The sequence below is a fragment of the Peromyscus maniculatus genome, chromosome 2 (assembly GCF_049852395.1).
Source record: "Peromyscus maniculatus bairdii isolate BWxNUB_F1_BW_parent chromosome 2, HU_Pman_BW_mat_3.1, whole genome shotgun sequence".
Classification (NCBI taxonomy): Eukaryota; Metazoa; Chordata; class Mammalia; order Rodentia; family Cricetidae; genus Peromyscus; species Peromyscus maniculatus.
This window is the reverse complement of record NC_134853.1, coordinates 134,710,824-134,781,060: the sequence shown is the minus strand read 5'-3', so window position 1 is coordinate 134,781,060 and position 70,237 is coordinate 134,710,824. Positions and strand designations below refer to the sequence as shown.

The 70,237-nt window shown below is 49.5% G+C and overlaps 3 protein-coding genes across 12 annotated transcripts; all 3 read right to left on the bottom strand.

Annotated features, from left to right (window-relative positions):
- Positions 1–6,822: 6,822 nt before the first annotated feature.
- Positions 6,823–8,031, bottom strand: Tmem275 (transmembrane protein 275). Its single transcript, XM_042272671.2, has one exon. The coding sequence runs from the start codon at positions 7,953–7,955 to the stop codon at positions 7,410–7,412; it is 546 nt and encodes a 181-aa protein (XP_042128605.1). The 5' UTR covers positions 7,956–8,031; the 3' UTR covers positions 6,823–7,409.
- An 11,100-nt stretch (positions 8,032–19,131) lies between these two features.
- Kncn (kinocilin) lies at positions 19,132–24,388 on the bottom strand. The gene is made up of 4 exons (XM_076564809.1): positions 22,894–24,388; positions 21,845–21,913; positions 20,885–20,959; positions 19,132–19,868 (listed from the first exon to the last, which is right to left on the bottom strand). The coding sequence occupies exons 1-4, from the start codon at positions 23,042–23,044 to the stop codon at positions 19,789–19,791; spliced, it is 375 nt and encodes a 124-aa protein (XP_076420924.1). The 5' UTR covers positions 23,045–24,388; the 3' UTR covers positions 19,132–19,788.
- Positions 24,389–28,725: 4,337 nt separating this feature from the next.
- Positions 28,726–69,531, bottom strand: Mknk1 (MAPK interacting serine/threonine kinase 1). Of its 10 annotated transcripts, none has more exons than XM_006986597.3 (14): positions 69,412–69,530; positions 60,340–60,497; positions 53,192–53,299; positions 51,038–51,139; positions 48,748–48,845; positions 44,987–45,066; positions 43,453–43,526; positions 41,583–41,687; positions 38,138–38,193; positions 34,949–35,044; positions 33,362–33,556; positions 32,586–32,750; positions 31,502–31,545; positions 28,726–30,072 (listed from the first exon to the last, which is right to left on the bottom strand). In XM_006986597.3, exons 3-14 carry the CDS (start codon positions 53,205–53,207, stop codon positions 29,838–29,840), a joined length of 1,266 nt encoding a protein of 421 aa, XP_006986659.1. In that variant the 5' UTR covers positions 53,208–53,299; positions 60,340–60,497; positions 69,412–69,530; the 3' UTR covers positions 28,726–29,837. The 10 variants fall into 10 exon arrangements, with proteins under 10 accessions (XP_006986659.1, XP_076420919.1, XP_042127558.1 ...); XM_076564804.1 differs by having other exon boundaries at positions 69,406–69,467; XM_042271624.2 differs by lacking the exon at positions 69,412–69,530 and adding an exon at positions 60,999–61,186.
- Between the last annotated feature and the right edge of the window lie 706 nt (positions 69,532–70,237).

Here is a 70,237-nt window from a genome sequence, read left to right as displayed (position 1 = left end):
ACGGGATAGAGTCCCTGATACTAATATGCTTTTGTATTAAATCCAGACAGCAAATAGGTGAGCAATGAAATATATACATTTGGGGTACTGATTGAAGGTTATAAGGACTTGGGAGATGGAGGCATGAGGATTGAGTTTGAAATCAGCCTGGGCTACACAGTGAGACCTTGTCTCAAAGTGAAAACACAAGAGTATAAATATATTAATATATATATTAATATATTAAAACAGAACGTGAGGTCAGGCCTTAGCCCAAGAGACAGGCAGAATGATTAGACCAATAATTAGAGATGAATAGACAGATCAACAGCCAGGTAAACAGGCAGTGGGGGAAGAGGCTGGTCCAGGCCTGCGGCAGGATGGAGCCTTCAGGGGCAGAAAGAATGGAGAAGGGAGGCAGGGTCTATTAAACTGATGACTCCAGGCCCTAATCCTGTGCCAGGCCCACGAGGGCAGTGTGTGTAGGGGGAGGGGAGAACCCCTGCTGGGGTGTAATTTCACGCTGAAGGGCCTGATGGGGCATCCCATGGACTGATCCTTTCTGGATCAGAAAACCTACTTCCCTTTGTCGCATGCAGGGCGATTAGCGCCTTAACCCTTTGTAGGCTGGCTCACAGACAGTTCTGCCCCATGTTGCCTCCTGGGGACCTAGCCCAGAGCCCTTCTTTGCTTCTAGCCTAGCCAACTCCTGGATCTGGTCTTGTATGTGTGTGTGTAGGAAGGATGAAGCTTCTTGAGTAAGCAAGGACTGAGCAAGTCCAGGGGGTGGATTCTAAACAGTTTCTGTCCATGTGTCTGTTCTCTCCGGCACCCAGCTTCCTCTGCTTGCCGTTACCTTAGACCAGCAAGCTGGCCACCCCATCTACAGGGTCCTCCATTTATTACATTTAAATTTACTTAGTGTGCATGTGTGTGGGTGTACATGCATGCCACAGTGCACATGTGGAGGCCAAAGGACAGTTTGTCTTTCCACCATGTGGACTTTGGGGATCAAACTCAGGTCATCAGGCTTCATGGCAAACCCCTGTACCCACTAAGCCATCTCATTGGCCTCATAGGTGCCTCTACTGGCTCCGTCCAGTCCACAAGCCTTCAGGAAGTCTGGAGTCCAGTTTCCTCCTCTGCCTTACTCAAAGACTGGAAACCCAAGTCCACAGCCTTCCCACACACCTTGCACTGGGCAGCTCACTAACTCCTAGGCAATAAAGCCAGAATCTTCTACTCCCAAGGAGTCCCATTGACCCTTGAGGTCAAGCCCTCTGAACACTCACAGGCCATGTGTCAGTAACATCCCGGAGACACCCCTGGCCACTTTTTCCCACAGTGACATTCCAGGACTGAGCAGACCATCACAGTCAGCCTCCCGCATTTATGTCCCCTTTTGCTGACGATCTCCTCTTTGTGTCTCTGCTCAAAGACGCACCAGGAAGTGGCCTCACCTTTGCCTCTGTGTGTCCTTGCACCCTTCCCAGGCTAACTTCAACATAGCCAGGGCGGCTCCCTTAGCTTGGGGAGAAGGGCAGGGGCCAGACTTGGTGTTTTTTTTTAAGCTCCCTGGGTCTCTAAAACCCCAGCCCCATTAAAAGAAAGCCCCTAAATGTTATTTACACTTCGGAGTCTTAAAAACCATTAACAAAAGCCACTTAATTCAATTATCTTCCCGGCTGGCTCGGTTCTCAGCACTGAGCACTGGCCTCCCCTTACCACCCCTCCCCACCCCCCCACTGTCATTGTGTCGGGCTAATGAGGTAAACTGAAGCGAGCCCTGTCCCCCCTGACAGGTTTATGAGAATTTAATAAAGCGTGGCCGGGACCAAATGAGTTGCCTCAGCCTTGGAGAGCTCATTGTCTTCAGCGTCAGCGTTTTTTGACTCAAGCTGCCCCCCCTTCTCCGCCCCAGCTCTTGCCTGGCTCAGCCCCCACCCTCACCCTTAGTACCTCCCTAGGTGAACCCAAAGTCCTGTGTGCCTGGCAGAGCCTGGTGTGGCCCTGCAGGGGCAGAGCACCCATACCAGTCCCCGGGAAGGGTAGAAATGAAATCTGTCAGTGTCCCTTTGTGGGCCGCCCATCCCTAACACACATCAGACCCCAGAAACAGAGGCCTTGGGAGACCTGGCTCCAGCCTCACTTCTTTCTTGGCCTGCTTGGAGTGACCAGGCAAAGGGAGCTTCCAGAATGAGGAGCTTTCTCTTCCTGCAAGGGCACGTGGCGGCGATCTGGGGTCTTCATCATGGCCTGGGTTTCTTCTTTACGTGGAATGTCACCTCACATTTTCTATGACAGGTAGCAGAGAGTGGAGCCCAGGAAGCAGCAGGGACTTGTCCGAGGTTCCAAGGCAGCCATAGGTGCAGTGAGAAGAGTCTCTTATGCGGCTTCCCACCAGCACTTGGGATACCTTGAGAATCCGAGCTGCCCCTCTTCCTTTGTATCCCAGATGTCGGAGAACCAGTCTTTCTCTGCTTACCCTGCCAGAGACCCAAGGACCTGAAGCTTCTGGGCAAACCAGAGATCTAGAATTCTTTTTTGTCCCTGCAGAAGTGCTTTAGGCGTTACTTACTTTGGGGGAGGAAGCTTGACCTGACAGGAGTCTCCGCCTATCTTCACGTCAGTGGAGTGTCAGGAGAGCAAGGCATAGTGATCAAGACTGGGTGTGAGCATGATAAAAGTTCCATCTTTGTCAAGTGTCAGAGGTCTATGACCAGAGTCAGGATTAGGGTTTTGTCAGTTAGGGCTCAGTATAAGGACCAGGGTCAGGGCTTTTTTTTTTTTTTTTTTTTTAAACCAGGGCCGGAGCTCAGTCTATAGCCCAAACAAAAGCTGATGTGTGTTCATGAGCAAACCTCAGTTCGTATCTAGGTCCCAGTTCAATATATAATAAAGGTTGGGGGATCAGGGCATATAATAAAGGCCTATGGAATAGGATCAGAGAACTTGGTAATAAAGACCAGGTTCAGAACACCGACAAAGCAGGATCAGGGCTCAGAGTGTGACCAGACTCAAGTTCATCTTATAATCAAGGACCAGGGCTCAGTATGGACCAGGGTGAGCATTCAAGATCAAAGTTAGGATTCAGTCTATGATAGACTCAGGACTTATTTGTGACCTTGATGAATTCTATTTCCAGGTCAAGGCTTCCTCGGTATCATCTAGTCACAGAAATGGATGATTTACTTAATACAGTTAGGTGTCTAATGCCCACCCCTGTTCCCTCGATTTCCCAGTTCCTCTGGGTCTTTGGCCTTCAGAAGAGAAAAAGTCAAAATTCAGGAGGCTGGAATTCCCTGTCATGTACTCAGGGTGCCCTCTGGTGGAAGTCTCTAATAGTGTTGATTTTCTCAGGCTTAGCCTTCTTTCGCTTTGGGAAACCTGCTCCTCTGGAATAGCCATGGAAGCCTATCCGGCCATCTATATGCTCTTCATCCCGGCACACAGAGGATGTGGACACACAGGAATCTGCAAGTGGGCAGTGGACACTCCCACAGCTTGTCTACCTTCATGGCCAGTTGGCATCTATAACCTCTGTTGTCAGGGACCCAGGTCTTAGCTGTGTGATGAGAGTCACATCTTTAATTCACTGGCTTGACAGATCCTATTGTTCACCTACCTGTGTCACGTGTAGCTGTGAACATGATGAAGATCTCCACTTCCTGGTTCTCAGTCCTCGTCTTAATCCCTAACTCTGGCCACCATCCTCATAGAAACCCACTGGCATCGGCTGAAGGTTGACAGAGCTTCAGAACATCCTAGGGTCCTTCTCCCCCAGGTTTACAGGTTAGAATAAACTAGGCTGGAGGTCTCTGTCTCTGCCTCTCCTCGCACACTACAACTCATAGGCCAGAGGCTCCTAGGTCTACATACCTGGGTCCTTTTCTCTAGAATCCAGGCCTGTAGACCTGCTCCTTCAGGACTGCTCTTCTGGGCTGACAGCTCCTAAGATTCTCCCAGAATATGGCCCTCCAACCTATACCCCAGGGATTGTGCCAAATATTAGTACTTCCTCCCAGAGCCCCTTCTTTCCCTTTCCCAGGAAATCCAGCAGGTGACTGTCCCATTTACCTCAGAGACAGGTGCAGTTGCTCACAGTGACCGCTCAGCCCCCACCCCCCTCTCAACGTTGCAGCCACCTCCTAACCTGCCCTGTCTTTACCACGGCTCTCCCCTCAACACCGTCTTCACACAGCAGGCAGGGCAGTTTTTACAATCATAAATTAGCCCAGGCCACTTCCCTGCTTAGTCACTTCCCAGTGACTCCCATCTCACCGAGAATACAATCCTGACTTCTCACCCCAGCCTTACGAAGCTTGCCGTGGGCTGAGCAATAACCCCCCCCCCCCCGCTCTAATTTCACTCCCTCCAATCTCCATAGCCCTTCTCTCTGTTTTGACACACAAGTTCATACTTCAGGGCTTTCTCAATGGCCATTTTCCTGAACTTGAAATGTTCTTTCCCTAGACATTAGCATGGCTGACTCTTGCCATTCCATTCAGAACTTAGCTTCTCTCAGAGAAGACCTCCCAAACTACCCAGGTCCCTAAGACACACACCTTCCCATTGTGATTTCCAGCAGCGGACTGTTTACTGGTGTCTCTTGGTCTTGTGTGTGCGTGTACGAATGTGACATATGTGCATGTGTGGACATGGGTGCCCATGCATGTGTGCACAAGTGCAGTGGCTGGAAGAGAATGTCAGATGTCCTGCGCTGTCACTCTCTGCCCATTCTCTCGAGACAGGGCATCTCAAGCTGAATCTGAAACTCCGTTGGTGTCCAGCCAGCCTCAATAATACTCCACACCTCCCAGCAGGGTCCTGTGTTACAGGGTCATAAGCGTGGCCAGAGCCAGCTTTCTCCGTGGGTGCAGGAATCTGGTCTTAGGTCCTCATGCTGCTGTAGAAGCACTGTTACCTATGGAGCCATGTCTCCGGTCCTGTTTACTGTCTGCTTCCCCAAGTAGAATGTACACTCCCAGCACTGGGCACACGGCAAGGTTCAGAAATTATCTGTTGGATTCATGGGTAAAAAGTAGCTCCCAGTGGCCACCCTCATTTCTTCCAAAGGGACTGGCAGGAAGAAACCCCAGTTTCTGACCCCTTATGGGTTCCCTAGTCCAGGCCAGCAGCAGCTTCCTCTGAGAGGCAGGATTCCCTGGACCACCCCAAAGTTCCCCCATGGCAAGTCCTGGGTAGCATTTATGCATTCAGAAGGATCAGCTCTGTGTCCTCACTGCAGCCCTGGACCTCTGGGGGACCAAGAGGGTCAGGTTAGAGGGTTTGGTCCTCTACAGTGCCCCTTGCAGGTGTTACATAGCCCTCAAGGACTCCTCACAGTCAGGGAACTTGCTTTTAGAATCCCATCCTCACCTTGACAGAAACAGTCTCCCAGTGGCCTGCCTGGGAGAGGCCTGCAGAGATGTGAGGGCAGAGCTCATCTTTGGCTCTATTGTGTCTACGGAGTGGGGCTGCTCCAGGATCTCACTGGCCATACTGCCCTGAAAGGGTCTGTCCCTTAGCTGTCACTGGAGAAACCATATGAAGGGAGGAGACCCTGGTGTGGCAGGTCTAGAGACCTGAGGGTTCTTTGCTGGCACTGATTGGGAAGTGGGCCCTAGGGGACTTGTGTGACTGAGGAGATGGAGGAAGGAGATGGAGCTGAGATAATCTTCAGCTGGGGGTGGCAAGAAGGGACTCTAGAGAGTCTATATGTCCACCTCAGTCTCCTTACACCACTGGGTTGTTTTGTTTGTTTTTGTTTTTGTTTTTTTTGAGACAGGGTTTCTCTGTGTAGCCTTGGCTGTCCTAGAACTCACTCTGTAGACTAGGTTGTCTTTGAACTCATAGAGATCCACCTGCCTCTGCCTCCTAAGTGCTGGGATTAAAGGTGTGGGCCACCACCGCCTGGCACACCACTGATTTTCTGATCTGTTGATCCACTGATCAGAATCCTTATCTGAAGTCCATTCCAATCCCTCTCCAGTAGCGAGCTACGCAACAAGATCAGGAAGTCTTCGTGTGTGTGTGTGTGTGTGTGTGTGTGTGTGTGTGTGTGTGTTGGGGTGGTGGTGAGGGGAAAGAGCCCTGAGGGTGTAATTTGGGGCATCTGTCAACTGGGAGGGTTTTGGACTGGGCCTAGCATTGTAGAGTGTATGGGGTGTCTCCTTATAAGGTGTTGGTAGAAAGGAGGTCCAGGTCACACCTAAGGCAGTGTCACTGGTCACTGGGGGCCTCTCTCTTTGGCTACTTTCAAGGAAGTGGAAGCAGATGGTGTTTGGGACTGCAGAGCACTGATCCACACGAGTATGAGCCTGGGGATGACCAGACATACACCCACACACGTACATACACACATGCATGCCAACAGATTCTCAATAGAGGTGACAAGATGCTGTAAGAAGAGCGCATGTGTTTCCAAGTGCTGAGTGCTTCAAAGATTAGGGGCTCCTGACCCATGTGAACTAATGGGGATGACTCACTCAACACCTGCTGGTAAATTTGCTTTCCTTTATGTCCCTGGAATGGGGGGACAGGAGGAGAGGAGTGTAGGACTAGGCAGTAGATGGAGGAAGAAAGGGCCTCAGAGCTGTTGGGAAGTACCTGGTCCATGGCAGAAGAGCATCAGAGCCCACCATGGAAAGAGAAAGAAGGCTTGTGAAGCCCAGAGTGGATAGGCAAGGCGTTACCACTGTCAAGGGATGGTGGGCCAGCACTGGATCCCTTAAATGAGAGGAGAGGCTGGCTCAGAGTCACAGAGTCTTCCCAGGCGCTCAGAAGCCCCCAGTCAACCCCTCCCCCCACCTGTGCACCACAGAGTACTGACTCGGAAGGTGCTTTATTGAGGAGCGAGGCACAGCTAGAATGCACAGTGTGGCACAGCCTTGGTGACGGGAGCTGCTGGCAGTGAAAATCACATTGGGCCCTTCAGGATTGGAAAGCCTCCTCACCACTGAGGACCCCGGCCTCAGCTCTCCTGACCTTTGGGGAGGTGTGTGCCATCCAGATTTCCCCAGGGAGCATCCTGGAGTCAGAGCCTTTGTTCCCCAATTAAACCTAAAGGGCAGAAAGAAGGGCTAGATGCCTGTCACAACGCACAGGGTCTGGTATAGCTAGTTCAACCTTCACCCCTCTTTCCACCCCGAGGGCCTGACTAGATCCTCTCAGATTTGGATGAGGCTTTCCCCACAGTGCTCAGACACCATGGGGAGGGACAGGGTACCAGATCAATGTGGAGAGGAGAAGGGGGGATGAAGTAGAGCTTAGAGACCCCCACCTAAGAGGTCAAAGGTCTGCTGCCTTCTTAGGGGTTTGAGAGCCAATGCCATCACTACACTCTCCCTTTTGGAGGCTCCAGAGATGGGACAGATGAGGCCACTTATGCTCAGTCCTTGGCGTTACCCCTCCCCCCTTCTCCTGGCCCACTACGAGGCAACCAGGTCCCTAGGGAAGTTGAGCTGGGTCCCTTCGGTGTGCGGCAAGTAGCCGGCCGAGGTTGCTGGCACGGGAGGATCCAGGGCGAAAAGACCACCGGGCCCTGGGCTGGAGTGGCCGGAGGACGCGGCCGAGGCGGCAGGACTGAGCTGCACCGCGGTCGTGTCTTGCGCTGTGCGCTCGCTGCTCTCCATTTCCAGTGCCACCGTCCCTGTGCGCCTGCCACCCTGGCCCGCGGTGGCTGAGGAACGCGCGCGGGACACCGGCCTCCGGCGGCTGCACACGCAGCAGGCAGCGAAGAATCCAAGCGCCAGCACGAGCAGCGCCGGCCCCACCACCAGTGGCGCGTTGTGCCCAGGCAGGGAGGCTGCGAAAGCTCCCACCAGGGTCACGTTCAGGCCCGCCAGCAGCACGCACAAGCCACAGGCGCAGCACAGCGCGGGAGACAGCAGACTCCGCAGTCGGCCTTGGACACAGCCCGGGGCCGCTGGGGTCAGGGGCGCTGTGCTTTTCTTCTTTGCTTGCGGCATCTGCATGCTCACGCCTTGTACGCCTCAAGCTCTGTTTGGCTGCCTGCCCAGAATAGCACACATGTCAAGGCAAGCTCGTGGTGGTCCTGTGGGCACACAGCAAGAGAGCGAGTCAGAGGGGAGGCGGGTTATCAATTTCCAACCTGGGCTCAGGTCTGTGGCTGTCTGCACTGTCTGCAAGTTGCCCAGGTCATCTTGAACAGCCCTGGGAAACAACTCATCCAATGTGAAGAATCTGCAGATTGTTTTCCCACCCAGTCAGTCCCTGGAGTCCGCTTCTGCAAATCTTACCCTCACCTCTCCTCCAGGAAGCCTCCAGGCTCTATTAAGAGGCTGTAAAGTGCTTGGCAGGTTTTGCTGGTCAAACGATCCTTCTTTCCTCCCCCTATTCCATAGTCCTAATCAGAGGACAGCTTTGGGGTTTTACACAGTCCTCCACCCCCACCCCCTGACCTCCAAGTGATGGAGACCTGGGGATAATCTGGTCTAGTTTCTTCTTGCTTGGGTGAAGAAAATGAAGTATGGAGACATCTAGCAGTTTACCCAGACGCAGACCCAGGACCTATGAGACCGGCTGCTGCTTCACATTATCCTCTGGTTGGCGTAACAATGGTATTAACTTTCTTAAATATTAGATGAGGCTGGGTGAGAGTGATGAAGCTTTTGATGTTCAGCTGTCCACTGAAGAGGTGGTTTTCCCATGACCCGACTCCTGAGCCCTTTCTAGACAGTGCATTCTAGTAAATTCCAGGTCCATCTCCATTCTATCACCCAGGATGGATTCTGCAGTTGGATTTAGTTTCAAAAGCCTCATCTATGGGGCAATGGCTCAGAAGGTAAAAGTGCTTGCTGCTCAAGCCTGGCAACCTGAATCTGATGCCTGGAACATAAGTAAAATGGCCCTGAAACAAGCAAAATGCCAGATGTGGTGGGCCAGCCTCTGTAATCCCACACCCTGATTACAAGATGAGAGGAGGAGCAGGAGAATCGGCCGGAAGCTCACTGCTCAGCTAACCTGGAGTACACAGCACAGTGGCAGAAATGGGAGAGTCTACATCTTAAAGCAAGGGGAAAAAGAACCAACTGAAAATTTGTCCTCCGACTTCCATACACACACATGCATGCATGCACCCACAATTACACACATCCACACAAAACAAAATAAGAATAAAAATCCAATCTATGGATGCTATAATCCCTTTCTTGGGATTTCTAGATGTGTCTGGAAATCTGAGATTTCTGAGAACTGGATTGGTAAAATTCTGGAAATTTTACCAATATGTTGCAGAAGCAAGAGCAACATATTCACTGTCTCAGAACGTGTGACTTCTCGAAACAAAACAAGAGTGGGACATGCCATTAATCCCAGCATTGGGAGGCAGAGACAGGTGGATCTTTGTGAGTTCCAGGCCAGCCTGGTCTACAGAGTGAGACTGTCTCAGATCAACAAAACCAAAACCAAAAACCCCAAACCAAACTCCAGCACTTATGACTTCTATCTGGGAATTCTGACTTATAATATGAGGTCACAGGCACTAAGGCCCGGGAAAACATAGTTTGTGAACTGTGTTGAAATTGTGGAGCAATGTCCGAAAAAGGTCCTCGACGGAGAAAGGAGAAATCAGATAGCTCCATAGATGGGGATGCAGGGTGAGGAATGGGGGGGGGGGAGCTGGGAAAGATAGCCTAACATTGTGCTCACCTGTGTGGGGCTAATAGAACCAACCTCACAGGGTACCACGAGGTTCTGTCAGGGCTAATAGGTACTGCATAAGATATAATGATAGTTGAATGCTTTAAGCTAAGTAAAATTCCTAAAAGATAAGCAATGAACATGAAGCATGATGAAGAAGGTAGATATGAACTCCCAGCTCTGAGAGGTGGATCATGTCAAGTTTGGAAACAGCAGTTTCCTTGCCCCAACTCCTGACAAAGATTGTTGAGGGCATCTAAGCTGCTTCAAGGAAGCTTCCGACCGTGTGGCCCAATCAGCTTCCGGACAGCCACTAAAAGCGTGCAGCTGTTGAATTTATAAGGGCATTCCCACCCGCATCATCACTGAACTCCTACAGCCACTGGACACTTAATAACCACGTTTTACAGCCGAGGAAACAGAGGCCCAGACAGGGGAGTGGATGGGAGCTTTGTGGACTAAAAGGGAAAAACACCTGATAGCAGAGGTCGAGAACAGACAACGTGGTGCCCACTGTACACAGCCTTTGTTACATTTCAGAGTTTTAGCCTCGGGAGGTCCAATTCTTCTTCCTCTTCCCTATCCCTGCCTGTTCCCCTCCCCACCATGATCAGTATCTGACATTCTCTGGCAAAGGCAAGGTCTTTTTTCTTGCAGTGAAGGTTCAGTTGGAGGCTGAGTGATGGTGCCTCAGGCAGAACTGATGGATTTTGGTCCCTCACTCACCCCAGCTTTGAAAGCTGACATTGGACAAGGGAGGCTTGGGTGGCTGAAGGGCCCGAGGATCTCATTTCTTTGCCTATATGGGATCTGAGGACCCCAGATGCCCCTGGTCCTATTTTGTTGTGAGGACTCTGGTTAGCAATGCCGTGGGAGTGTTCAAGCTGTCCACTAGGTATTTCAGATCTTACTGATTTGTTTCATTTTGTTTTTCTTTTGGTAGTGGTGGAGATGGAATTTAGGCTTAGGTGAGCCCTGCGACTGAGCCATTTATCACCCTCCCCCTTCGCTCTTTGAGACCCAGGCTCACGGAGTTACCCAGGCTGGCCTTGAACTTTCAATCCTCCTTTGGAGCTTGGATCACAGACCCGTCCTACCAGGTCCAGCTGAACTGCTCCTCTTCTGAGCACCCATGAAAGCAGCCTGTCCCGCCCGGGGAAAGAACTGTGATGAGTCATTACTAAGCCAAACTACTGAACTCGGAAGCTAGACCCCTCGACTTTATTCTGTTGCTGTAAAAACCCTGAAAGCCCTCAAGCCCAACACTTGAGCACAGGAAAGACCATTGCTCTGAATATTGAGTTGCGCGGACTAAAAGAACCTTGCTTTAGTGAGTCCGTGGAGACCTCCTAGACCGAGCCCTGTGCTGGGGAGTAAACCCAGGGCTTCATGCATGGAAGTCAAGCTCTCTACCACTGAGCCACATCCTTAGACATTTTTTGGAAACTGGGTCTTGCTAAATCGCTAAGCTGCCCAGGATGGCCTTGAACTTGTGGTCCTTCTGCCCTGAGGAGGTGAAATTACAGGCATGTACTACCATACTCCATAACCAAGTCCTCTATAGATGGGAGAAACTGAGGCTTGGAATGAGAGAGGTCATGGAGCTGTGCCAAGCCAGAACACAGCTTTCATTTTTATTTTCTGATAGGGCTCTGACCACTGATGTCTGCTGCCCATGATCCTGGCTAAGCTGTTCCCCCTCCCTGCCAGTCCTGCCTCTGGCCAGGAAGGCCTTGTGAACTCTATTTGGGAGTCTGGTATAGAAGCAGTTTGGGGCAGAGGCAGGGGCAGGAACTTGGGAGTGGGCCTCAGAGGTGACCATAAGTTTGGATTTTAGCTGATAGGCAACTTGGAATAACTGGGGCCTCTCCCCAGTGCCTTAGCTGTCTGAACATAAAGGGAGGGCTGTAACGGGGATGGTTATCTCGGAACTGAGGTCTTGTGTCAACCTGATGCCCCTTGCTTAGCTACCTGAGGGTTGTGAAGGTAGAAACAGGGGCCTATTTAGAAGAAGTCGCTATCAAAATATCACAAGGTATCATCAAAGGATCACACTGATCAGTAATATGACTGTACTTGTACATTTCTCCAAATTCTTTGTTTTGGGTTGAGTTAAGCTGTTTCCCAAATAAGTCATTGCTGCACCCAGGTTCTGACACACACACTCTCTCTCTCCCCCTCCTTTCCCCCCACCGTGTGTGTGTGTGTGTGTGTGTGTGTGTGTGTGTGTGTGTGTGTGTACGTACTTGTGCACATGTGTTTAGGTCAGAGGAAACCTCAAATTCTTCAGAAGCTACACAGACAGACAGATACACACACACACACACACACACACACACACACACACACACACACGCACACACACCTTTTTCTTAAAGACTGTAGCTGTTGATTATAATTACCCAGGTAACCATCAACAAGCTTGGGGTGGTCATCAGTAGTTAGAGCTAAGAGCTCCTTGTGGGGGTGGATGTTTCTGCCTGAAGCCTCTGGATCAGCCTGTCCCAGACCATGATTCTAAGACTTCTGTGTTGAATAAAAGCAATTGCCAGGCCGGCGGCAGCTGCCAGGCCTCCCAGCCCTGGCTCCTGCTCCAAGGGCCTCTGGGTAAGAGCCCAGGGACTTCGGTAAAGATATCAGCCTCTGCCCCAGCCTTGTCCTCCTTGTGTGTTCCAGACTTTTGCTCAGTCAAAGCCTTTTGTTGTTCCTTAACTGAGAACTCTTCCTTTTCTTCTTAGTCCCTAAAGTTTGGGCAAGGCCTCTCCTCTGGGACCCCAGATTAATGGCCACTCTATCCTCAACTCTACCCCATCCTCAGAGAGCCTCCTACATCACTGTTACTCATTGCCTGCTGGGGCTTATTCATTACACGGCAAGTTCTCTGCTCTTGCCGAATGGATTCTGCCTCCCCAGGGCCCAGAGAGAACCATCATCCCTCTCCAGCTAATGGCCAGAACCTTTCCCACCCTCTGACATATGCAATATCACACACACACACACACACACACACACACACACACACACACACATGCACACGCACACGCACACGCACACATTCTCTCTCTCACACACACACACATTCTCTCTCTCTCTCTCTCACACACACACACACACAAATACATTCACACACACACACACACACACACACACACACACACAACCACACACCTCAACCTAGAAATGATGTTTGAGGAGGAATTTTGGAAAGCCTGGCTTCCTAGTCTGTGTGTGGCTTCTGGGCTTTCTCATCTGGTCTCCCAGTGTGTGACACCCACCACCCCCTAACTCACCACACGCACACTCAGGAGCCAAACATACCCACAGTGCTGCCGCATACCCAGAACTGCAGACACAGGCTGACACGTTCCAACTGGTGGAGATGAGCTTCTGCTTAGCAGTTGTATCTCTAGATAACATCCTGTGTCATTGAGGTGGTGGAGGGTGAGTGAGGTGCCTGGGAGCAGTGGCCTCAGGAGAGGGGATGGGGTGGGAAGCTCTGCTTCGTGTGTTTCTGCCATGCCCTCCTGTTTACAGTGGGTCTTCGTGCCTCTGGCCAGCAAGCAGTCCCAGAGCTCCTCCTGGCCTATTCCACTGTCACCCCCACCACCACCTATGAGGCAGGAGTCCCATTTGGAAACCTTTGTCCCCATCCAGACAACAGTGGCTCTGCTGCCCGGGTCTTTTGTTTGTTCTCAGTTCTTCCTGATGCTCTTGGATGCATTCCTAGTCCCGAGCCAGGGGACATGTGTGGGCAGACAGTCTAGGCTCTGCCTCCACAACAGTAATTGAGCTACCTGGAGCACGGGGGGGGGGGGGAATGGTCGGGGGGGGCTTTCCACTGCTGGAGCGGAGCTGCCCTTCCTTCACCTCCTAAGGCGCTGTGACTAGCTCCACTCCCTGCTCCTCTCCGCTATCTTGCCGAGGGCCTGCAGCAGCCCTCCTGGCCCTTGCTCCATGAGTTCCTTGACTTCTTATCCCCATTGCCCATTGCCCAGTTGCTTCACCCCATTTCAGCTACTCTGCACCCCTGTTGTGCCCTCCAGGACTTTATCATCCCTGGCATCACCCTGAATCAGCCCACCTTGGAGGAGCCTGGCATCCTGCTCTCCACCACATCCCCCTCCCACCGCTGTACAAACTCTTTGATAGCATTTACGGCGTGCCCAACAGTGTTCCAAGCTGTTATGGTTCCAGTATGGCTTGTCCCTCCTAAACTCATGAAGAAATCAGATTTCTTAGTGGTGGGGCTGGGAAGTAAGGCCCATCACTTTGAAAAGAGATTAGGAGTTGGGCAAGGTGGAACATGCCTTTAATCCCAGTACTCAGGAGGCAGGGGCCAGCCTGGTCTACACAGTGAGACCCTGTCTCAATAAGAAAAAAAAGTGATTAGGGACTGTAGGCCAGCACCCTTCTCTTGAACTTCCTGGTTTCAGAACAGTGTAAGTTACTGTAAGACACAGTCTTAGGTATTCTGTATAGCAATGGAAAATGGACAGTGATATAAGCCCTTTATATATATTAATTCATTTAATTCCATGACAATCCTAAGAAGTAAACATATTATCATCCCCTTTTGACAAATAAGGAAATACAGATTCAGGTTAAATGAATTATTTAAGGACATAAACCTGGTGGTAATACATGGTAGAGCCAGGTCTAAAGTCTAGGTTCTGTCTCCTAAGTCTGTACCTAAGCCAGTGCAGTTCCGGGACTGCACACTGCCCTCACTGTAACTGTGAGTCTGTACAGTGTAGTTCCGGGACTGCACACTGCCCTCACTGTAACTGTGAGTCTGTACAGTGCAGTTCCAGGACTGCACACTGCCCTGTTGTAACTGTGAGTCTGTACAGTGCAGTTCCGGGACTGCACACTGCCCTCACTGTAACTGTAACTGTGAGTCTGTACAGTGCAGTTCCAGGACTGCACACTGCCCTGCTGTAACTGTAACTGTGAGTCTGTACAGTGCAGTTCCGGGACTGCACGCTGCCCTGCTGTAACTGTAACTGTGAGTCTGTACAGTGCAGTTCCGGGACTGCACACTGCCCTGCTGTAACTGTAACTGTCTGTACAGTGCAGTTCCGGGACTGCACACTGCCCTCACTGTAACTGTGAGTCTGTACAGTGCAGTTCCGGGACTGCACACTGCCCTCACTGTAACTGTGAGTCTGTACAGTGCAGTTCCGGGACTGCACACTGCCCTCACTGTAACTGTGAGTCTGTACAGTGCAGTTCCAGGACTGCACACTGCCCTGTTGTAACTGTGAGTCTGTACAGTGCAGTTCCGGGACTGCACACTGCCCTCACTGTAACTGTTCTTTGATGGCACGCAATCCCCAGAGCCCTACCTCTTTGTCATGGTCCCTAAGTCTCTGCTTCTTTGTGTCCATCTGTGATCCACACTTGACTTCAGTCACTCTTGTGATTTTGTCTCATGTCTTTGTTTCTCCAGTGCTGACCAGCAAGACTCAACCCTATCTCAGTCCAGCTTCCTGTCTTCTCAAGTCTTCCCCCAAGTCTGAAGCCTGGGAATGAGAGGAAACCCCACTGGGCCACACCAGCCTGCTGTATAACCTGAAACTGTATCTTCACAACTCCCCTCTCTGGCCTGAGTTCACCAAACCCTCAGCGGACCTCACCTCCTCCTGGAACTGTCTCAACTGTCTCCTGTCCCGTCTTCAATCCAACCCAATCATGGTCTTGAGGTAGCAGTCTCTCCCCTTTTTGAATTCATGGTCTATACTCCACAATTCACTTCCTTCCCAAGTCATCCACTCCAGTCTGATTTCTGTCCCATCATGTTCCTGCCTCTCTATTCACAACGTCATCAGTGACCCCTTGTCACTGAGCTTAGTGGACATTGTTCAGCTCTTGGTCTCTGCTTCTGAAGCCTTCTGAACCCTACTTCCTGGGAACACTGCCTCTGTGTGTAGGTTTCTCCAACGTTACCTTTTCCCACAAAGGCCACAGCCTTAGGAGGAACACCCAGGCTTTGTTTGCCCTGGTCCCTCCTCAACCTCAGGATCCCCTCCACACACTTGCAACTCATCTTGGGGCGTTAGAGCCTCCTGCCAAGAATCTTTCCAGTCCATCCTTTCTTCTCTTGTTCCACTACTTGATCTTGCTCATTGCCCATTCCTCCTCAATGTTAAAACCCTCCTAGACCCTCAACCGATGCTCTATCAGCCCAGATTCCTCCAGGGAGCCCTCTGGATTCTGCTTTGGTGGGGGCTGAGCTCACCAGGTTTAGAGAACTGGTCTCCAAGTCAGCTTAGTCCTCAGCTAGCTTCCCCAGCCCTACCTTCCTGTGCAGACGGTGTGCCCCTCAGTTCAGGCTCCCCTAGTCCTGGGGCCTCCTGTGTCCATGACTGGAGTACCTGCCTCCTCTCAGTGTTCAGTAAAACAAACGGGAAGGGAGCACTGGTCGCAGAAGCCACGGAAGTCTGTCTTCTGGGCTTCACCTGTCTCTCAGATTTGGAGTTGCCGTCCGCCAGCTTCTCTCAGCTTTCTCCTCACTTTGGGCATTGGAGAAAGTGTAGGGGGCCGAGGAAGGTTCTAGGGTAGATTCATCTGCTAAGAGCAGCAGGGACCAGGATAGGGCAGGGGAGCCAAGGCAGCCAGTCTGTGGCGGGTCTCCTGTTCTCTAATCCCCTTCTTTTTCATCTTTGTTTTCTCAAGACCAGAGATCCCCAGTCCCTTGTCTGGTACCCTCACAGGATAAGCATCTTCCCCTTTCCTTCAGCAGTCCCTCCAGAGTCCTCGCCCACTCACCAGCAACCCCCAAATTTCTGCAGCTGCACTTGCCTGAGAGGGTGCGTGGACACTCCCCTGCTGTGACCAGGCTGACCCCCCCAACGAAGGGAGTTCCGGTGTTCGCGGGGTTGGTCAGGCTCAGGGCGCGGACTGGTGCCCCGCCTTGCAGAGCTGGATCAGCCGACGACGCAGGCAGGGGGTCTGGGAGGGTGGGCACGCCCGGCCGAGATCGGCTGTCAGTTCCTCTCTGCTGGGTTGCAGCGGCACAGGCTGTGGGCTGGAGGCAGCGACGCGGGCTCGCACAGCAGAGCCCTGGTGTGGCTCACAGCAGCCGGAGCCCCTTCCCAGCGTGGGCGGCCAACCTTGCCAGGCTCCCACCGGCTGCCTCCAGCCTACAAGCCCGGCGCGTCCTTCTCGCCTTCGCTCCTTTGGGTTCGTGGTTTGCGAGCACCCCAGCAACTAATTCCCCGCCGCCCACACTGTCTAGGTTGCAGTTTTTCTCACCCTGCGTGGAAACAGTGCAGCTCCTTTCAGGACGCCCCTGCCTGCAGTCTTTAACATTTGTGCAGCCCTGGAGGGCTTGGTGCTGGGGAGGGGGCAGGGAGAGTTTCCCCAGGGGTGGGGTTTCTTTTCAGAGTCCTGCACACTAGAAAGGGGTGTGGCTGCATGCCCCATAGGCACGAGATGAAGGTCCGGGAGGATGCGCTGGGCAGAGGCAGCTTGAGGGTGGACTTTGTGGCAGAGAGGCCTGGATAGACATGGAAGTGTGGCTGGAGGACAGCTCTGCCCACTGCCGCTTCATTTGTCTATGAATTCATTCACAAATCCACTCAATCTGCCCACATACAGGCATCCTTCCTTCTGAGCCTGGACCCATGAGGACCTGTCAGAGCCAAACTCCATTTGCAGATGAGTCAGGCCCAAGGTTCCCAGCTTCTTGCTCTGGCCCCTGGAGGCCTGAGCCACGATGGGAGTCTCATCTCCACTCCCTTACCTGGGGCAGTTTCCCTCCAGAGAGGCCCGGTTAAGGCTGCAACTTCAAGAGACTGCCTACATCAAGCATCACCCAGCTTTGCTTCACTGCTATGTTCTCAGCGCCTGGCCCAACACTGAACTGCCTCAGCCAAGGCCCAGGGCCCAGGTGTTGGGGCTTCTGGAAAAAAACAGTTTCCTTTGGGAGTAGACTCCTGGAAGAGCTGGGTCTCTGTCCACTCCCCAACACACGCTGACCCGGTACCGCCTAAGAACTACCTACCACGCTACTGCTACTGCTTGGCCCCACCCCTCCTCTTCTCCCAGCAGGGCCAGGAGAGAAGGTGTGTCTCACGGGGCCACTGGGGAGAGTGGGTACTATTGGAGGGGTTGCATTCACCTGCGCTGGACAATGGCGGTTTCGAAAAGCCCACAGCAGGGAAAAGAGGCGAACGGAAGGGCCAGGTCCCCAGAGCTCCCACTCACCTCAAGGCTCTGCCAGCGTCTCTAACGGATGTAGGTCTTACTTTTTCATGTGATTATTTTTTTTGCATTTATTCCACAGTGGTCACAGGTACTTCTCTGTGCCTGGCTCCTCAGGCATCAGGCTTACCGTATCCTATTTTAGGGAGATCCTGCCTGGGAGGAGCCGCCTTCTCCTCAGCTTAGGATTTATGTCTCCCATTCCCATTCCCCACCCTTGGGCATCTCTTTGGAGCACAGAGGTAAGACTTCATGAGGGTGGATGGGAGGAAGGGGTTTCTCACCCATGAAGGAGGCTTGAGTGGTGATGCTGCTGAGGAGAAGGAGGAGGAGAGAAATGGTAAGGAGCAGGCCAAAGGGCTGTGGAGAGAGAGCTCCCCTCTCTTTAGCTGGAGGAACCAGTCTCTACAGCTGACCGGCATCTGTGAAACTCACCCCTTGTGGATGTTAGCCCACTGCTGGCAGGGAGCTGAGCACTATGGCGATGCAAAGGAGAGGAGACCTGGTGGCAGAGCTTGGCTCCCCGACTTTTTCTGGGGCACCCAGTGAGTCCTTTATCCTGAGATGTTTCTCATCTGCCCAAGATGGGCTCTCATGTGGCCTGTTTTCCAACATCCACTGTGAGTCTTCTGTGTGGCAGACTCCTTGCTCTCATGCTCAACATGGAGACACAGACCAATGCCATTCAAGTGATCAGCTGTCCTCGGAACTATTGGGCAACGTCAGCGAAAGCTTCTGAGAGGAGTCATTTGCATGGGTCCTGCAAGAATAAGACTGTTCCTAGCTTGTCTTCTCCTCAAAACAGCAGGTGTCTGCTCCTCAAGCAGGACAAGGAGCAGGTGTCTGTGGAGATCAAGCAATATTGCTGTCGCTGGAGGTGCAGATGTGGAGGGTGGAGTAGTCCCCTGCCTGTGCATAGGCACCTGGGCCTCCCTGTCTCACACCTTACTGTGGATGTGCCATAATGTAGCTCTCCAGGAAAGCCTAGTGGGTAGGGTTTTTTTTTTTCCTTCACTTTAAGCCACTAACATTTGCTGAGGCTCTACTGCCTGGAGCTAGGGACTAGGGAAAAAAACATCATTCATCGTATTCATCAAGGTAGGCTTGAGAACTGTTTTTGTGAAGTCTAGGGATATAGCTGAGTGGTAGAGTGTTTGCCACTAGACCCTGGGTTCAGGACTCAGAATAGAAAACTAGAATTGCTAACTTTAGCTAGGCATGACTGAGCCTACACTATGAGAGCCTGTCTTCAAACAAACAAACAAACAAACAAACAAACAAACACAATCATTTTTTTGTGAAAAAGAATTCCAGTCTTCCTGGAGGTTCCAAGAGAGAAGGAGATACAGTCTTCTAGAATAGGACAAGGGGACATGTAACTATGGGATTCTGAGCTGGCCTTTTAGAGGCAGCAAGGAGTCCTCTCCTTGCAAAGAGAAGTGGGGAGAACAGGGGATACTGGGGGCCTGTCTGGAGCCAGGTGCTTCAAAGCCCCGAGTGGAGAAGTACAATAGCAATGGTGTCAGCATTGGGCTTCGCTGGAAAGCCACCTCGCCAGTGGTCACCTGTGCTCCTGACATAGACATGACAGTCTCAGCCAGGAGCCCCATCGGTGGTTCCTGTGGTCAGCGTCTATGGCCAGGATAAACCAACCATCTCTGGCTGCAGTCAGGACCCTGGACCAAATTCCAACAAGAGATCAACAAGGGAACAAAGTTGAGCTGTTGTCCAGAGCGATGAGCCCTGGGGAGGGACTGAAGCCAGTGGGGTCCTGAGGGTCTTGCAACGATGCCAGGAGTGAGGGGCTCTGCTATGAGGAGCCTCGCTGGAAGAGAAGGTAGGTCTAGTTTCCCCACGCATCAATTCTGGATCTTGTAGCTTGAAGGAGGGCCCTGAGATAGGAGTACCAGGAGAGGGGAGGGTGGGACAGGAGGCAGCGCCTTAGCTCTCCTCCGCTGCCCGGCCTCCAGGCTTCAGCTTCTCCAGGGTTCTGGTCACAGTGGACAGGCTGCTACGGGCTCCTGGAGGAGACAGGAGGATGGCGATGTCTGAGTACAGATCCCCCACTGAGTTGTCAGGTCCGGGAGCCCAAAGAGAGTGAGGGGTCAGAATGCTCCAGGACCTCGGGCAGAGCCGGGACGGATGGGGAGGTGGGAGTCCTAGGGACCGAGTGCCGTGGAAGAGGGCAGGACTCAGGAGCTGATGCTCATGGCTTCAGTGCTGGCGCCAACATGTAACCTCTTTGTGCCTCAGTTGACCCATAAAAAACCAAACAATAACCAAGTTTATTGTCGCACCTCCCTGCATGTGGTTGTGAGGATCCACTTGTTAATATATGTAAAGAGGTTGGGGCAGCATCTGGAATGGGTCCTTCTGCTGAGTAAGCACTGGGGCAGGACGCATCAACATGGGGCTGGGTTGCCTTCGGACATTCCTCTCTGGGGTTTCCCAGTGTGGAGAACAGGGTCAGGAAGGGAGAAGATGCCCAGTTTCAGGTATCATTGCCAAGAGCCAGACTCCAGCACCGGGAGCAGGTATGAGGGCATGAGGCCCAAGGGGTAGGAGAAGGGAAAGTAGGGGGCCCTGTGTCTCAGTGTCCATGCTGGGCGGGACAGGGAAACCCTGGAGAAAAATGAGGAGGACTTGCACACGTGACCCAACATCACTGCTTCCCTGGGCTGGAGACCCTTCCCTGCCTGTGACCCTCAAGGCTCCTCCCAGGACCCACAGGGCTGCCCAGCTGGAGACCCTTCCCTGCCTGTGACCCTCAAGGCTCCTCCTGGTACCCACAGGGCTGCCCAGCTGGAGACCCTTCCCTGCCTGTGACCTGCAAGGCTCCTCCTGGTACCCACAGGGCTGCCCAGCTGGAGACCCTTCCCTGCCTGTGACCCTCAAGGCTCCTCCCAGGACCCACAGGGCTGCCCAGCTGGAGACCCTTCCCTGCCTGTGACCTGCAAGGCTCCTCCCAGGAGCCACAGGGCTGCACAGTTGGAGAACAGAGATAAAGATGGACTTTACCAGAACTTCAGGTGCTTACCTTCCTTATTGCTGCTGTTGCTAGACCTTCCCTCCCCGTGGTCTGGTCCTGAGTTAGGATGGATTCGAAGGTTTCCTGCAGGATGAGAGTACCCCCAAATTCTCATTTACTGGGTCATTCCCAAATCAAGCCCAGTTTGAGAAAGGGAATTCTTCCTGATGTCTAACCTCCAACAGTGCCTGTCTCTGCTCTACTGTATTCCTCGAGGTCTTCCATATATTCTGGCTGATTTGGAGAGGGGCAGAAGAAATGAGTCCTTGAAGGAGGTGGTAGTGGTTTTCATTGATTGATTGATGGATTGAGACAGAGTTTCTCTGTGTAGCCCTGGCTGTTCTGGAATTTAATGAAGACCAGGCTGGCCTTGAACTCATGGATCTGCCTACCTCTGCCTCCAGAGAGCTGGGATTAAAGGCGTGTACCACCACCACCGCCCAGCCAGGGGTGATAGGTTTTTAAGGAGGGAACTGGGGATATGTGAAGCTACACAGGACTGAGGGTGTTGGGAGTCTGGATGTAGGTTGTGGAAGTAAATGGGAGCTATTAAGAGGTCATGGGACCCAAGGGGAGGTAGAGGGTCTTTATGGGGCTTGGAGATGAGAATATCATCTGGAGATCTTGGAGACTTTGGGGAGTAAAAAGACTCTTAAGGGAGACATATTCCTGAGGTTGAGCTATGTCTGCTCAGGCAGCTGGCTGGATTCTGTTACTCTGTAACCATGGTGACACACACACACACACACACACACACACACACACACAAAGAGAGAGAGAGAAAGAGAGAGACAGAGAGAGAGAGAGAGAGAGAGAGAAAGAGAGAGAGAGAGAGAGAGAGAGAGAGAGATGCAGCCAGGAGCAGTTTCACACGTGGGCATGTTCAGTGACAGTGACACTCACAGGTTTGCACACAAAAGGTATTGCTCTGTACTTGTCAGAAGGTCTGTTGGGGAGGACAACGCTCACCTAGTGCTGGTAGGATGTGGTCCAGGTTGAACCGAGCCTTCAGAAATGGGTAGGCGAACATGAGGAGCCCTGAGGAGGGACACAGAGTGCAGTGGTTAGTGTGAGGGGCAGGAGGCTAGGGGTGAGTCGTTTAGGATGTAGGAGGGCGGAGGTACAAAGGATCAAGACTATGGGCATATACATGGGAGGTGTGTGTGTGTGTGTGTGTGTGTGTGTGTGTGTGTGTGTGTGTGTGTAGCTCCCCAGCACTCAGACTCAGCCCTGACTGGGGATTCAGCACCTATCCCGGGGAGGGTCTGCAGACTATGCCGGCCACAGGTTTGCAAGCTCTTGGCTCCACTCTGCTTAGGTGAAGAGCAGGTTGGTTACTTTCCTTCTGGGCCAGCTGACACCAACATCACTGCCCCCACCTCCTCCCTCTCCAGCTCTCTCCTCTCCCGAGACCTCTAGCGTGACCTTCTAGGCTCCATTTCTGCTCCTTCCCACTCAGACCTGATGTTTAGGAAGCCACAGGCTGGGGTCCTGCCCTGCTGTCCTCCCAGATCAAGTGTTTCTGGCACCCACTCCGTGTTTGAAGTTATGCCTAGAGTGCTCAGCCTGGAGCTCCAGGTTCTCCTGGGACAGTGGGGTGGGGTGAGAGATGGCATTCTACATCAATGGGCCTGGTCAGGACAGACAGACAGACAGAACTGCTGCTGACACAATGGAGGAGAGGAGGGTCTTTTGTCTGAGCTGTCCTGTTTTGTAGGCCTTATCACCCCACTCCAACCAGGCTGATGAATCCTGCCACAAACACAAGATCCCACCAGGTGGGCAGGAAGGTGTGGAACACCCAGTCTGTCCTCCCTAATCACACCCAAAGGAGCTCCAGGCCGCCTCTCCTTCCTGCACGCTGAGGCTGCAGTACTTACAACTCTCTTCCCCCAATCAATTCCCACCGACAACCCTGCTCCCCCATTCCCCCCCCCGCCCCGTCTCTCATTCACCTCATCAGACCCCTGCTTTCCAGTGAAATCTCCTCCCCCAACCTCAGCCCAGTGCCTGCTCACCAAGCCCAGCGGCACCAAGAAAGATACCACCCACAGCAGCAGCAGCCTTGGACACGGAGACACCGATGATGATGCTGCCAGCCACCAGGCCGAGGGCCACACAGGCCAGCTGCAGGCAGTGGAAATCTCTGGTGCTGATGGGGATGTCCATGCAGGTCTACCCAGGGCTCTGCTTCCAGGCCTCCGGGGAGTCTTGGTCTTCTTGGATGAATGCCTCCTTGCTGGAGTGCCACATCCAGGGTGGAAACTTCTGGACTGCAAGTCTCCGGGCTGCTGCCTCTGGGATGTATCTGCAACCTTATCCCACAACTCTCCTAGGGGCCTCCAGCCCCAGCTTGACCTCAGCACCCCAGTTTACTCCACCTCCTGAGAAGGGCTCTGATGCTGGAGGTCACTCTTGGGGTTCCTGCCTTGGGTTTGGCCAGGGTTCTAGGGAAGTGGGTCTGTTCCATGGGGTCCACCTCTATCAGCTACCACCCAGGGCCTGAGGGAGCTGGGCCTAAGTTCTCTCACTCAAGACTTTTGTCCCAGCTCTGTGGACCCTGCTCAGTTAGTTGCCTTGGAGCCTGGGCCTATTAAAGTTTAAAGAAATGCAAGGCGGGGTTGTGGGGGGCAGGCCTAGGGAACATAGGCTTCTCAGAGGTGCAGGCAGCAAGGTGATGAGTTATTCATGAGCCTGTAATGCGAGCTTCCATTTGGGTCCCCAAGGCCCAATGGGCAGGCAGCCCAGGTTCCACTGTTGGTTCCTGAGCCGAGAGATTGGGCTTGTGGCTTCATGTGGTACTCAAGGGGATGGGGATGTGGGGAGACTCCACATTCGAATGCTCTAGGCTGACTCTGCTGGCCTCTGCCCCTTGGCCTAGCGGTGTACCTGGAGCCCTGTTTGGAGACACGGAAGGAGGGTAGTCCTCTAAGTTTACTCTCTTCCCTGTCCCTCCCACACTTCTTTTACCACCTTGTCAGCTGCTGGACTTGGAGAAGTCTTAGTCCAAGACTTCTCTTGGGTAGGCATTTATCTTAGGTAGGCATGGGTAGCACCCCATTTTAGCTGCCCGTAGGATGAAAGGCAAAGCCCTGGGGATTCCTGGCTGGGAAAGCAGAGGTACTAAGTAGTGAGTTAGGGTAGGTTGGATGGAGGAACTGGGTGAGAAGTGTCATGAAGCTGAGACATGGTGGGGACCTTTTAGTGCGAGTCCTCTACCCAGCCTGGCTGACCTGGTCAATCTGTTTGGAGAATCTACCAAAGAGCCTGAGCAGTGGTAACCCAGTCAAGCCTCGTCCTGATTCCTGTCCCTTTCCTAGCTCTAATTCTCACCATTAACTGCATTTCTGGACCTATGTAGATCAGGGCATTCCCAGTCTTACAGCATGGGCCTGTTCCCTGCTCTAACCTGGGGACCCTTCCCAAGGCTACATTACCCTGCGCAGAATCTCCAGGCTTCCTTCTCATTGCCCGTCTCTTAGCACCATGCCTGCGGTCTCCACCAGCCTCAAAATCCCCTGCCTCCACTGCTTCTTCCTCCTCAAGCCCTCTCTCTCTCTCTCTCTCTCTCTCTCTCTCTCTCTCTCTCTCTCTCTCTCTCTCTCCTCTCTCTCTTCTCTTCTCTCTCTCTCTCTCTCTCTCTCTCTCTCTCTCTCTCTCTCTCTCTCTCTCTCTCTCTCTCTCTCTCTTTCTCCCTCTCTCTCCTGTTGCCCTAATGAGAATATGCCTGTCTCTGTCTAGTAAGCCAACCTCTCCTTGTCCCTCAAGACCTACATGGACAGTCCTTCCTGAGCATGCCTGGGCTGCCCTGTCCTGCCACCCACCTGAAGGGCTGGCTCCCTCCTCTTCTCTGTTCTGCCTCTCCTGGAAGCTGTGAACTTTGCAGAATTCCATGGTCACAGAGACCTTGGCTATAGGACAGAGCTCTGGGCTTGGCCCTGCACCACTACCTTGAGTCATAAGGAGAGGGCACCAAGTAAGCTCCACTTCTACCAACAGTCTTCTCTGTTTTAAAAACTTTATTTTATGTGCATTGGTATTTTGCCATGGGTGTCAGGGTCCCCTGAAACTGGCATTATAGACAGTTGTGAGCTGCCATGTGGGTGCTGGGAATCGAACCCGGGTTCTCTGGAATAGCTGTCGGTGCTCTTAACCTCTGAGCCGTCTCTCCAGCCCCCAACAGTCTTCTCTTGCTGTACAGTGTAGGGAAGAGGGGCTAAGGTTCCAGGGTCATCTGGGGGGAGCCTCAGCCATAGCACCACAAGTATAGACCATAGAGATGGTGCCCCTGCCAAAGTCAAGCCTTCCCACTTCCAGCTCCATGTTCCCAGGGTAAGGCCTGATTTTTCCTCTAATTTGGCATCCGTTTATATCCCATGTCCTTGTCACTTGTAAAGCATCTCTGACGGCTAGCTTTAGAAGGAGTTGTCAAAATAAATGGCCATGAATACAGGCTCCCTCAGGAGTCTCAGCAGCCTTCACAATGCCTTGCCTCCCACTCACCCGTGAGTGCTGGCTGCATGCACTGGGGGGTCAGTAGGGCCAGTACTGGCTCCTCTCGCAGTCCAAGGCTGAGGGCGGCTCTCCCACACGGTCAGCAACACAAAGCTCCTGGGGCTGGGCTGGGCTTCACCACCTGCTCTGTCTTGCATCAGGCACCAGTGAATTCCAGATTCAAGAACACCCTGATCTTTAAAACCAAGTTCAAGTTTAGACATTTTGTTTGGCAGTGTGGCAGCACCGGGGAGACGGCTCCGTCAGTAAAGGGCTTGCTGTGCAAGCCTGAGGACTTGAGTTCGATTCCCAGGACAAGCATTAAAAGCTGGGCTGGTGACATCACCTATCATTCTATTGCTGTGCAGTGTGCAGAGAGTTAGATCCTTGAAGTTCCCTGGCCAGCCAATCTAGCTGAATCAGTCTCAGGTCCCCAGGAGAACCTTTGTTTCAAAAACCCCAGGATGGATGGCCCCTGAGTAGTAACACCTGAGCTCAATCTCTGGCCTCTCCATGCATGCAAACACATGTGCACATGCATACACACACACACACACACACACACACACACACACACACACACACACACACACACAAATATGGAGAGGGAGGCTCTCCTATTCTTTCTTCAGTGTATGCTGGACAGTCCCTGAGGAAAATACATGCTGGTCCCTGAGTGATCTGCTTGGAGTTACAGATGAGTTCCAGGGAGCGGTCTGTGGGAGACAGTGAGTTGCAGCAGCCCAAGCTCCATGAGTTCCTAGCCTTTCCTAGTACTAGAGTCCTTCTCATGGGAGCATGGGTTATCCTGGAGCCACAGGACTCAGAGTACAACTAAGCCATGGCACATACTAGGTCCCGCCATAGCATCTCTCTAGTCCCACCAAGGCAATGGCTGAGAGGGTGTATGCCTACAGAGGTGCTTACCTACGGTGGGTGTCTGCTGCGGGGGTATCTGTCTACGCCCTTTCTTTCTCAGAAGTGCCACGTCCAAGTGTGGGTTGAGTGTGTGGAGAGAGAGTGGTTGAACAAGCCCCAGCTTGGTTTGGTTCTATTTATTTTCCATGAAGGGTGAGAACCCTGGAACAGAGTGTGATTAATTTACTGGTCCCCCGAGGGACGGGCAGCTTTCTTGGATGGTTCAGAAGCTGAAGTCAGGGAAGCAGCTTCCAAGGCAACTGCTACCATGGAAACAAGAACATCAGCTTTGTGGGGACCTTGCTCCTAGGGTCCCTTCAGACCTGAAGCCGCTGCAGTAGTTGGCATGAGACCAATGTAAGCTGTCTGTGGAGCTGGGTCTGGTAAGGGGCAGTGGACCAAGAGGAAGAAGAGGCCCCAGAGTTCAAGCAGATGGACATGTGGAAGCCCAAAGACTTGATTATCCCATGGCCAGAGCTCCCAGCGTCCAACTGAACTAGTACTGGGGCCAGACCAATGTCCTCTCGCTGGATCTGAGAAATGAGTCCTGACGCCTGAGAAGGTCTGCCAGAGGGAGTTGATAGTGCAGAGACATGATGTCGACATTCTCTGCCAGCTCCTTGAAGCTGGCTCCCTGAAGACTACAGGCCAGTGTGATTCCTAGAGCTGGAAAGCTGGCTTTGACCATCCCAAGCTTCAATGCCTGGACAAGGCTCCACCATCCAGAGCTCTCTCGGAGCATCCACCATACCTGTCTCTGTCCAGCAGAGCCAGAACATCCAAGGTACCCCAGTGAATGGTGGTACAGACAGGACTAGAACTCAGGACCTCCAGTTTCCAATAGTAGACTCTTCCCTGGCACCATGACTGTGCCCCCACCCCCAGACAGGGACCCCAGTACAGAGTGGTGGGCAGAGCAGCCTCTCAAAATAAGGATCTCAGTGGCCAGAGGCCTGACTCATTTCAAAGTCAGATTATTCTGCATCCCACATAGGAGGCTCTCAGAGGGTTCCCTGGGCAAGAAGGAGGCTTCTTTTCCAACCTTGGTGTCGTAGCTTTATTCATTCCACCCAGGAGATAGGGTATGTGAACCAAGATAACCAAAGAGGGTGGACTACCTACCTATCTGGAATGCATGACCCTTCACCTTCGTTACTTGGTAACTTTTACAGCTTGGTGAGCTAAACACCACTGTCCCCATGCAGAGCTGAGAAACAGACTTACAAGTAATTTGTGCAGGAAACAAAGCCATGAATGGCTGAGCTGGGACTCAGACCAAAGAAGCAAGGCTCTGGGTCCTAAGCCTCTCTGGAAGGAATTCAAATCCCACCATTCATTCCCAGCTCTACAGCTCTGGGCCATCTACGTTTACTTTGCCTGTTTTTCATGTCCAGTGGGATAACATAATAGTACGTATTCATCGGAGAGCTGTGCAAATGGAATGCCTGTAAACTCCTTGGAATGGACCTACTACTTAATCAGTGTACAACTGCTAGCAAAACTGAAGCTGGCATAGTATCATTTAAACAGCTGTCCAAGGGAGAGGACCTCGCTATGTGGGCCAGTGTGAGGAGGTTGGTGGGAAGGCACAGCTGAGCAAAGGCCAGAGGGATGAGAGCCTGGGGTCTTGGGCTGCAGGAAGACTGGAGATGCTGATAGAATGTGTTTGATCTGGGAAGTGCCCAAAGATACCTTCCTATTGGGGCCAGTCTGGAGGGCTGACCAGGCCAGTGCTTAAGTCCACAGACAGAATTCATTTCTGAGTTCTGAATGTCCAGGGACTGGGAGTCTTTGGGCCATTCTGCAAATCCACTTTTCCAGTTAGCCTCACTTTAGGTGGATGAAGGGATACAAAGGGAAGACCATCCACCATGCCACCAGTGTGCAGACATTCATACTATGGGATAGCTGGTAGCCCGTGACCTGAGCCCTGATCTCAACCAGATTCCTTATTGACACCTTGGGAAGTTACAAAGGCCCATCCCACCTACCTCTCTAGTCTGGCTGTGGGTAGGAGTCACCATTTTTCTTTGTTATCAACTCTGGTAGGACGAGTGCAGTCCTGGGCATACAGCAGGTCCTCAATAAAGGCATTGTAATGCTTTAGACAAGAGAAATGCTGTCTTTCATGGGTGGGTAGGGCCATCTGCTACAGCTCCTTTGGAAGCCTGCTTGTGTGATGGTTACTGACCCAACCACAGCCTCTTCTTGACACATAGCCCTTAAAAAGCAGTCGTTTATTGGAGAAGTGGTGTTTGATGGATTTCATTTCCTCATCTACAAACAGAAAAACAAAGGTCTCCATCTCACCTTGTGGATCAAACGTGCTATTATATTTGGGGATCCTTCCCATAACCTCACTAAGCTCGGCCCCATCCCGGAGGCCTGCCTCCTCTTCAAGTCTGCAGCTGAAGAAGGATCACCAAGGCTGCCACAGCTGGAGTTTAAAATTATTTATTAAAACAAGCACAAGTTATGACAGAATTTGGTGATTGTGGCTGACTAACGTGTGTGTCACATACACAGATCTGTCTTCTTTATGCGACTCCACGGCGTAGTATGTGACAGTGGCTGCACCCCCATGTCTGAGGCAGTGGGCACAGCATTCCTTAGAGCGGGGCAGCTGGGCTGCCTGTCACCTAGCTTCATCTTGGACACAGCAGTCTAAGTGCCTTGGGTTTGTGCCCATCTCCATAAAAGACCTGGGAGAAGGCAGCAGCGGACGAAGACACCATCTCTCGAGTGTTCGCCATAGTAACAGTTTAAAATCAGTTGGGACTGTAGGGAAAAGGGGATTAAAACCAGAGCACATGGATATCCCGCTTGGGGAAGTCCACGGGCTTGCAGTGGGAGTTTGAAGTTCTATGATTGCTGGAAGAACATGGTTAAAAAAGCAAACATATTTTTAAAAAGAGAAATAATACTGACTCCAGCAGCAATCCCAAACATGGGAGAGGATGATAAATGAGGAATACATTTCGGTCACGGCAAAGAAAGATTATGTGCTTCTCTGTGCTACAGACTGGAAGACGGATCTGGCTCCCTGCCCTTCCTCAATTGAGGGGATGGCTTTGCTCAGCCAGGGAGAGGACAGGCGGCGAGGACGTCTGTAGGACAGAGGAAGGTGGGAGGATTGCCAGAAGGTGACAGTGCAGGGAGGAAAGAGGCATGTGTGTCGGCAGCCTCTGTCAGCTCCTGGACGCTGGCTCCCTGAAGGCTGCAGCCCCAGCAGCCCCCACCGCAAGCTGGATCCGGGATCTGCACACAGGGAGCACTTGGAGCCCAGCGAAGAGATGTTCCTGCTGCAGGCGATTATGCAAAGTGACAAGTGATTGCTTTCCTTTTCAAAGACAACCCCTGTGGAAAAAGCTTTTTCCTCTAAGGACCCAAGGGAAATGGGGGGATGGGTGGGAACCCACCGAAGCCTTTGTGGATGGAAAAGGCCTGCTTGGAGCTGCGGGGCAGGTCCCTCTGCTTGCTTCGTACTTTGACCTCACAGGTTTCCAGGGGGCATTGCCTGGGCAGGCCTACAAGATGTGCCTGCAGTGGTTCAGAGCCCCATAGGTGTTGAACATGGGTTTGCATGGCTGCCTCGTCCAGCCTGGGCCAGGGCTCGCCTTCGTGCCAGGCGAGATTTGGAAGGAGGGGACAGCTTCATGGAGCAGAAGCCCTCAGCAAGGGCCTCAGGTTCCTCAGCCAGTTCGTTCTCCTCATGCTGAGACAGCTGGCGATTAAGGGCAATGGCCTCAGCTGCAAAGAGTGTCAGGTCCATGGTGCTGCTGTTTCTGTAGGGGCCGGGGAAGGCATGGAGAAGAGGGCAGCAGGATTGAGATCAGGCAGGCAGGCAGGCTCGCAGATGCACCCACTCACAGCTGGGTCCTACAATCCAGCCGATTTGCCTGGGTCAGCTGCTCTCTCCAAAGCAGCTCTGCCTGGGTTTGGAACCTTGCTGGACTAAGATGAGAATGGCCATTGAGGCTCCTGGGCTGGAGAGTCAGGGCAAATGGCCTCTTCTCAGAGAACCCACCTACCTCCAGGCTCTACCATTGTCCCAGCTCTTCCCAAGCCAAGATGCTGCACTGGTCTCCTTCTCCCCGTAGGCAGGGGCTCTGTACAGGGCCTGTGCTATTTATTATCTCTGTGCTCCTAGAACCCAGCTCAGAGCCAGAATCGGCCAGACGCTTTGGGTCTGTTGAATAATCATCTAAGAGGGACCCAGGGTTTGGCACTTGGAAGCAGCCTGGGGTGCGCAAAAGGAGACTATTGTGGATAGTTCCTCCTAAGAGCTGCAGTGGTCCAGAGCCTCGTGGATGCTGAACATGGGTTTGCCCGAGGCTGGGTCCCTAAGGGGGTTTCTGTCCAGCTTAGCTCCGGCTCTATGGGTAGAGCTTGGTAGGAATTTACCTACAGCTGCAATGGGTCCCAGCACAAGTTAACCTGAGCCCGCTGAGTCTTACCTTTCCACCTCTAAAACGGGGACTGGAAAACTTAAATTTGTTGTAAAGACTATGGATACAGCACAGTCACCCACTGTGTGGCATTTCGGTTGCTGACATGTGCACATGATTATATCACCCAGTGTCATCTCTGATGTTTGTATGTGACAAAATTGTATTTCTTGTCTCTTTCCTGTTTTTAGTGCTGGGCCTTGTTGATGCTAAGCTCACGGGCTACCCCTGGACTATGCCCTCAGCTAGAACTGCAGTTCTCTCACTACATTTCTCAGCGTGGACTCTGGTCTTTGAGCTACAAATGATTGTGTATGGAATACCATTAGTACCACACCGAACATGTGGTGAGCATTTAAGACATAGAAGCCATAATCATTCCTGTGTGCCCAACAGTATATGTGACAACTTGCCCCTCTGCCTTACAGTGGCCCCGATTCCTTTTCCTTTTACCAATGCTAGGGGCAAGACCCTCCTGAGAGAATGATCCACAGATAAGGACCATCTTTGGGGTGTAAATGGTGATTAACAGTCACATTCAACTGGGTAGAAAACAGGGGTTTTCCTGCAAAGAGAGACTGAGATGAAGCTGAGAGAAAGAGAGATCTGTGTGGAGATTGGTGAGAACTGAGAAGTGGTCCGAGAACTCTCTGGAGAGGGAGGGCATCAGAGCCTGAAGATGGGCCCATGTCCCGTACATGGCTGAGGACCGGAGGGAGAGTCAAGGCCAAGGTGAGAGGGCAGCGGGTGAGATGGAAGCATTTACCTCTGGAGGACTTGCGGCGTGGGGAGTCCCCTTTCTGGAGCTTGCTAGAAGGGGAAGGACAGATGGTGGGTAACGCTGCTCCCGTCTTCCAAGAGCTGCCCCCACCCAGGCCAGCAGAGGGGCAGGTTACTACAGGCGCTTGGCCCAGCACAGGGACTTGGCTATGCTGGCTGCAGGACTTGGCCCTCCGAGGAGACGAGTGAGCAAGAAAGGTACACTCGGAAGTCACAGCTGCCTCGGTCCCCCTTTCCTGGTAACGTCTCAATGGTCCTCTGAGACCCAGTTCAAAGGTCACTTTCCCTGCCACTCTCCCCCCCAGCTCAGCAGAGGCCTTGCTGCTCTTTGTCCCTAGCACTTTCCACAGCATCCGTTGCACAAGGTCTACCTCCCTCCACTGGAGGGGGAGACAGGCCTGGGCCCTACCCACCTCTGTACTGCTTGGCTCTGACATGCAGTACATGAGAGTTAGCTACTGAGCCTCCCTGACATCACTCTGGGCTGGCAATGCTTGCCTCCTTCCAGTGGCGGGGTGACAGAGGCTGGTTAGGGTCTGGCAGACCAAGGACACAGAGACTTCTTACTGTGACTGCCCGTGAAGGATTTAAAGTTGTACAGTGAGGACTCGGCTCCTGAACTCATGGAAAACACTACCATTTGCCTTTTAGACCCCTGCACCCTGACACCCAGCTAGCTGCAAGGAGAATCACATGACCCTAGTGCAACCACATAAGCTGCAGGACCTTGCTTGCCTCTGAGAGCTCTTAGCTAATAAAATTTTATACCATAGACCCGGAATGGCAACTCCAGACTGCTTCCTGGGATGGGTTCCTCTGCTAAGAGAGGGACCCATGTGTCAGATCCTCAGAGGGCTTTAGGGGTTTGGTCTGTGGCCAAGGTTAGAGGCAAATCTTTGGCATGCCACAGGTCTGAGCCAGGAGTCAGCTCCTTCTACCATACAATGGCGGAAGCTGCTGTCTTCCGTATCCCCAGTCTGGGGCAGCCACACTGTCTGGGGTGAGAGCTTCCTTGTGATATCTCTGGTAGGCCAGTGAGATCTCATGCCACCCATCCTGTGGTCACTCACCCCTTGTACCCACGGGTGCTGAAGAACTTGGGCAGCGCTGAGTCTTTGCTTCGCATCTCGAACCAGGAGCTTAGAGATGAGATCTTTGGCCTCATTGGAGATATGAGCCCAGTCCTTGTCGGGAAACTCGTATTTGCCTTCCTGGATGCTCTCAAATAGCTTGTTCTAGGCAGAGAGAGTTCCTTCTGAGATCACATTGGCCAGGGATAGGCAGGAGATGCTGCTGCTGATCTGGTCACCCTGGCTCCAACTCTACTACAAGTGATGCTCATGGTTTGAGAACGCCACAGACAGAGCCTCCTTCCTAAATCTCTCCCAGGTCCCACAGTGATACGCAATGACCTCAGAAGGCCAAAATGGCTATGCTACTTGTAGGACAGGAGAGGTGATGTGTAAATATCATCCATAGACTCTCATTCCTGGCTCCTGGCAACCTCCCACCACCGCCAGCATGCTACCCGTCTCCTTCCTGCTGTATACATGCAGTAGTTTCATGCCTCCATGTCTTGGTCTGTGCTTGTCCTACCTACAGTTCTTGTCTCTTCCCCTGGACCAGACATACTAGGGTCTGTTTAGGTTTGCTATTCTCAACAACCCTCCCCCAGAATGTCAGCCGCCTGAACGTCTATCTCTCTTTTACCTTTGGCTTTCCTACCAGAAGAGGGCACCAAAACCTCTCCCAGATGGGGCAGTCTCCTATCCTAAATCTGTTTGGTACCCACCCCACCACCACCCTGACCTCCACCTATGCCCAGTGAGGCCCTGGCAGCACTTACCTGGCACACCCTGCAAACCTCTCCCCGGTCCCAGCCACAGTCAGCCCCACAGTGACCTACAAAGGGGGGGTAGCCACTCAGCATGATGTAGAGGACCACACCCAGGCTCCATAGGTCACAGCGCTTGTCATAGAAAGTGGCCTCGTCCCTAAAGACCTCCACCACCTCGGGTGCCATATACTCTGCAGAGCCGCACTGTAGGGTAAGGGCATGGGAAGGGGAGATGGCAAAGAGAGAGGGTGAGTTCACAGGTGAGCAGAAGGCAAAGTGTAAAACGTAATTCAGGCAAGAGGATGAAGAGTCGGAGTCACAGACAGAAGTCCTTGCGAAAGCTGCAGGACTCATCAGTACTCCAGAGACACAAGAGAAACCAGCTGAGGTGTCATCCCCTGTGGCTCACATGGCCAACTCTAAGTTACTGTCTTGTAACTTAGTTACAGTCTTAGTTACTCTAAGTTACAGTCTTGGAGCCCCAGGAGGGCCTCCCCACCTCATCTCTCTATAAAGCAGACCCTGTATGTATACACTTAAATGCCAAGAATGGCACGGTGTGTGTGTGGGGGTGTAATCTGGGGAGATTTACTTCTATAGAATCTTGAAGAGCTCTGATGAAATGTCCAGTCTCCCTGCCCTTTAAGGAAGATAAAAAAGGCTCAGGATGGACAGCGGCGTAGCCACGGCGGTCTCGGGCCAGGATCCTCCCAGGCCTGGCACAGAAGACTGGAGAGACGAATGGAACACATGCCTCTTGCTTCTCCCTCATCATTTCAGGCTCACCCACTCCTACCCACCCCTCTACCCTACCACTGATTTGGTTAGAAGATGGTGAGTGCTCTCAAGAACAGATAATATTTTCTGTTACTGGCAACGAGAGTTAATGAATTCCAGAACAAGCGAGTGCTATATATTGGATGCCGACATAGAAACATTGCTAATAATGTTGCTTAGAATAAGATACAATATAAGCATATTTAAAGGCAAGTCTTTAAAAAAAAAGGCTATTAGGAACATTCACTGATGAAGCATGCAAATCTCCAAAGAATCATCCTAATTACAGCATATTAAGGATGTGGGGGAGATGTCTTCCGGAGAAGCAGCTCCCAGTGCTACCATTTGAAATATGAAATGTGAAGGGGGAGAAGCAATAGGACAAGTGATCTTCTGTGCATGTGGCCTGGGACCGCACAGTTTTCCCACAGCGTGAATTATGTACTTTCCTGGGGGCGTTGATTGCTCCTATCCTCTACCACAAGGGGATAACCAGGGAGAAGGGGTTTACGGGCTCTCCACAGTTTCCATGCAATAGGGCGGGCTGTGCAGTGTCTGTTTGTATTTGGGACAAGAGAGAGGATGCAGTCTGTATTTGTGGAGACAATGGACTCTTCTTTGGCAGAGGGGACGCACCCCAAATGAAAGCTCCAATGGCAGTTTCATTAGCAACTGGGTGGGGATTGGCTTGAGAGCCAAAGGACCATTTAAGCCTGAGAAGTGCTACCTAGGATTTCCTTTCCTATCCCTCTGTCCAGGGTGTCTCAGATTCAGATGTTCCACCATACAGTAGCAGGGGCACATACTAGGCATACGTACTGGAGTCGTCAGCTCTGGTGTGGTTATGGGTGTGCAGGAGTTGTTCAGTTTCACCCCACTGCCCAAGTCAAAGTCACAAATTTTCACTGGAGACACCTGCAAAGGAAGACAGAATCCAGGAGTTGTCATAAGAAGCCAGAGGTCGTGGGGACAGCAGCATGACGAACAGGGGTTTGGCTGCCAACAGCAGCTGCTCTATCTGCCAGGCCATATTTACTGTCCTTGGGTTAGCCAGGCACCCGAGGATGGACTCCAAGCTCTCCTCTTCCCTGTACTCTCTTATTTCCCAAGGGAGGAGGAGCTGAACTAGATGGTGTTAAGATTGCTGTGACCTTATTATGATCCCCCCTCTTTTTTTTTATCATAGCTTTGTTCCCTTCCTCCTTGCCCTCTGCAACAGGGACTCTCTACATAGTCTGGTTGTCCTGAACTCACTATGTAGACCAGGCTGACCTCAAACTCACAGAGACTGCCTGCGTCTGTTTCCTGAGTGCTGGGTTAAAGGCATGTATCACACCTCCCTGTTTTAGTAATTCTTTTTTTTTTTTTTCCAAGACAGGGTTTCTCTGTGTAGTTTTGGTGCCTGTCCTGGATCTTGCTCTGTAGAGCTTGAACTCACAGAGATCTGCCTGGCTCTGCCTCCCAAGTGCTGGGATTAAAGGTGTGCACCACCACTGCCTGGCTGTTTTAGCAATTCTTAAATTACAGCCTAGTGGCATCAATTATATACACCATTACCACCATCAGTTTCCAAAATTCTTCCATCCTTCTAAGTGAGAACTAAACTCTAGCAATTACTGCCCATTTTTGACCCCTCCAGCTTACTTCTGTCTTGATTAATTGGTCTGTTTTAGATATTTCACGTAACTGGGACATACATATTTGTATATGTACTCCTTTCACTTAATGTAAATGTTTTCACTGTTGTTTTGGGCAGTGCTGGGAATGGAACCCTAGGCCTTGTGCATGCTAGGTTAGTACCCCCCCACACTGCCGTATCTCCAGTCCTGCCATAAATGTTTTCAAGATTGATGTATGTTAAAGCAGGGATCAGAACTTCATTCTGTTTTAAGGCTAAGTAATAACCCTTTGTATGTAGAGATCAATTATGTTTATCTTTCTATTGATGGACACAGGGTTGTTTCCACAGAGGCTACTATGAATAATATTGCTATATAGGTTAGCACACGAATACCTGTTCCAGTTTCTCTTTTCAATTTTGAGCACATACCTAGGAGAACCGCTGAGTCATACCCTGTTTCTGCGCTTAGCCTTTGGAGGATCTGCCAAACTGTTTCCCACATTTCACAGTACCAGCAATGTATGAAGATTCCAACTTTCCCACATCCTCACCATCCCTAATCATTTTCTATTAAAAAATATAGCCAATCTAGTAGGTGTATAGTAGTGTCCGTCACTTCGGTCTGCAGTTCACTAACAACGAAGGATTCAGAGCATCTTTTCATGTGCTTGCAAGCCATCTGCAAATGTTCTTGGGGTAAAGTCTACTTCCTCAAGTCCTCTGACCATTTCAGAATTGAGCTGCCACTCTGTTGTAGAGTTTTAGGAGGCCTTTATGTATTCTGGACGTTAAACCTTTATCAGATAAATGGCTTTCAAATATTTTCTCTCGTTATTTAAGTTATCTCTTCTGTTTCTTGATAATGCCTTTTGACATTTAGCCTCTCTTAAAATTTAGGTTTTTTTTTTTTAACCATAAAAAGGAGCAATAAACATGTACTATGGGGAACAAATGAAACAGAGAAGCTGAAAACGCATTGTAAGTCAGAGGCAGTAATGGGAAGTTCTGAGCACCCATGGGCTCTAGGGCCAGGTTACCTTAGTGTTTGTCCAGGCTTTTCCATTTGCCATGGAATGATTTTGTGTAGGTTTTTAAAAAGACCTTTCTGAGAGTCAGTTTCTTCATCCATAAAATGAAGATGCTAGTGATATCTATCTTAAGATGTTTTGTAAATACTAAATAAGCATAGATGCCTGGTACACTGTGAATATTTGAAATGTTAGCTGTAATTTTTATTAATGATCATAGTAATGATACATTATGAAGGTGTGTGCCAGAACCACTGAAAGGAAGTCACAGTCACCACAAAATCTTTTTTTTTCCCCCCTGAGACAGATTCTATGTAGGCCTGGCTGTCCTGGAACTCACTATGTGGATCAGGCTGGCCTGGTACTCATGGAGATCCACCTGCCTCTACCCCTTCAGTGCTGGGATTAAAGGTGTGCATTTCCAAAACCAGCAGAAGTCACAAAATTTTACTTGAGCTAATACATTAGCATCCCCACAAAGAACTGTGTGTAATGGACTGACTCAGACATTGACTTCCAGCCATCCCTTAGCCATGAGCTAAAGCTTCTGCACCCAGGCGAACTGTTCTTGCATAAGTACATGCATGCACACACATGAAGCTGTAGATGTGGACTACTGGTACTATCAACCTCTTCTAACACAGAATTTGTTAAGTCCATAGACTCTTATGGAAAAGCAAACATTTCCATCTACTAGTGGATGGGCTAAGGTAATGTTTACATAGGGTGCACTGTTCAACACAGCATTGATGTTTTACTATTAATGAGCACCTTTGGAGATAGAAATAGAAACAAACTCTTATCAAGAAGAGTTCCTAGCTATTAGCTCTAATTGTGGACACATAATACCATACCATAATTAGCATTTATGGGCAGAGACACAGGCACATAAAAGAACATTTTTTTTTAGTTGTCTCTGACTCATACAAAACTACTCTGAAGCACTGGGATAGGAAATATTAATGTTGTGCAAGGCTCACATGTTTTACGAGCTCTCAGGCTGAAGCCAATTATACAGACGATAAGATCAAAAAGGCACAAAGACTAACTACCTGGAATTTTTTTTGGTGTTTTTGTGGGTCATTTTAGACAGGTTCTCATTCTATAGTAGCTAAGGCTGGCTTTGAACTCATGGTGACCCTCCTGTTTCAGCCTCCTGAGTGCTGGGATTACAGATGTGAGCTGCCACATCTAGCAGGAATGTGGGAACATCCCATGTTAGGTACAACATTCTCATGTATTCATAATAATAAGCTGAACCTGGTTCTTGGTCAGGGGAACTTCTAACTCCCTGCATTGAATCAGGGAGGCACTCCTGATTCACATGAACTGTAATACCCCAAACCAGGCCCTGAGTACCTTTTCTGGAGATTCACACAGTATATTTTCTGGCTTCAGATCACGGTGAGCAATGCCTAGAGTGACAAACAGCAAAGAAGGGGTTAACACATGCACATAATTATCAAACATTCCACACGCAATTAATTTTTCCCAAATGCTGTTGTTCGCAGATTAATTCCCAATTATGGTACATTAAAAAATCAACGAGCTGCAGGAGGCAGCAGTGACCAGAGACACACACAGAAAGCACAGTTGCTTTTTGCAAGTTCTTTTGAAGTGGCGGCTTTAGGAGTCTGGCAGGGATCAGAAGCGCCAGATGAATCCCAGCCAGCCTACTTTCAGCACTGCGGCGACGACAACAGCGAGTTCTTCACTGTGCCACCTGACACGAAGCAGAGCAGACAGCCCCGCAGATGGCAAGGCTTGGGACAGCGATGCAGAAATAATTAGTGCCTTGTTTGAGAGTATCTTGGGGGCATGGGTGGCTCTACCTCATTTCTTCTTGTGCAACTGATTTTAGAAAAAGATTCCTCCAGTGTGACTCCTAGAACGCTCAGAGGACCACGTGTTAGCCTGTGATTCTCCCAAGGCTTCTTGAAGTCCCTTCTCACCTGCTCGGCATGGCACGTCTGTTGTGGCTGCCCTGTCTGCAGCAAAGCTTTGACAGAGCATGCTGTTCTTTAGAGACAGACACCCCAGTGTTTGGGCCAGACTTCCTGCAGAGGCCTGGCAAATAGTGGCTGACCCAAGATGGGGTTAAATTTTGCTGAAATGGCCAAGAAGGCACCTGGGGGAAAAATATCTTCTAAACATAGAAAGGGACAGAGTCAACAAATGAGGCCATGGTGTTTCTGGCAGAGAACACAGAATTCTTCCCTCCCTACCTGCCACTGGGCACACAGCACACACAGCACTGAGACACAGGCCTGGAAGACGGAACAAGAGCCAGACAGCTGGCTGCTTCTACAGAGCGAGGAGAAAGCGAACCTGCCACACTCAGACTCCCTGGATGATCATCTTCTCAGGCAGCCTTCCAATTCCCTATAACAGGCCAGGCCCAGACTTCTTAAGTCACTTCACTAGAGAAGAAACAGCTGAGCTCCAGCAGGCTAAGTAACTTCATCAGTCACCTAATTGAATGAGAACCCAGAGCAACTCAGCCCGGCCTGCACAAATTGAGTCAGGCTACCGCTCACCATACTAAAAGTGAAGGATATTTTCCATTATGGCAAGTGCTCCCACAGAAGATCACAAGCTGCACATGGAGCCTTACTCTCCAAATAGGTGTCCATGGCCCATCTGTGCCTCGGCCTGAGAACTCAGGGAGCCGGGCTGTAATAATGGGTCTGCCTGAGCGAATGCACCAGCCATCCAGCTGCTCTGGTTCATTTCCCAGAGGTTAAGCTGCAGTGTGTCCAGTATTTAAAAGTAGGGAACTTGTTTCGGGGCTGACCCATTCTTGCCCAATTCATCTTTCCGGCATGAAGTTATTTAGAAAACAGCCAAGTTCAGCTGGAAATCGTTTTTCATCCCCTCCAACTTCTAGTCACACGGGCAGCGGGCCAGCTAGATGGTAACAAGCACTTCAGAACTCCTAAGACACCACTGGCCTCTGTTCCCTTTAGTGCATTCTTGTAAATAAATAAATAAATAAAAAATAAAACTGCCTGTACCCCTCCTCCAAGGTATGCTCCCGTGAAAAGCGTGACCCAGTTTTGCAATCTACAGAGGCAGCTTGGGGAGCAGTTGTAAATCTTTGTCAGGCAGGTGTTACCTGCATGCATCCCAGCTTTCAGAAACAGAACCCCTTCCATTCATCATGCTGCTCAAAGTACAGACACCCCCTTCTAGGAATTTTCAGCCCAGGTGCAAAGTCAGGGCTCCAGCATAGACACGAGCAGTTTGCAGATCACTTTCAGCCACTGCGGGGCCAGGAGGAGTCAATGAGCCTGAACCTCTGCTCACCTGCCACACCTGGCTATGATATAGATCTGACAGAATGGAAGGCATCTACGGCACGCCCACAGCTGGGTCTGAGCGCTCACCGCCAGCGCTGTGCAGGGAGTAGGGCTAACTCAAACTATTTGTGCCGCCTCCATTCCCCTGCCCAAACCAGGCAGAATGCTTTACTTCAAGGAAAGTAATTTTAGAAATAAAAACTCTTTGTCTAGTGGGAGAGGGTAGAGGAAGTAACATTTAACAAAGGACTACTCTGTGCCAGGGGCCATACACACACACACACATACACACATACATATATACACACATACACACACACACACACATACATATATACACACATACACACACACACACACATACATATATACACACATACACACACACACACATACACAGCACTGCTATAAGCCTTTATTATGTATGACTTTGTGTACGTAACTGTGTGCATCTTCTGTATGTACTGTGTATATATGCATATACATGACAGGAACTGTGCACAGTGACCCCATCACTATACACTGGTATAGTTCCTGACATGTGTGCACACATATGCACAGAAGATACACACAATTACATAAGTGAATTCATCTAACACCTAACAAGTATAATGTGTTAACTACCATGGAGGACACAGTCATCTCTCCTAATCCTTACCATAACACCATAGGGTGAGTGTTACCACTGAAGGAACACAAGAGGGTTACAGGAGGGTAACTCAGTTTTCTATAGCGTTAAAAAATGTATGTAGTAGTCTAACAGACTTACAGACATGTGAAAAGATTTAATTCACTGCACAAGTTTTTAAATTATCAGATACACAAGACTAACTATACCCTATCAGGCCAATGAGGAAGAGAAATCCAGGAGATATGCTTTAAAAGATGAAAAGGAATGATGCTAAAATGCTCACATGGGAATGGGCCATTCATTTATGAGTTTTACATTATTTGTAAAGAAAAAGGGGGTTGGGCAGCTGGAGAGAGATGGCTCCATGGTTAAGAGTATTAATCATTCTTTCAGAAGACCCAAGTGTGGGTCCCAGCACCCACAGCGGGCAGGTCATAACCACCTGTAAGTCTAGCTCCAGGGGGATCTGATGCCTTTGGCCTCCTTGGACACCAGTGATTACTTGCATGCACTCCCACACAGACACACATATGCATAGTTAAAAAAAATCAAATCAATTTAAAAAGAAAAGAAAAGAAACATCACCCACGTAGAGCAACAGCGCACAGACCCACGCATGCTTTGGGCAGTGTGAACTCCAGTCTTTGTCTCCCTTCTTTTCCCTGGACCTCTGTCCTGTCACTCTATGACCACCCTCCACCTTCCTCAGTGAAGCCCAGGAGTCATGCCACCTTCCTAAGTGAACAAGTCAGAATCTTGAGGTGCCAGCTCCGCTACCTCTTAGACAGGTTCCCTGCCAGGACTGTGACCTCTACCGTGGTACCTGGAGGCTGGCCAGCCCAGCCTGCCCACCCAAGGCCGAGGCTTGGATCACCTTTAGTGTGCAGGAAGTCAAGGGCAGCGGCAACGTCCCGCACCACTCTGCTGGCTTCTAGCTCGTTGAAGTGCTTCCGCTTCTGGATGTGTGCGAGGATGGAGCCTGGGGAGCAGAGGGACGAGAAAGAGCGGCTTTGGAGGCGGAGGCTCCGGTAAGCATGACTTCTTACAGCACGAGTCTGGGGTAGGGACACAGGGCTCACGCACTGCTTAATGTCCAGCACCAACCGCGGTGCTTGGCACAGCGGGACCAGCACAATTCTGCTGAATCAGATCGCTACCTTCTATGCCTGTCCATGCGGAGTTCAGAGGCAGAAAACGAATTAGATACAAGGTAAAACGATGCTGATGCTACTGGGGCTGGTCTGGCTTCTGGAACCAAAGGGAATTAAAAGTGGGCACACACGGGGCTGTGGGCGCTTAGAGACATTTCCTCCTCTTTGTCTGAACTCAGATCCAGACGAGAACACAGACCTTCCAGTGGAAACTCCCACCCTCATCGTATGAGTAAAAACCTGGGGGTAGGGGATATGAGAAGACAGGATTGCTTTTCCTCCTAAAATTCTCCTTTACATGTCATCATTAATTTTGTTGGCAATGATTAACATTTATTGAGTATTTACTATGTGCCAAGAACTGTTCCATTTTCTTTAAATACATTATCTCAACACAAATGCACAAAATAGAACCGACTGCCATTTTACGAATGGGCAACTTCATGTCAAAAATGGTCAAGCAATTTGCCTAAGCTCACACACTAGCAAGTTATGGAGCTACAACTTTAGCCTAGTAAATCCAGCTTGTGCATACTTCCTTTCAGAAAGACTGTGGTCCAGCTGTTGGGGGGACAGGTAGTCTTGAGCCCACCCTCAACCTTTTTAACCCCAGAGTCTGGCTTCACCACTAGAGCTACACCTTAAGCAATAGGGCTGGAGAGGACTCCAGTTGCGCCCAATATTCTTTAGGCAGAGAATACTATCCTACATACTTCTCAGGTGTCCCTAAGCAGTCAGTTGTTTTACTAACAGCCTGCCAGCCCTCATTGAACTCTTTGTGCCTATCAGCACGGTGCTTAAGTATTTCACAGGTACTATCTCATTCCGTCTTCACAGCGGCCCTACGAGGTAGGCGCTATCAATAGCTCTACTGTACAGATGAGAATACCATTTGGAAAAGGCCAACTGATGTTTCCAAGGTCACGGTGGCTGATAAATGTGACTTAAGTTTAGCTTGTTAGTTTCTAAAAGCCCCTCCATGGAGCCTTGGACTCAGCTCTGCACATTCCTGTAACTTCACCTTGCGAATGTGCCCTAGGGCTGGGTGAGCCAAGGGGAGGGAATGTGCCGTTTTTGCTTTTACTAGGTCAGAAGAGTAACTTAAATGTACATTCCAGTGACAGCAGTGTGGTGGCAGACGGGTATCTTCCTTCTACCTGAAGGGTGGCATGTTCTTGTCCTCCTCTGTATCCTGAGTCTGTGTTCCAAACAATGCGGCCCTCTTCTCCTCTGTTTAGCCTTTCTGGACTTCACAATGTAAGCCAAAGCTTCCACTTCATAATTAATTTAGTTAAATAGTAAATGTGTCAAAACAGGGGATTGATAAATTGATCACTAACAGTATCTATATATGACTCCTATTATAATGAAAAGGCATTTATAGACTGCCCACACAGGTGACATTCTAAGCTCTGCAAAATGCTAATTATCCTCCTTCCCTCCGGCCTCCCTTCTCCCAAACCAAGGGCAGTTTTTAAGTCCTTCATCCTTTTTATTAGCTTGACTCATTTTAGAAGTCTCTGGGATTCATGATGGATGATCACCACCCTGGGTCTTAATCCAAAGTCCAAACACATACTCAACGAGATATACCTCCTTGCAATTTCTCAAAGACCAAGTAAAACCGTGTGTCATCTTCAAAGAATTCAATCAGCTCCAAAATGTTCCTTAAATAGAGAAAAGGGGGGGGGAGCATTATATGCTAAAGTCCACTAATAAATATCCAATACAGTGGCCGTAGCGGGCAGAAATCAACTTGAAATCAGAATGCTTATTAAAGACTCATGTTTGAGAAGCAGCCAACAGTGTTAGCAAGATTCAGGTCACCTTATCTTTCCATAATGTTTAGTCTCTGGTGCTTTCACCAGGTCTGTGCTGTCAAACCCCAACCCTAAAACCCACTAGGTAGAGTTATAAAAAGTCCTGGTCACATTAAACTGAATAAAATCTGCAGCCGACTGGAAGCAATTGCGGCTAATAACACTGAATAGTAGGTGTGTGTCCTGGAGGCAAGCAGCAAATAATTACTTGCCCTCCCTCTTGCCCATAAATCATGGGGCAGTATTTACATTGCCTGGAGAAGATGGAAACATCTGTCAAATAGACTTGGGGCCTAACGTGGGCACCGCTAGACCCTAACTGCTAAGCGCTGCTTAATGAAACCGCGCGTTCCTGGCCACCGTAGCACTTGTGGCCTTCCCCGGTGAGCACTCTCTGTCTGCAGTGCTCTGCCAACAAGGTCGTCTTGTAGCTCAGTGGGGAAGCCACCAGCCTGGATATTGGAGGTGTTGGGGGCTTTTTTCTTTGGAAGAACGAAATAAACCCAGTCGAGTCTCTAATGCTGAACTAAGAAGCTGCAGGGCTGGAAATAAAAATCTGTCCCTCGTAAAAAAAATGCTGACCACTTGGGGAGATACCGGGCTTTTACTAGTGTGAAGGCGTCCAAATAAGATGGCCAAAATGGCCTAATTTGAAAGAAGATTGTAGAGGCAGTGCCTGGAGTTAAATCAACAGCGGCCCCCATCGTCCAAGCTTAATGACAAAGCCATCAATACCAGGCCACTGGCTCCCTGCTGACCCTGCCAAGGAAGGGGGGGGGACAAATCTTGGAGGTGACCCTGATTTAAAGCCACAGTGGGAGGGCCACTCATTTGGAGCTGTGTAACACAGGGCTAAAGGTTACTGTGGCCCAGTTATCATCAAGCAAAGAGTGCTGGCCCGCCTTCAGCACGGTAATGGCATCTTACATTGGGAACAGGAAACAGCAGTGAGCAGTCTTCAACATGGTGTCTGTATTAAAGCAGCCCTAAAGGCTGCTACCAGGCACTATGCTGCTGGCCCATCTTCCATAGGCACTGGAAGAAAACAAAACCCCATTTCTTCCTCAAATAGACACTGATTGGGGGTGCTCATTTTCCTACCTATGGACTACTGTCACGGTATTTTCAGCCAAGAAAAGATAATTTATTGGAGTTACCACTATCCCTTCTCCCCCCTTGAAAGATGGAAGGAGTTACATGCAATTGTGGAGAGGCAGTTCCAATGACATGCTGGAGTCGGGATGCTAAGAAGTAATCCCTCCTGCAGCCAAGCGTTCCCCAGAGGATCAGTCACCTACATAACTCACCTGTTTCCTTGACACTGATATAGCGTCTCCACTTCACGGAATACTCGACTCCGACTGTGCCCTGCTTGCTTTTCAATGATCTGTGGGAAGAATGAAACTTGTCATGTACACTACCTGACCTCAAGATAGATCCCCAGCCAGAGCCCCTGGCAGGAGGTGAGTTTAGACACAATCCAAATCTACTCTCCAGCAGAGTCCGGAGTGGGCTTCAGTGACATGGGGAAGCAGGACACAAGCCCTAGGGCTTCCATGTTGTTGTCTCTGGCCATGTACACTATCACGGCAGCTTACAAAGCTGCTGCTCTGGGGCTGGAGAGATGGCTCAGGGGTTAAGAACATTGGCTGCTCTTCCAGAGGACCCAGGTTCAATACCCAGCACCCACATGGCAGCTCACAACTGTCTATAACTCGAGTTCCAGGGCATCTGACACCCTCACACAGACAAATGTGCACATAAAATAAAAATAAATAAAATATGAAGCTGCTGGCTCTTGGCTATACAGGGAGGGCTGGAGCAACCAGTGAGACAGCGATTTCTTTCTTCCTTTCTTTTTAAAAGATTTATTTATGTATACAGTGTTCTGCCTGCATGTACCCCTGCATGACAGAAGAGGGGGGCACCAGATCTCATTGCAGATGGGTGTGAGCCACCATGTGGTTGCTGGGAATTGAACTCAGGACCTCTGGAAGAGCATCTAGTGCTCTTAACCTCTGAGCCATGTCTCTAGCCCGAGACAGTGATTTCTACTGACTCTCAATCCCAAAGGGCAGGCATGACTGTGTTGAGATGGAGGAAGGCAGGGATGAGGGAGGAAGGGTGGAGAGGAAGCAAAGACTCTCTACCCAGATGCCACTCTGCAACTCCTACAGATAGAAGAAAAATACTTCCTCTTCTGCTAATCTTACTCTCTGGCAGGCTCTGTGTAAATAATTTAGACATTCCGTGTTGGTCAACCCTGACAACCATGTAAAAAAAAGTAAGGAAAGTGTATGTCTTCTGTCCACTCCCAGTCTTCTCTCTAGACCACACTTGCACCCAGCCTAGACAGCATCCTTCAGCACCAAGAGGCTTCTCTTTTCCTCCCATAGTGTGGGCAGCTCCTGCTACATGGTTACACCTCCACTTGGAGCTGCTTGGCAAGTGTTGACTGCAGGAAGATATGAGCCCACTCAGCAGTGGTTTGTGTGGGGGTCTAGCTGACTCTGAGAAGCCCTCTGGATCCATCCAGAGCCCTGGAGCATTGTTAACAGAGCCTGCAGGCAGAGCTAGTTCTGCTTCACAGCTCAGAAGGGAACATCCTGCCCCTTCCTTCTAGCTGCTTGGCATAACACTTCAAAAGATTCTACTATGATGTAACACAAATGTGTGTATCCAACTGTAACTTGGAAGTTAGTCACACCTGTTAGGAAATCACTCCGAACCTATCAGCAAGGTGCAGCGCTGGGGAACAGAAACCATGTTACTCTGAGCTATTTAGTTGCATTCATCAAACAGGAATGGTCAGGGTCAGAGACAACTCTCTAGCAGGCAGGCTTTCCAGCAACAGCTGACTTCTCTCTGAGGAGATAACCAATGGGTTCTGACCACTAGCCAGGGAGCAGAACATGGACAATTACTTTGAGTTAGAGGCAGTGTGGATCAGATTGTTGTGACATTCCATCCCGGCTCTACGGTCACTGGGTGGATGCTTAGAGGAAAAGCAGTAGTAAGCCATGTCTTGGGGAGTCATGCTGGGAGATCTAGCTTGTCTTAGGTTGCCTAAAGCTTCCAGAGGGACACGGATCAGAGGGACATGTTTTCCTCCTGTGACTCATCCTGGAAGAAACAGACCTGTTGCTTGTCCGTCCGTCCGTCCATCCATCCACCCACCCACCCATCCATCCATCCATCCATCCACCCACCCACCCACCCATCCATCCATCCATCCATCCATCCATCCATCCATCCATCCATCCATCCATCCATCCATCCATCCACCCACCCATCTACCTATCTACCTATCCATCCATCTATCTATCTATCTATCTATCTATCTATCTATCTATCTATCTATCTATCTATCTATCTATCTATCCATCCATCCATCCATCCATCCATCCATCCATCCATCCATCCATCCATCCATCCATCCACCCACCCACCCATCTGTCCATCCATCTACCTATCCACCCATCCATCCATCCACCCACCCACCCATCTGTCCACCCATCCACCCACTTATCCATTCATCCACCTACCTACTCATTCATCCATCTGCTTTTGAGACAGAGTCTCTCTCTCTATAGTACTGGCTGGCCTGGCTTACTGTGTAAATCAGGATGGTCTGGAACTCAGAGACTTGCCTGTCTTGGCCTCCCAAATGCTGAGACTAAAGGTTGTATGCCACCACACTAGACTCCATTCAATTTAACATTTATGTAAGTGTGTATGCTTTAATCACTTTTAGGCATATTACAAATTCTTTTTAATTTATAGTAATTTGTTTACAAAGAGGAATGGAAGTAGCTCTTTTGTTATATGTGGAACAATACCCCAGCCAGGTTTAGCAGAGATGATCCACAGTTGGGATTGAGGAGAGTTGGTTGGAAGAGATGTTTCTATGGATCCAGTTCAGCAGGGCTGCCCTAAGGAGGCAGTGCTTTTAGACTTGATGGCTCAGTTGGCTGATTTGAACAAGCTTAACCGACATGCCTCCAGCTTCGGTAAGCCTTTCCATAGAGCTCAGTGGTCCTCAGACAGTGGGGCTCAGAATCACTGGGGCACACTCGCAAAGATGCAGCTCCAGGTTCTCTCCTACACTGAGAAACCTGGCTCTTTGTGCTCCTAGCTCACTGGCTGATGCCTGCCCACTGCAGTTTAAATCCACCCTCCCTCCGTCAGGGTTTTCAAACTGTCCTGAGGATCACACTCACCAGGATGGGACATGTACAGTGCTGGGCCAGGCCCAATTTCTAACGTATTAGGGCCAGATCACGTGCATTTCTCACTCTCTCCAGGGGACACTGGTGCTGTTGGTCCAGGGACCCTACTTTGAGAACCACAGCTCCGCCTCTATTCCTTCAGTAGCCAAAGGGTTTGAACGTGAGACATGCCAGAGTCATGCAGCTAATTAAAGACAGCACTGAGGCCAAGTCCACATCTCCTGTCCCAAAGCCGAGTGCTCAGTCACTGCAGATCTTGGGCCTCACCGTCCTGATATTGGTCATCGCTTGTACTTTGTGGTTTATCAAGTGTGTTCACCAGTTCATTTTTACTCTTACCTTCACAATCATTTCACCAGATTTTGAGGGCAGGAACTATCTAACTTTCATTTAGATACAGAAACCAGAGCTTAAGGGGGTTCAGTGAGTTTCCTGAAGTCAAGTAAGTTTGTTAAAAATGACTCAGACAGAGCTTCTACTTCCAAAGCTGATACTGTTTATTACAGTGATCAGAAACAGCCTACTACGTGCCAGACATGGATGTAAGCACATTACACATATTAATTTATTTAATCCCCATAATCCTACATAAGTTCTATTATTTACACCCATCTTACAGAAGAGGAAACTGGAGGACAGAAGGCTGAGTAACCTGTTCGAGGTTACAAAGCAACTGAGTAGAAAAGCCCAGATTTGAGTCCAGTGAATACAGGTATGCACTCCCTCCATCCTCTTCTTTCTGAGCTACCATGTTGCACAATAAACAATTTATTTGGTTTGGGACAAGCTAGGAATGACAAATTTGCAAAGTAGAGGTGGAGACCCCGTGGGACACTCACTTTGACAGCATACTCTTTGCCGGTCTGCAGGCTCACAGCACCCTGGACTTTGGCATAGGCTCCCTCTCCCAGCAACTCAGAGGTCAGCTTGTATACATCTAGAGGGAAACAGGTGAGAAGAACCGCAGGTGAGTCACCCCACTCCAAGCCATGGTGGGGACAGCTGCTGTCACTTGGCTTCCTGGGTCTGCTTACCCAGGCCGAAGAGGCCATGCTAACTCTGCAGCCTCAGTGACAAGGACCTCCTAACTTTCCCAGACAGCTCCCGACTCTCAAGAAGATTCAGCAGACCCCTGTTCCTCATTTTAGAGGTGAGGTCCGAGGAGGGGTTTCAGTTCAGAACCTACTTTCTGGGCATCTACTGTGTCAGGTAATATGATAGGGACAGAGTGAGGAACAGAATCCAGCCCCTCCCCTCCAAGGGTTGAGTCCATTATGGAAGGCAAACCTACCCAGCAGCCCAGAGTAACCCAGGCCCTGGTGAGTACCCCAGAGACAGGACGGCAAGAGGGAGGAGTGGGGGAGGAGCAAGCAGGGGAAGTGAATGGGGAAACCCACTGGGCCATCCAGGGATCCTCGAAGAAGGGTTTTATTTGAATGAACAGCATTCATTCATTTACTCATTTGCTGAACACCTACTATGTGCCAAGCTTTGTGCCAGGCATGGAGGATGTGAAGGGAATAATAACAACTATTTTATACATACAAAAGTGGAGGTCACCGGAGGAGCCTCAGAGGTTTCTGAAAGTCACCCACAGGAAACCAAGACACAGAGCAGGATGCAAACAATGCCTTGAGGTTCCAGGTCAGAATGGGCATACAGAGCAGTGACAGACCCAGGCTGGACGAGTGTTCAGAACACTGAAGTTCTCGGAGCCCCTTCCGAAGGAAGCTGTGGCTCTACCACAACCCTTGCTCAGCCAACCTCATCCTCCCTTGCTCCTTCCCCGGCTGTTCTCTTGAGGCAACCTAGGCTTTAAACCCAGGGCCCGGGCAGAAGACTTAATCAATGTCAGATTTTATCATTCTTAGTCATGAGATGTCTGTGCTTGCATCAACTAACCCCGAGTGACAGGAAACTCTTCTGTGTTCAATAAACAAACAAAAGACCTGTTGATCTGTGAACTCTTCTAAAGTCCCAGGTACTTTACTCTCCCCCACTGCCCAAAACACACACACACACACACACACACACACACCAGGTGTGGTGGTGCATGCCTTTAATCCCATCACCTAGGAGGCAAAGCAGATAGATCTCTATGAGTTCAAGGCTAGCCTAGTCTACATAGTGAGTTCTAGGACAGTCAGGGCTAAATAGGGAGACCCTATCTCAGGAAAAAAAAAAAAGAACAAACCATAAACCTCTATACTAAGTACTTTCTTGGTTCCATTCAAGTCTGATCTTGCAGCTGTCTATATGAATGGATGCTACACTGTTCACTATTATTTGTAGGTGATTTAAATGACATGCTTTTCTCCCAGAACATCCTTCAGTACTGGCCCTTTACACATGCCAGGATGTTAGCTGATTGGAGTAAAGTATTCCTGATTCATACAGTGTTTGTTATCAGAACATTCTACAAAACTATCAGTTTGCTGGTATGTGTGCAAGGCTAGGAAGAGGGCCCATGAGGGGAAGCTACTTCAAATGTTACAGTGAAAAGCCATATAAAGGGGATACGCTATTCCTAAAGGTGGCTACTCATCCTTTGACCACTTTAGAGAAACACCCAGTGATTCACATCTTCTCATCGAATGCCCAGTGATAACCCTGGCAGCCCCCAGCCTAGTGCCTTGAGTTTGGTCATCCAAAACGTCTGTTGATGCAACGTCATGTCCCTTGGATGCAATGAATTCTCAAAGGAACCAAGCACACGCAACACAAGTCGCTGCAGCCTCTGGGAGGCCAGCTTCCCACTGGGAGAAGACTGTGGTGTCGCTGCAGCTGTGGCCTGGGTGTTTTCGCTTCCTCTTTCCTGGTTCTTCTGCCTCCCAGCCTTCCAGGAACCACAAGGCGGTGGCTCATATGGAAGAGGGGCGGACACATGGGAGGCTCTCAGCTCTCGAAGACTGGTTGTTCTGCCACTGAGGTGATGCTCACACCACTCAGAGGAGGCCAGTGCCTCGCCTGAGAGATTTGCCCGTCCTTTCTCCCTCTTGACCGCTTCTCACTCACCCCTGTCTTATTAATCACAAGGACAAGCCGGCTCTAAGGTGAGGTGGCCCGGAATCTGGTCCTGTGGATATCAGAGATGCCTCCCCCGCCTGCAGCACTCAGGCCTAGACCAACCTTCAAACTTTCCTGGCAGAGAGTCTGTGGCCCGGGTCTTGCGCTTCTTCTTCCTCCTCTTGTCACTATCCACGATGGGAAGGGGCTCACTGCTGCCCATCTCTGGGAGACAAGAGGGAACGGGAGGGAAATTGCACTGTACCGATCAAGCAGTGAGTTCACTCAGAAGGAGAAAAGAGTGAGACCCAGGAGTTTTATACTGATGGTTTTAAATATCTGTGAGGGATATTGATTTGTTTTGACCCAGGAGGCAAAACTAAAGGCAAAACCATTATAGGAGATCATTAACTGTGGGAAGGGACTCAGACAGGCAGCTAGATTAGGAGAGGGGACCAGAAGTCTGCATTTGCCAAGCTCATTAGCACATGGATTGAGATCTGCCACCAGCTAAACCAGAGTTCCCAAACAGAACAAGCAATCTACAAGCAGGACCCACCTGTGATCATCAGAAAGGGAAGGTCCCTGGGGCTAGGCTCTAGGTAGGAATAGAACCTGATGGTAAAACCAGAAGCTGAGCAATATTTCCATAGATATGCACTGGGGCTGTGAAAGGCCTGCTATACAGTCTGCCTTATCCCCAAAGATATCAAGATGGGTAGGGGGGCTGGGTTGAGAATAGCCCCCAATTTCTTCACTTCCAGGAGCACAGATGAGTGCCACATCACCCTCTCCTTCCCTGGTCCTTCCTTGCAAGAATGCAGGGAGGCCTGCAGCTGACAAGTCTAAGACAGGCTGCTGGATGAGGTCACTGATTGTAAAAACATCATTATCTCTCCCTGGCAGGCACCTGGCTCCCATGCTGGCAGACACAGACACGGGACATATTGGGCAGGAAGGGTCAGGACAGAACGAGGCAGCAGGAGACTGGGATGGGAAGGAGAAAAGGAGGACCAATGAGAGCCAACCGCAGTTTTGTTTCTAGGCCACTCTAGTAGGGTCCTTCCCCTGTTAAAGATAAATTACTTATAGAACATGTCATGCCCCTGATCCAGAGTGGAGCCTTAATACTCTTTGCCTGCAGTTAGAAATAATAAGATTTCTCTGAAGTCTCTGGGTCTAAATCCCCACCAGGGTGATTAAACCTCTACATCCTTCTAAAATAGAGAGGCACCCGAGAGCTGATGGGCAGAGGATGTGAGGGACTTTTACACCAAACTTCAATAAACATAGGCTCTGAGGGTTGGTTTTTCCTGAGAAATTTAAAATGGAATCTGGCTCTTTGCTCACTGAGGGGAAGGCTCACTCCCTCCTCCAAGGATCTGATGGAAGATTGCTTAGTGCCACTGCCCAAATCCATGCTGTGCATAGAGGCAGGCGCTTGGCAGCTGTTAGCAGGAAGCATGCAGAAGGGCACTTTCAACACCACAATCCAGAAAGTCCAGGTAAGCAGCCCAGCAGCTGACAGCCCTACTTAGAGGCATCCATCCTTCCATTTTAGGGAACTGCTAACAGCAGGGTTTCAATTATACTCCAGAATAGAGAAGAAAAAACACACAGATAAAAAGAATCCACAGAGTATCTAAAAATACTACTCCTGCCAACAGCTTCAAGCACAAGTTCTACCTGGCGACAATGCCATGTGACTCTCAAAGGATTAAATACTGCCATGGAAGTAGCCACACTCATAAGGTAAATTATAAGGAAAAATGCTATCCAGATGCATTTACAGGACGTGGTGAGAAATCCCTCAGAAATAAAGCACAAGGCCATTCATCTTTGAAGGTTTAGAGGAGGGGGACAGGATGGGGTGGGACTGGACCCGACTGGACCATTGTCCCTCTGGTGTGCAATCTAGTGTCAACGCTTGTCCCGACCATTTTCTCACCAGGGCTGCAAACCCAGAGCGGAGTGAACAGATTGTGGTTCCAGCTCCTTCACCCTCCCCTGGCCACACTCCGATTAGTGGCCTGTGGACAAACCAAACAGCCAACAGGCAGGCGGTGTGGAGAATAGGAGGAGCGCCAGAGGCATTGGGACTCACAGGGGACTCTCAGACATACTTACAGCTCTAGATAGAAAACCCCGTTAGTGGCAATTTATACGTGCTCTTTACCACAGCAGGACCGTGGAGCCTCTGGTGGAAGCAGCACACCCCTGGGCAGAGCCACACGCTCAATATTAGATTTTATGGCTTCACACACAAAGACAGAATACCTGGTCTATTCTGCATGGATCTCAACGGAAGAAAGTACGTCAGAGGGGACAAATGGTTAAGGTCTTTCTTGCAAACAGAACTTGTTGAGGGAGAGTTGTTTTTTGAAACTAGGAAGGAAACATGTATAAAAACAGTGAAATGAAAGAAGCATGCATAACTTACCCTGTTTTCACAGCAAGAGGTAATGGGTGGGAGATGTTGCTGGGAATGAGGTGGGCCACACTCTAGTTTTATCGCAGAGTATGTCTCAGCCACTGGACAAATGCATCCTCAGGGAAGCCCCACAACCACACTGCACCTTCACCTCCCTGATTCCCTGCTGTAGGAGTTCTTCCTGGCCATGAAAGCCGGCTCAAAAGTCCTAACCCCACGCAGCTCCCCAATAACTCCAGATGAGTTACGGTGTGTGCACCCAATCACTCTGGAAGTCAGGCATGAGGCAAATGGGGTAGTACTGTGTAGAACTAGTGGCTGGAATTCCAGCCTCTGTCCCCAAGTCTCCAAGAGAAGCTCCACTGGGACACTGATCTTCTCTGGCTTTGATCATTCCCTGTGTTCCTACTGTCTCCTCTGCACCTCTGTCTCTTCTATAAGTCACAGTACAGCATCAGGTGAATATCATCCATCATAAATTGCACTAAAATGGAAATCGTATATGGCACATATGGTTCACGGCACACAGGCCCCTTGGGTGTCCAGTGTATACTCTGAAAGAAATGTGGGCACGCGTGTGCCTTGCAGATGATGCGGGGAAAGGGTAGTCTAGGCTACGAATCCCATCAACTCTATCACATTCCCTCTCCTAAAAGATCTCAGACACAAAAGGTCCTTAACTTATTTTCTAGAAGCCTGGTCCTCTTTTAGACTAGGTAATGTGAGGAGAAAGTGAGCAAGCAGTTCTTTTCAGGTTCCAACAAGCAGTGGTCTGGGGGCTCCCAACACTTCTACCGCCTCCAGCCCTCACTCTCACATCAGCAGGGCTTGGGGACCCCATCTGTGTATTCTGGTAGGCACACGTGGAATGAGGGGAGGCACACTGTAGACAGGGAAGGCACATGGGCCTGGGTCAGGAGAACAAAGAGACATTCTGGTGCTGGCATTACCAGACAACCTCAAGGTCAAGCAACTCTGCCTCTTAAGAGCCTAGTTCCTTCATCCTGAGAACTGGTTTAAAAACACACCTCCCCGTCTGCCTGCTAGGTTGTTCTAAGATCCCAACGACACAGTCAATACAAATGTGCTTCAACTGGCTTGCCCCAGTGATCAGACTGGTGAATACCTTAACTGTCGTAACAGAGCTTTTCTCCAATGACTGATGGAAGCAGATGCAGAGATCCACAGCCAGACACCAGGCAGAGCTCCAGGAGTCCAGTCAAAGAGAGAAGAGGGATTCTATGAGCAAGTGCATCAGGATCATGATGGGGAAACATGCAGGGACGACCAAACCAAACTAGAGGGAGCTCATGAAAGCTGGATCAAAGGCTGTGGAGCCTACGTGGGACTGGACTAGGCCCTCTGCATGGTGTCACAGTTGTGTAGCTTGATCTGCTTGGGGGTCCCCCTGGCGGTAGGATCAGAATCCATCCCTGGTGCATGAGGGGGCTTTTTGGAGGCCACTACCTATGATGGAACACCTCGTGCAGCCTTGAGGCAGGGGGAAGGGCTTGGACTTGCCTCTACTAGATGTGCCTCCCCATGGGAGGCCTTCCCTTCTTGTGGGTGGGAATACGGGGTGGGTTGGGAGGGGGAGGCTGGGGAGGTGGGAGGAGGAAAGGGGGGATCTTTGGTGTGTAAAATGAATGAAAAAATTTTCTTAATAAAAAGAAGGGGGAAAAATAAAAAGAGAACACAGATTTTAATAGCCAAAAAAAAAAAAAACAAAAAACAAAAAACAAAAACAAATGTGCTTCAAAAAATGTGCATAGTTATGTATGCATACATATGAACACACACAGAATGGGAAGCCTTGCAGAAAGGCAAGAACCTGTTACTATTACAATTTAAAGTGTGCCAACAAACTGTCCAGAGCCGGGCTGCGTAGTTTATATGCTTTTTAAAAAACAGTCTGTACTATTTTTAATTTATAGACATGCTTTATGTGATGGGGTGGTTTTTATTTTCTTCTTCATCCTTTTCAGGATTTTCCAAGTTATATGTGACTGAAATTTATCATTTTATCCCATTTTGTCTGAATCAAATTGTACTTTAAACAAGATAAATGGGCTGGGGTGGTGCATGGAGCTCAGAGTTGGGGCCTGCAAGGAGCTCAGTGGCAGAGCTTTTAGCATCTTCAAGGCCTCAGTTTTGATCTTCAACACTGGGAAACCTTTATTGAAAACACTTTGTAATTTAGAGGCTGATTACAGTTTTTCAAATTGTGTCTAGATTTCTCTGTATTAAAATCCAGTGTTTAGCTGGGTGTGGAAGCAAAAGCCTTTAATCCTAGTACTCAGGAGGCAGAGGCAGGCGGGTCTCTGTGAGTTCAATGTCAGTCTGGTCTACAAATCAGGAGTCAAGGCAGGGCCACACAGTGAGTCCCTGTTTAAACAATGGTGGAGAGCAATTGAAGAAGTTGTTTGGTGCCAACCTCCTGCCTCCACACCTCTGTGCACAAATGTATATCTGCACTTACATACAGACACACATGTATACATCCATATGAACAGATTATGTTGGAAGTATAGCTGTATAGATAGGTTTTAAGGATACAGATCTAAGACCCAGCCTGGCACCTTCACTCATAGAGCAATCGGGAGAGGCCAAGGAGTCCTGGGGCTGGGGGCACAACCCATAGCAATAACAGGTACTAGCCACTGCTCTCCCTAGACAAACTCAAGGTCTTCTTTCCAAAGTAACTGTCAATTCTTGACAGAGCCTAATGAGTCAGGCCCACTGTCACTCAGGTTACCAGACACACACTCTTTGGTAGAGTCTATACACAGATTGCCAGCTTTCATGTCTCATGTAAGCTGAATCATATGGTTCACTTATCTCTGCAAATAACTCCTACTCACTCCCTGCTCCAACTCTGGAGCTCTTTGAGGATCCCAATCTTCCTTCGTTCTGAAGGGCTTCTTAGAAAAGAATGGTGGAGAGCAGGTTGAAGGGCACAATCAGAGACAAATTCAGCTGCTTCCTCAGGGTCAGCTGAGGAGAATGGGCAATGGGAGGAAACCGAGGGTCTGGGAGTAGCTTCGTAAGAGTGCTTGTCTACCACGCACAGGACCCCAGGGCCCATCCCCATCAGCAACCATAACAAAACCACAGACAAAAACAGAAATGGAGGAACTGAAGGAAGTTTGGCACACACTTAAGGGAGGGGTTGAGTAAGCCATGTGAGATAAGAGAAGAGGAACCTAGGAGACTGGGGTCATCTGTGCCTCTGTAGCAACACAAGTCACGGTGCACACCACCATAATCTTTACAGTGCACACTCTCAAGTGGTCTGCATGTGCCAGGCAATGTCTGAAGTCCGTTACAGTTACTATACTCTACAGACTCACTGATGCAATCACCACAACTACGAGGAAAGCATAATTGTTGCCTATATTTTACAAACGAAGAAACTGACACAAACTGGTAAATGTGCTAGGTCATGCTCATCTAGTGAGTAAGCAAACCGCAGTGTAGAATGTAAGCCTGGACTCTGGCTCAAGAATGTAAGCTTCTAACCTGTGATGATGCTGTTCTCAAACACTAATGCTGGAAGGCAGAGGTGGGAGCTGGTGACAGCCAGGCACCAGTGCTATTGTTTATAAATCTTAGTACAGTGCTTCTTTACTGATGTACTGTGCTGGATAATTTTATGTCAACCTGACACAACCTAGAGTCATCTGAAAGGAGGCAACCTCAATTGAGAAAATGCCTCCATAAGATCTGGCTGTAGGGCATTTTCTTAATTAGTATTTAATGAGGGGAGAGCCCAGCCCATTGTAGGTGGGGCTATCCCTGGGCTGGTGGTCCTGAGTTCTATAAAAAAGCAGGCTGAGCAAGCCATGGGGAGCAAGCCAGTAAGCAGCACCTGTCCATGGCCTCTGCATCAGCTCCTGTCTCCAGATTCCTGTCCTGTTTGAGTTCCTGCCCTGACTTCCTTCAGTGATGAACTGTTACCTGGAAGTGTAAGCTGAAATAAACCCTTTCCTCCACAACTTGCTTTTGCTCATGGTGTTTCATCACGGCAACAGAAACTCTAAGTAAGACAAGTGCTATGAGATTCTGATATCTCAGCAGGCCTCCAGTCCCTCAGCTCCCTGTTTACACACGAGTTTCTTGCATGTGCTCCAATGTCAAAAAGGTTGGGAAGCTCTCTTCTAGTTTACCTAAACACAAAGGCCTAATAGTCACATCCTCACTACTATATTAACTTTAACCTTCCAGAAGTCTCTTCTTGCCCTGAGATGCCATAGTATTTTGTGTTTTGTCATCTTATAGAAAACGAACTACAAACCAATGTCTAAGCACATTATTTATGGCGGTCCAGAATGAAGTATAAGGTGACAATCTTCTCCTGTCTGACCTGGGAGTTTGTAGATGTGGTTTCTGATGACGTCACTAGGTAGAAAGGGAAAGGGAAAAGGCATATTTGAGCAGAAGCTGATCAAATTTCACAAGACAGTAAATGTCAGGAGCCATGTATGAAATTAGCTCCATCAGAGGATAGTCTGTGAGATTCCACAGAGCTGGAGGAATTTTTTAATTTCAGGACCTCTGTGTTGGTTTGAAAGGAAATGGCCTGCAAAGGAAGTGGCACTATTGGGAGGTGTGGCCTTGTTGGAGGAAGTGTGTCACTGTGGGAGTGGGCTTTGAGGTCTCCTATGCTCAAGCTACATCCAGAGTCACAGTTCACTTCCCGTTGCCTGCAGATCAAGATGTAGACCTCTCAGCTCCTTCTCCAGCACCATGTCTACCTGCATGCCACCATGTCCTGCCATGATGATAATGGACTGAACCTCTGAAACTGTAAGCCACCCAATTAAATGTTTTCCTTGATAAGAGTTGCCGTGGTCACGGTGTCTCTTCACCGCAATAGAAACCCTAACTAAGACAACTTCCAGTGTAAAAGGCTGGGCCATGTGGTTCAACACAGCTGCAGTGAAATGGCATCAGGGAGATGCTTTATAGGCTGTGATACTCAGATGCTAAGGGGCAAACACTCAGACTCATCTTCTCCCCCTGCTCTGATCCTGGGGTCACAAGGAGCCCTCATAGCCACACTGCAATTCCTGGTGGAAGGAACGACATCAGAAGGATATGGAAGCAGAAACAGGAAGTATGTGTTTACAGAACATGAAACAAAGTGGTAGCAAAGGGCAGGGCTTGGGTAGGAAGCATACTGTAAAGGCTGAGAAAAGCAAGCTAAGCTGGCCATGTAAGCTCATATAACACAGTCCACAGGCCCTCCAGCACCGTATTCTTCCCACCCTTAATAACACCCATCATTCTTCCACAGAAAAGGACAACAGCTGCTTCTTGCTCAGCTTACAAACAGTGCTTACAAGTGCCATTCCTTGGTATGTCATTGTTGTGCTTTGCTACGCCAAAGAAGGGCCTTGTAAGTGCATCTTCTATACATCATACAGACCACTAGAAGACAGACGGTCCTCAGGTGAGACTCAGAAAAATGAACATCTTCTGCTGCTTCATCAAGGCCATTCTTAAGCTAAAATGGCTAAGTAGCTGGCATGGAGGAACCTGGCTGTGAGCACGGCTCCACGCCACGGCCCTGACTTGTACTAAGGCATCAGCAGCTTCCTCACTGTCACTGTGCAACCACAAATAATACTTTTGATCTTGCAGATCCCCTGGAAGGGTTTCTGTGCGGCCCACTTGTGAACCTCTGTTCTAGCCAATGAGGAGGGAGGGAGGAGTACTATGGCCTTCAAGCTGGCTGTGACACACAGTGCAAACAGCAGATGCTGAGAGACAAGGTGGACTGAGGCTGCGGCAGCAGGCCGGAGAGGCGAGGAAGGTCTGCGCCAGGGGCAGGGGCAGCAGGGATCGGAGGGAAGGGCATGTTATGGAGCCAGGGAGGAAGCCGCAGAGGCAGAAATGGTCCCGTCAAACGATGGGAGACAGTGGAGGAGTCACTGTCCTTGACAGTTATGACCATCCTTGAAAGAGAGGCCAATGTTTGATTCTTCTCTAGCCCCATGGCTTAGCACGGGATCAGCCACAGAGCAGGGCCTCAGTGCAGGTCTATTAATACGTGCTTTTCAACCGGCAGTGTTATCAAGAAGGGGGGACTCTATGGGGGGGAGGGGAGGGGCGGCTCTGGGAGTGGGGAGCAGGGTAAGAGGGCAGTGTCACCACGAAGCTTCAGGTGAAGACAGCTGACACACAGCTGTTGAGTATTATGAAAAAGCACAGGACAGGCTACAACAACCTTACTCAACCCTCATGTGTCCCAAATCAGTCACTGAGGCTTGACTGATACCTGCCAGGCATGACGAGGCCTCTCCAGCTAGAGCAAACCACAGGACACACCGCAGCCTCAGCATCTGTGCCATGTGTGAGATATAAAAAACAAACCAACAAACCAACAGGATTTCCAACATTTCCTTGGGAGAACAAGACTCCATGGGCACACACATTTTACTTTTTACAGTTTCTGCTGTACTTGGTTCGCCGTGCTATGACGTGGTAGCTTTACTTTCATAGTCAAAAGGAAATAAACATGTTTTACTTACTGTTCCATTTTCCTTCTGTCCCTCTGCCATTTTGTTCCAGAAGAAATGTGACCCTGTTTACTACGTAACTGTCACAGGAAGTGACTGGGACCTGAGATGGCTAAGTCAAGCCACCCAAGCAAATACTGAAAACCATCAACTGCTCAGATGACCCTGAACTCATCCTTTTCTCTGGAAATGGGAGGGAAGCTCAATTCAAAGTAATGTGAGAAAGGTAAATGGGGACTGGCAAGATGGCTCAGTGGGCAGAGGGACCTGTCTCCAGTCTGATGACTTGAGTCTGACCCCTGGGACCCACTCGGCAGAAGAAGAGAACTGACCTCTGAAAGTTGTCCCGTGACCTACACACACAACATGACAGCCACAGCCCATCTCCAACGAACACAAAGTAATTAAAGCTGTGGCTGTAAAAAAAAAAAAAAAAAACAAAGGGAGGCGGTGAACAGTTCACCCCATCTTACCCACAAAATTCTTCGACTCAGCAGCGAGGCTCGTGAAATCCCAGAGGAATCCCAAGGTTGTCGTCTTCCAGACACAGGGAGCTATCCACTGGCCTCTGCCTGGCCAATGTCCTTCAGTTTGCCACCTGTCTCTGCTTCATCCCATCCAACATGGAAATCTTCAGGAAGCAGAAGGAGAGAGGGTGTGAGACTTGATGTCTTCAAGGGGACCAGGGAGACACTGATCCACCCAAGAGCCCCCTCTCTGTGAGTTACACTAGGAAGCGATGTGTACACAGGAATCACAGATGTCCCCGGGCTTTAAAACTGATGGGTGACTGAAAATACTTATGCCAAACAGAAGATTTATCAAGGGTCTGAATAAAGAAATTTCAAATAAAATAAATAAATAAATAAATAAATAAATGGCTGTTATGTAGAACTGAATAGTATTGTAAAATAAAAAAAAAAAAAAAAAAAAAAAAAAGAGCCGGGCGGTGGTGGCGCACGCCTTTAATCCCAGCACTCGGGAGGCAGAGCCAGGCGGATCTCTGTGAGTTCGAGGCCAGCTTGAGCTACCAAGTGAGCTCCAGGAAAGGCGCAAAGCTACGCAGAGAAACCCTGTCTCAAAAAAACCAAAAAAAAAAAAAAAAAAAAAAAAAAAAAAATTTCAGACTTACTCCCATTGTGGATTCCAGACACTAAAAGCTGTAACTTGCCAGGGTGACAGAGTTGGACCCTTCTCGTGGCTCCTAGAGTCTCACATAGAGGGTTCAAGCTGATACTTTCAGCTGCTTGCTTGTGAGAGATGTTTAAGCGCTGGCTCTGGCTCCTAGTAGCCAGGCCCAAGTCTCAGGCGAGAGGTAACCTTGCCAACAAGATAAAGCAGACCTTGAGAGTAGCAGGTGGCAAGAATGGAGACAGTTTTGTGCCCAAAACAATCATCGCTGATTCCCAATGTGATGACTTCATTTTCTGTAGACCAGTGCTATATTTAACCCCTTGGCTTTACTTATCATGTGCCAAAGTTGCTCAATTTCTTCTCAGTGAAACACACTCACACTTCCCCTTTTCTCTGGGGGAAAAGCACTGAAAATGTGCTTAAGTCTGAATCCTGGGCTTCTGTGCCAAAATTTCAAAGGTTTCTAACTGGAAACTGGATGCATTTCAAAGTTACCTCAAATCACATTTCCCAAGCTGGACTTGTCCCCAGCCCCTACCACAGCTTCCTTCCTCCTGATTTCTCTTCTTCTCTATCAGATTACATCATCCTGCCAGTCAGCTAGCCATAAAGCCTAAATCATTTCTCCCCCATCTACATAAGTTCCAAATGCTCACATTCCAGGTTTTCCCTCAGCTTGCCTATAGCTCCTTACAAAGGAATTTCTATTTATCTTTCAAGACCCATAGCAAATTACAGAGAGGATCCTATCAACTTTAGAAGCAGTCTGGACTCCCTTTTCTATTCTCTCCAGCATCTCATCTAGCTCATAGCATTCCATTACAACACAAAATACACACCGTGGTTCTCCCACCAGGCTACAGGCTCCTCAAAGGCAAGATGTAGATGTTTCCAGTTAGCTCTTCCTAGCATTTACTACAGCATCTGCCACAAAAGGGCTCCAGTGAATCTGAATGAATGACTTCATCCACAAAGTATCCTGTTCACTGCGTATTAGAAACTTCAGCACACTGGACAGCCCTGTCCATTGTACTTTCGTTCCCAAGGGAATCAATCGCCCAGGCCCAATGAAACTATTTCTAGAGCCCAAGGAAGTTTGGCTAATATGCTTTCCTGTTCCCACCACTGCCCTCCAGGGTCAACCTTGAACATCTATGAACTTTAGCTTGCTGCCTTTAGTGTTATTAGAGGCCAGCAATTATTTTTCTTTTCTTTTTTAAAGATTTATTTATTATGTACACAGTGTTCTGCCTGCATGCCTGCAGGCCAGAAGAGAGAACCAGATGTCACCAGATCTCACTGTGAGCCACCATGTGGTTGCTGGGAATTGAACTCAGGACCTCTGGAAGAGCAGCCAGTGCTCTGAACTGCTGAGCCATCTCTCCAGCCTGCGATTATTTTTCTGTAAAGGGCTGGATAGTAAATATTTTACACTTTGTTGCTTCATCTTCTCGGTTTAGCCTTTGTTAAGAGGAGTGCAGCCACAGATTGTATGTAAATGAATGACATATGACATATGCCAACCAAACTTTAATTATGGAAGCCACAGTTAGAATTTCACATATGTTTCATGTCTCACAAAATGTTCATCCCCTCTTGATTCCCCATCTCCAAACACTTAAAGCTGCAAGAAAGCACTCTCAGCTTACAGTCTCTATAACAACGGGTGGCAAACCCTAGTTTGCCAACAGCTAGTCTACTGTTAAAAAAAAAAAAAAAGCAATATTCAGAATTCCATTACTGACTTTGTATTACCCAGCCATATGGAGTCACTCTAGGGCTGAGGAAGTAGAAAGCATATGGGCTTTCAAACATTAGAGTCTAGATTCAGCTTCCGGCCCTGACTTCTACTAGCAAGGCAGAACTAGACATACTCCTTAACTCCTTTTCACCGTCACCACCTACAAAACAGGGGCAATAACATACGTTGTGAGGATTAGAGTGTGCATATCAAACTAAAATGCCTGGCATTTAAGAGGCACTCCATAACTCCCATTATTACACCTTGTGAGACAGCCTCCCCATGTCAACCATAGCTCTGGAAAACAGCCTAGACACTGGATACTACATCTGGACAGCAAGAGAGACTATGTGTCAGCAAAGGCCAAAAGCAGAGAGGAGTTTCTAAGGGCCCAGTTAGCCTGACTGTTCTGCCACCATATTTGGGCCACTTTCCCTTTTCACCAAGAATTTGAGACTCACAGAATACAAAGGATCCAACATTTGACTTCCAAGACAGAGAGCATATGGAGGACACAGAAAAGGGTAAGGTTTATGGCATTTCCACTCCTAACCCCCAAAGCCAGACCTGAGCTTGCCATGTCTTTGCTGGATGTCTAATAGGTGCTGCTGCCTCTGCTGGGGTGACTTGGCCTCCCTTGCACTGCCCAGATCAGCTTTCCTACACTATGCTTCCATTCTTTTCCATGAGACTTTACCTGCAGTCCAGCCAAAGGGCTGCTTCTACCTGATTGCCCTAAATCATTTCCAATTTCCCACGACTGTGTACAACTCACCAGGATATCTGTGATGTTTTATCACAGTCTTCCCTTAGCCTGAGTCAGAGATAGAGTGGACTAACCTGAGTCAGCTCTGGGTCCCTCTACCTAGCACAGGGCTGTTGCTTAATGACTCAATGAGAGTTCGGAGCATTCTCCCCTTAAACTGTTCTAACTGGACTCTTATTAGCAGACTGAGCACAGTCTGGGTCACCACTAGGAAGAGGGAAAACCTCCGAGAAAGAAAAGAAGCATAACCAATGTGATCCAAGCGATGGAAAATAGGTTTTGCGGATGAGGTGAAAGCAGCCAGGCGGTGTAGCCCGGCGAAGCGAAGATGAGCCCTAACTGGATTCTGGCTTTAAGTACAGAAAAGGTTCTCATGAGAAAATCTTGATCTCATCCGCCCTTTATAATCAGAAAGAACTTTTCCATATTCATGGAAAACAGAACAATAAGAGCTGGCTTAAGCTAAGGAGGGGTTTAAGCTGGGAGGAGCTAAATTAGACACCACTTTCTGGAGACACCATACTGTTGTTCTTTTCGGCAAGTGAACTGAAGGGGCCTTGCCAGGTGCTTTTGCTGAAGGCTGTGCAAAAGGAAGTGAACACCTGCTCTGGTCCCGTTTACTGTGGACAGAAGTGTGGGAAACATGAGTCAGGTGAGATTTCCTATCAAGCCACTGGCTTTTTTGTTGACTTTTTCCCACCAAGTACTTTAAGTGGTGTCATGCTTTGGAACCCTGTGATAGAATCACCTAGCATTTCTACGTCTCTTGATGGGGCAATGAAAAGAGAAAACAGCAAAGTCAGAGTAAGAGAGAGTAGGGAGAATAGCCCTAATAAACACACTGCCTGTGAAATGAGTGCCAGACTGGGTATTAATGCAATTACTAATATTGTTACTGATACTACTATTATTCACTGAACATCTATGACCTGCTGGTCACTGAGCTACTTAATGTCATTTTAGTTCTTACAGCAGCCCCACGAGGTAGGGAATATCTGTACCTCATTTCCCAGAAGAAGAAATCTGAAACTAGGCAGAGTTAAATAACTTGTCCAAGTCACACAGCTAGCCAGTGACAGAGGCAGGACTCAAGCCCAGACAGTCTGATTTAAAGTTTATACCCGACTTACTGCTTCCCCACAGGAACGAGAGGCTGGAGTTTAAACCCTTCTTTCTGAGTTCAGGTTCATCCTCTCTGCTTTATATTTAGACAGTCTCAGACAGGGAGAGAAAAGCAACACATGGCATTAGCAAGAGAGAAGACCTGTCAAGTGAGTCCAGACCCTTTATCCTGGGGGAAGAAGGCTGAAAAATACAATGGGGGATGAGTAATACCTGGACCGAAGGCCAGATTCCTGGCTCCAGCTCTTTCCATTACAGATTCTTGTTGAATTTGATGGTGAAAAAAATGAAGCATTATGAGGCTGTCCATTTTACTTCAGGATCTGTACTTGAAATCCAAGGGTGCCACAGCCTCTGTGAACTCATTCTAAGATCATAGGGGCTAAGGACAGAGATGCATTGATTGACAGCACTGTGACAGAAGCCATAGGCTCACAAAGCCTGCATAAGCAGACTCAGACCAGGATCTCAGGTACTTTACAGCTGAACCCTCCTCACTTATGTCCCTGTTCTGGAAGCTTCTTTGTTCCAGTTAGCCTCTGTCCCACAGCCACAATCAACAAAGGCCTCATCATGGCATCTAGAGCCCTACAGCATAAGGGAAAGAAGAGGAGGCTTTGAACTCAACCCTCTTAGGTCAGTCTGAACCCTCCTAGGGTCGGTCTGAACCCTCCTAGGTCGGTCTGAACCCTCCTAGGTCGGTCTGAACCCTCCTAGGTCAGTCTGAACCCTCCTAGGTCGGTCTGACCCCTCCTAGGGTTGGTCTGACCCCTCCTAGGGTTGGTCTGACCCCTCCTAGGGTTGGTCTGACCCCTCCTAGGCGGTCTGAACCATGCTGTCCACTTACTAGCTTTACCCGACCTTGGTGAAGCTACTTTAATCTTTCTGAGGTCTGGTTTCCTAGTCTCTAAACTGGGGATAAATGTCCCTCTCTTACAGAGGTTGTGAGGATTAAGTAAATTATAGCGTGTAAACTATGTGGCTCCTTGCAGGCCACAAAGCAGACACTTGATGAACGTTAGCCTTCTTTCCTCCCCACATCGGCAAACCCCTTCTCCTCCTCAGTGTGCCTGGGCCTCGTGTGTGTGCCCCCTTCCAGGCATTTCTGCCTCCCGACAGGGCTCCAGCTGCCCTTCCTCCCAGGAATGAACTCCCTCCATGTTCCGGCTTAACTTCTCTCCCTTCAGGAATCTGGTCATGTAGGGATTGATTTTTTCCTCCTCCCAAACTCCCACTTGGCTTACATCCCTTACTTCATTTGCCCAGGTCAGTCTGGTTTCAGTTATTTATGCACTGACCCATCTTCTTAACTACACATGAGGGAGAAGGCTTCGAAGAGACACTTACTTACAGGAGAGAAAAAAAAAAACAAAAACCAAACCATGTTGCTACCCTTGGTGCGTGTATTTCTCAATACTAGATGCTCGTTCACAGCATAGCCTCGTATGTGTTGCTGAATCAAATCTTTCCATGTCACACTGGGAATCTTTATTGAAAGATCCAGGATTGATTTTTCCCTAAAACTATGCATTTTACTGCCCGACAATAAACAGACAATTTTTGTGCTCCTGGGGATCAAAGTTGGAGCCTGGTGAACGCTAGGCCACGGATCTACCATTGAGCTACAGTACCAGCCCAACAGGCAATTTTGTAAGTATATTCATAGTCTCAAACTAAGATCCACCAGTACTCATGTGGACTCGCTTCATTCCTTTGTCCAGCCTTCTGGCACATTATGGGCTCCTCTTGGGACATCTCTTCAGTGTTCAGGGAGACGCTGCTGGGAGGATGGCTTTCACTCCCAGAGGAAGAGGGCTCCAGGATCTGCTCTCCAGAGAACTGCTCACTTCATTGGGTAGGTGACTGCCACTACAACCATACTAAAACCCAGAACTATAGGATTAGAAAACAATGGGAATGATTCCTATCTGGTTTCTGAGTCTATAAAATAGTTTAATATACTTAAAACCTATAGTTCAGTCTATAGTAAGTACTTGGTAAATGTTAGCTTTATCAATCATGTAGAGCTACTTGGGAGGCCTTATAGGCAGGGTAATCACTTGAGCTTAATAATCAGAGGCCAGTCTGGGCATCACAGAGAGATTCCAATCTCAAAGAATTAAAATTAATTAATTAAAGGTTTTTTTCTTTTTTTATTTAGTAGAGAGTCAGAAAGATGGCTCAGTAGTTAAGGGCAAGTGCCACTCTTGCAAAGGACCCAAGTTCAGTCCCCAACATCTATTTTAGTTGCTCAAAATAACCTGTAACACCGGCTCCAGAGACTCTGTCACCCTCTTCCGGTCTCTCTGGGCACCTGCACTTATGTGCACATGTACATACCACAAATAAGGTCAGAGGTAGTGATGGTAATTTTAATCTCAGCATGTGGGAAGCAGAGGTAGGTGGCTCTCTCTGAGTGTAATGCCAGCTTGTGTACATACTGAGTTCCAGGCCAGTCAGAGATACATACTGACATAGTGTCTCAAATTAATTAATTAGTTCACTAGAGTAGAATTGGAAAAAACAATTGTCTGGACATTTCACTTCCAGAACTCTCTATCCTTGACTGAGTCCTTGTGTAATCTTGGTCCAGTTTCCCCCTGTCTATATGATGAAGGTAGTGGAACCAGATGGTTCCTTTGTTCCTTCTGCCTTCAACACACACACACACACACACACACACACACACACACACACACACACACACGATCAATAAAGGACTTTTTGTTCCATATGCTGGGGCTGTTGGCAAGGAAAAATGTGAATTTGTAGCTGCTGGTCCCACATGGAAGGGACTACTGTTTACCAAGGCCAAGGGCAGAACAATTGATTAGTCAGCCACCTGTAGCTTTCCCTACATGAGCTATATCACAGACACAGGTCCCTGGACATGGCACAACTTCTTTCGTAACTAAACTCAACAATAGCAAGACCAGGGACTGAAATCAATAATAGCAATGAAGAATCTTGATTCATGAATAGTTCCTGCACCTTTGTGCCTCTGATGCCTGTAAGTAGGGCACCATCCATCTAAACCAGGGCCCTCCTTAGTCATGAAGGAAGATGCAAAGTCTCCTTCTAAACCTGACAGCTTGTAAAACAAGGACCAAAGCGAGTAAATAAAAAAAGTTACTGACTCATTTAACCACAAGCATTACAGAGACCTACTATGTGCCAGTCCAGTGCCATGAAGAGGAGGTATGACACAGACACGACTCCTTGCTACCAACAACTGTAGTCAGGGTACATATGAGTAATGTACCCCAAGAGTTCTTTGCTAAGAACTCTATGGGAAGTTCGGTCTCTGCTACAGGAGGCTGGAATGGGAGTGTCCAATCCAGCAGGAGGATGAGAAGCTTCACCCAGGAGGTCATAAGATGTGGTGTGATCACCCACAAAGCTACAAAAAAAGGAGGTCATAAGAGCACCCATGAAGCTACAACAGGTGCCATATTACTGGATTACTATAGACCACATAATAGGAAACCATGCTCTTCCTAGCTAGGCATGTGCTGCAATTTGCCAGCTTGTTCTCAGACCTTCTCTCCCCACGGTCTGGCTGCCTGTTGCCAGGCCCTCTGAGCCAAATCTGCTAACGCACTACAGCAATGACAACTCCTACACAAGCCAAAGCCCAGCTACTAACCCCCGATTATAAAAAAAGAAACTTTGAGCTGTGAGTAGATTTGGGGAAGGGGTCCCAAGGTTCCCAACTAGCTCACATCGATACAGAATACCTCACCCTGTGTCTATTCTTCCTATCACTCCAAGCCCAGGGCCCTTTAGAAGGCTTGAAGCTAAGGACAGTGGGTTAAAGCTCTTTGGCTTGGCTGGCCCAGGGAGACACTCACTATATGTCAACTACTCAGCTGGTGCTTGGCACATGGCCTGCGGTCAACAAGTTTTAGCTCCCTCCTCATACTGCAAGGTCAATTCCAGTGTGTAAATCCCACAGAGGCTCCAAGGCTCCGGTTACATCAGCTTTTCCCCTAGGGCCTCCCTGAAATATGCCAGACCAAAATACTCTCTTTCCTAGAAATCACAACAGTTATGTATCAGTACCCATTGCATGTAGGCAATTTACATGTAATCATACTTAACCCTCAAAATGACATTATTATGTCCATTTTAACAGAGAAAAGGCTCTGAGAGAGAAAATGAGCTGTCCTAGGATATACAGATAGGAGATGGGAAAGCATGGCTGACCCAAAAGTCAAGCACTCCCACGCTCATCCCTCGCTTCTGATCGTCCACAGTCCTACAGCTATAGAAGAGAGCCTGCATCCTACCCACAGTTCTACATCTCTCCGCTGGACAAATGTGGCAGGCGTTTTAAAAATTGTATTGCAAAATAACTGGAAATAGTTAATTTACCACAACTAAGTACACACATTTGATAACGTACTCATGCCAGCGGACTGTATGAGCCTTGAGCCCTCCTACAGCCTCGAGCAGATCCTTGTTTGGGCTGACGCTCAAATCCCATACAGGCTGAGCTCCGACCGCCGGTACCCACCGGGTCCCGACCTGTCACAGTCCAAGCCCATCCCCAGACACAGGCTGAGAGCCTCGAATGGGGTTTTACACGCTGCAGTCTCGGCAGGGAAGCAGCTCAGAGGACCGTCCTAAAAGGATGTCCCCTTCGGCTGTCCCTCCGCAGAGGAATCGGGTCGTGACCTCGAACTGCTCAGAAGGCCCTGACTGCCCCTCCCGGGTGCACCGCCGCACTCCAGACCCCGGCCCCGTTCCGCCCGGAGGGACTCCTCGCTGACTCACTTTTACCTTAGCTGACCACCGCCGGAGCGGCCGCGCGCACCCCCACCTGCAGGTCTCTGCCGAGAACGCGGAAGAGGCGGAGCTAGACCCGAGGGGGGCGGGTCCGGGCAGAAAGGGGAGGGAGGGGGCGGAGTCACGCCTGCGCCCCGAGGGCCACACGTGGCTAGAGTCGCGAGCCGAATACAGTGCGCAGGCGCGGCGTGTCCCAGCCATGGTAGGTCGCCGGCGTGTGTTATTGTTTTCAAAGCTGAGAGTGGAAGATTCGCAGGTGCAAATAGTTACTTCTGCGAGCCAGGACGGAGGCTTTTCTAAACTGAGGGCAGCTCTGTTAAAATTTCTTCCTTTTAAAGTTTAATTTTGAGACAAGGCCTTGCTATATACTCCAGGCTGGCCTCGAACTCTTTTTTTTTTTTTCTTGACTCAGTCTTCAGAGTTCTGTGATTACAGACGCGCACACCACCAGACACAACTATAAAATTTCTGTAAAGGTATGTGTATACGGAATTTCATGAGCGTATGAGTAAAACATTACTTCCAGTAATTGAAACCTTTTCTTGTTTTGTTATGTTTTTGTTTTCGAGCCGGTCTCACTATGTAGCCTTGGCTGTCCTAAAACTCACTGGTGTAGACCTTACTGGCTTTGAACTCACAGAGATCCACCTGCCTCTGCCTCCCGAGTGCTGGGATTAAAGACGCGTACCACTACACCAGCTAAAACAAACTTTCTTATTCTACTCTATGCGTGTGTGTACACTAATTAAATTAATTCCTCAACCAGGTGTATGTGTGTACACTAATTAGATTAATACCACAACCAGCTGTGTGTGTATAC

What these genes read in the sequence shown, in the direction of transcription:
- Tmem275 (XM_042272671.2), bottom strand. Translation starts at nt 7,955, where the DNA reads ATGCAGATGCCGCAAGCAAAGAAGAAAAGCACAGCGCCCCTGACCCCA.
- Kncn (XM_076564809.1), bottom strand. Translation starts at nt 23,044, where the DNA reads ATGGACATCCCCATCAGCACCAGAGATTTCCACTGCCTGCAGCTGGCC. An exon ending in CCACATCCTACCAGCACTAG is followed by an intron (nt 20,960 to 21,844) that starts GTGAGCGTTGTC and finishes CTCATCCTGCAG; the next exon opens with GAAACCTTCGAATCCATCCT. An exon ending in CAACAGCAGCAATAAGGAAG is followed by an intron (nt 19,869 to 20,884) that starts GTAAGCACCTGA and finishes TGTCTCCTCCAG; the next exon opens with GAGCCCGTAGCAGCCTGTCC.
- Mknk1 (XM_006986597.3), bottom strand. An exon ending in TGTGTGAATCTCCAGAAAAG is followed by an intron (nt 35,045 to 38,137) that starts GTACTCAGGGCC and finishes CTTCCTTTGCAG; the next exon opens with GTGTCTCCAGTGAAAATTTG. An exon ending in AGCACCCGTGGGTACAAGGG is followed by an intron (nt 31,546 to 32,585) that starts GTGAGTGACCAC and finishes TTCCCCTTCTAG; the next exon opens with CAAGCTCCAGAAAGGGGACT.